We start from the raw sequence: 60,948 nt of genomic DNA, 5'->3' as shown, positions 1-60,948 counted from the left end.
TATAGCAAATGTTAATTATTTCCGGATATGAATATTTTTAAGACTATTGGTTATAAAAAAAATTATTTGCATAAATAGCATAAATTCAAGAGAGTGACATAAAAGGCACTGTTTGTAGCAATAGTTTTAATGTATGTTTACTTCAATAACGAGCTGCGACAGTATTTGACTAACAAATTTTAATTTAAAAGCAAAAAGTTTAAAATATTGGCCAAAATATGCATATACTAAAATGCAAGTTATTTTTTCAAGGTCTCAAGTTATACAAAAACATGTTTTTAATTTCTATATCATTTTAATCCTAAGGTATTTCTTTGAAAGTTACGTGATACCAACATGTTTAAAAACATTCAAACAAGCAATATATTTTTGAGTAATAGAAAGTTCCTCTGACTGCACTGCTTGAAAGTGAAGACATGAAATACAATCATTTAATAGGCAGACAGGTTCAGATAAAGTAACTTTCGCCAACATAAAACAAGAGGTGAACTATCCCTTTGCTAATGTTGTTATAGTAACTTAGTTGTTCAACGCTTTGTTTAGAACAACTCCTAAACACTTTGTATGAAAAATATCCTGCTTGGCTTGTTGTAATAAGAATGTTGTTCAATCTTCATAAATAGCAAAGTTGGTCAATCGCAAGCATAACTTCAAGTTTGGTTTTTATGAACATTTCATAAATACACCTGCCTATAAATAGTATGTTAAAACTACAAAATATACCTCAAAATTTTAAAAAAGCATAAAGATTATACAAAGCAGTTTATTTTACAATGAATAACAAGGCAGTTCATGTTACGACACCGGTAACTGTCATCACACGCTTTTTGTATGACTTTTCAGCTATTTCTGCCATTTAAATATGAAGATGGATCACTTTTTGATAGATGAAAAAATCTGACATTTCCTTTTTCAAAGTTCACTAGCAGTTTTGTGGCCAATAAAAATGGAATACCGATATTTAATAACAGGATGTTTTATAATGTGTGTGCAAGTGCCAGTTGGACGATAAAGGATGTAGTGATTTTAGAAAAGCGAAAAACACCAATTGTCTAACAACATTTTAGTTGCCTTAGTCACCATGCTTTTGCTCTAGTTTAGCTTTAGTTTAATTAATTTAATCTCTTGGTTTAACATTGGTAAGAGGTGCATGCTTAGTAAAATTGTTTGTCATCAAATTTGTACTTAAGTTTAAAACTTTCTAAATGTTTTGTCAATATGTTCTCAGAAAACTCTTAAAGAGACTCAAACAATAAAGAAAATATTTGCTTATGACGGTTACTCACAAAGTATGTCTAGTAAAAAACTTAAACTTAAGGTAAAATATATGCTATCAGTTTTTTGCTTTTACTTATTTAATTTGGCGGCTTTGAGTATCACAACTCGCTAGCTTAATTACCAAATTATGACTGAACTAGCACAATCACAAACAACACTTTTAATTTGATAAGATTAACATGTAAGAAATGTTAACCAACCGACAAATAGGACCACTATAACCCCTGTGAATTTCTGACCGATAGGAGTAGACCACTCAGTGTAAGATACTAAGCTCTTTCTGCACTTGTCATTTTAATAGTAGGAGATTTGTGACATTTTGCTTTTTGCAAAGAAAGTTTTACTCTGACTTCAAAGAGTTTCTTTAAAGTCTGGGATGAACATAATAAAGAATTGCAGCACTTTTGCAAAGAATAGGCTTTTAAGAGACAGTAATGAATAATGAAGCCGTACCTTCACTTCACATTATGCCTGTCAGTTAAGCAGATGGTACTAATACTAAAAACCTACTTGCATAAAAATTCACATTACAGTTATTTGGTGTCAAAAGATTCACCATGTTTTACTTTGCTGGGTTGTAGGTGCAAAATATATGGAAATGGAATTACAATCTCCTAAAGGCTAAAAAACGAACAGTTAATCGCCTCCATCACGAAAACATTGTAGGTTGGAATCAATTTATTTCTCTGACGTACTCAAGCAATTTGGTTCTTGTTTTGACACATGATGTTATTATGTAAATTGAAAGGTTAATTAAAAACTCATTAAAAAACATCTCGTAGCACTGGTTTATGACAAACACTTCAGGTTTTACTGACAAGCCCGTATCAAATATAGAGGCTCCTCTACTTTACTGTTTGGTTTCGGCTTGGTCTCATCGTCTAGCTGTAATCTGATCATGTGACCCATACTTTCACCCAAACAGCGTGAATAATTTTTGCAGCATTTTTCAACTCTCCCAGGTGACCAACAGGTTTTTCATGTTTATCAAAGGATGATAGGCACTTCTTAGAGCTAAGATTAAAAAACTAAATAAAATTTGATGGTGGTTTTGAGATACCAGTGCTCAAAATGACAGCAATTCAAGGATGATGAAGCAGACGCGTAAAAACAATAGACATGATTTTATTGAATGTGAGAAGTATATTTGTGAAAATATTTTGACGAATGAGATTGCATGAAAGTTTAAACGGAAGCAATTTTGTTCAACTACGTCTAACTTGAGACGTTTTGAAAAGGGATTCTACTCTACGGCGTTTTCGTGATGGCTGCGATTAACTGCTCATTTTTGAGCTTTTAAGAGCTTGTAATCACAGTTCTACAGATTTTGCACCTACAACCCAACGGAATAAAACATGGTGAATCTTTTTATACTAAATAACTGTAATGTGAATTTTGTTGCGAGTAAACCCTTAAATTCTTTTACAGGTTTTTTATTCTCTTCTGTAAAATCTCTATAAAATCGATTGTATGGTATAAAGTGATCTAGTTTATCTGCCAGTATTGTCAAATGATAGGCAGAAGTAGTTGTTACTAACAACATTAGGATGAGTTGAATCCTTATTTCAGGTAGTGCAAGAACTTTGTAAGATGATTATTATATGTTATATTGCAACAGGCCATCTATACAGTCATATGTATGTATATTTAACTGGTAATTAAATTTTCAGTTTCAGATGAGATTTCAGGTTGGTTTTGGAAACTGTGTAGGATTCCATAAATATCCTTTGAACTATGTCGTCTTTCATTACAGACAAAGCCACAAAAAACTTGTGCAATTCTATGATGCATATCATGTGATAAAGATGCAGTAAAATACTATTGCTCTTTGAACCTAAAATATTACAAAACTGAGTAAATAGCGTGATCATAGCTGAAGCTACTGAGAGGTATACAGCCAGTAAAAAAAATGATCTCTACATTTCTCCTCAGATACCAGAACATCTTTTTTACCCTTAATAAACGATGTCCGTTTTCTACACAAGGTGCTACGTGATAAATCTAGTTACACATAAAGCTGATGGTCTTTAAACAGGTTCAATAGAAAAGGTACAATCATTCAATCAACAATAATCACTGCATTTCAATTTAAATCAAATTAAATATGAGTTTCGTTTAAATATTCAAATGAGCTTTTTCCTGTTATATGGCTTGACTAGCTAGAAATAAAACTTTTACAAAATAATCAATTATTTGACAACCGGCATGTGTGGCCTAAAATAGTAAATTTATTACGGCTTTTTTCTCAGTTATGAATGAGTCACTTTTCTTGGAAAACTCAAGCAGTTAGCATTACTTAGACATCATGCTCTTTAGCTCTGTTTTCTTTGTTTTTTTCATAAGATTCATTAGCTGTCTTCCAGATCATGCTGAAGGTAATTATTTATATTGTAACATATCAAACATGTTTTTTGCCGGCTTTATTCTTTGCTTGTCTGATTACCTCGTACTAATTTGACTCAACAATGAATCTTTAGTCAAATAAGATCTATTAGACATCAATAATGTTGTTACTATTCAGTGTTTCATAGCAAAAACCAATGTCTCATGTTTTACTTAGGCGGAGTAATCAAATGAAGAATTGTTAAATTGTTTGCCTAAAGGTTTTTTAAACTAATTTTTAATCTTTTACCAAAAACCTTTCTTTGAGAAACATTTTTGCTCAAGCATGACCTCTATTTTTGCCTTGTCTATCTCTTATAGCCTACCTACTTAAAGTTATAATTAAGTTTGAAAATCAACAACTGTGCTGACAGTATATATGAATAGTTGTTGATTTAACTAAAAAGCTAAAAGTATAACTGTGATAGTTTACACTAACTTAATTTGCTTGCTATGTTTATAAACACATAATAGTAGCTAGTTATGTATTTATTAACTGTCAGCAAAAACAAAATAATTTTTACCTTTTTACAGTGAACATTATATTTTCCGGGTTGTTTGCTGAATCATTACTATTACATTCATTTTGGATTTGTTCATTGTCCCATTAATTTGAGTATACTTCAGTATACTGCATGATGGTAAAAGTTACCTCTATAAATTATATTTCTACACCAGCAATGTTGTTGGGCTGACAAAATTTTGCCTATATCAGTTGAGTTGGTCTTCTTTGTTTTTCTTTCAACAAAATATCTGTTTTTGCTTTAGGAAACTCAACCCAATTTAAGATTTTACTCCCATCTCCCGATGATCGGTTTGTTACTATATTTTATCGCTATGGGAAGGTTCCAGAAGTTTCCTACTCAGTACTGCTTTATACAGACAAACCACTGAACAATTTATCTGTATCAGCAGAGAGCAGGCAGCCTAGTATTGTTACTGTTTCAGTGAGTACAGTAGACACTTCTATTACAAAAACAATGTTTTGAGAATGTGTACGTTTTAGAGATTTTATGATACCCAATATATTTTAAGACTTTTCCAACCTTATGCCATAAACCTTTTAAAAATAAACAAAACTTTTTAATTTAATGATTGTCCAGCAAATGGGGTATTAATGGTTTCTATTGAGGGCTCTTCCCTTGTTGATTATTTAAATCGGATTTAGGGCCCGAGGTTATGCTACTTTTACGTTGTGTTAAGAGATTCACACACATTCAATCTCGATTTACATTGATTTTGTTTTTCCTTTTGTGGCAAGGTCTAGGCTGCAAAAGGAAAAGTTGTAAACGACAAAAATAAAGTAAGTAGGAAATATACTAGACATTTCATTATGTCGTTTTCTCTTCCTAGTATGAAAAGAGAAAAATTATCCTTTCAAGTCTTACTTTAGAACTCTTTTCTATAAATCGAATTTGAAATTTTGCACTGACTTGGCATTTTGCATTAATTCAAATGTTTTATGTAACAGAAAGCAAAAACTTAACGTAAATTGTTTATGTACTGTAGAATTTACACAAAGGAGGTTTATGTTATGAGGGCATCTTATATTAGCAAAAACTGCAAAAGTTTATATCGCAAATAGGTAAAGAAAATGTGTGGTATAATCAATTCTTTTTAGTAATACCAGTTAGCTGATGTTGTACAAAAAGATTTGCATTTGGGACCATGTTAAGTTTACAGTATTGAATTTGTTATCAATCAATTTGTTTTAGGATTTTGCAAATGACCACTTAATCAAATCACATCAATAGCTGACATGTTTCAGTTGCATCATTTTAACACTGCACAGTTGACCGTACTTTTACTACTGCATTTAGCTCTTATACGCTTGTCGTGAGTGTTTGGTTCCGAACCTTGGTGATTTGTGTATTTTCAGCTGCGATAAGTTTAAATTGAAGACAGGCATTTGTTGACATATGTTTAATAAACAGTCAGAACGCCCTGAACTGGTAAAATCTTACATGTATATGTTTTCTGCAAAGTTGTTGTGCCTAGCAAAGTAATCTAAGAATTTCAGCTCATAAAGTGCTTACTACAAGCTGTGCCATGCAAGTAAGCATATATATTCAAACAATCTGAAAATAAGTGTTTTTTTCTGCTATTATTCTGTCTGAAACAAACTAAAAGAGAATATTGGCACATAAGACGAGTTTAGTACAGTTTCTGTCTATGTTATAATCTGGTGCACTCTACCACGATAGTTGTATTCATAACATCTCAGTAGCGCCATATTAGACTATATAAAACCAGGTTACTGCTAGTTTGCATACGGTGTTAGAGATACTTTAATGTATTGCTATTTGGGTGTGTCTACTAGTCAGCAGATATGCAGGATTAGAGCGAAAGCTTAGATAAGTACATTGACATTGCTTATGAGCAAACAAAAAAGCCAGTAGATTAGTGTGACAAAAGTTGAACAAGAAGTACATGTACATGTACAAAAAGTACATGTAAGTACAAGAAGGCAGTGATGCCTTCTCATTTGTTACACACCCAACTCATGGCTTGCACAAACGGAAGGTTTTTTTTTTCAAATGGTCAGCTACATGGATGTATGCAAATAGCAAAATGGAATACTAAGCCAAACTTAAAAATAAACTAACACCAATTGGATAGAACTCAGATTTTTGTTTTCTTGAAAAATGATAGTTATCACAGCTATTCAGAGGTTTTCATGCTTATATTTTTATCATTCGGTAGGGTTTATTAGCATAGTTCAAAGCTACTGCCCCGTAATGTTTTACACTAAAAGCATTTTAATATAGATTTAAAACCATGTCAAGGCTTCTATAGCAACTTGTAAGCCAACCGTGTAACCTCATAACTGTGTATGTTAAACATTAATCAAATTGTAGGAACAAGTTACCATTTCTTCGTGTCAAGAAAATACAACCTGGAATGTAACAATGAATAATAGAGCTACACTTCCTGCTAGCTACAATGCTGACAATTTATTATCAGCGGAAATCTGCCAAAACTTGTCATTCTATAGTAAGTTATCATCTTAACAAAGGATTTTACCATCACGAGCTGCCTAAAACCAGTTTTTTCAGAGAGTTTATATATAAGTATAGCATTTATTAAACAGTGAACCATTGATCTGTTACAACACTCAAGGTTCTTTCATCTATGACTAGCTTTCTAACTTAGTACTATTTTATATTCATCTACTCAATAGTGATTATTTTGTAGCAGTAGCCAAGATTGCTTGGTCAAGATTGGAATAAAAGCTGAAAGAGTATTTTCACCAGCGATAACATTCAGGCACTTCTAAAACACCCTGAAACGCCAACTCGCCACTTATTTAGTTATTCTGTTGAAACTGATTTGCACAAAGATAATAAACAATTGTTTTTAACTTTGACAATTGGCTCACTGTTTATTTTTACAGGTACTTCTGTCTACCTGGGCTACTCTGTTATCAGGTTCTATGCTTCATTTGATGAGAGTGATGGGCTACAATATATTGGTAACATCACTATGAGGTCAATGAGAGAGCATCGATTGATTGACAAAGTGTTCAACGCTGTTGTCATGGCTGCGGTCAGTATCTCTATGGCTAGTACTTCTGTGGCTTCTAGTAAACATTGTAATATTTCTAGTAGCATGTAAAAAATATTTAAATGGGTGCTTAATAAAAAACTAAATTTTATGTTTAATGCTAGTTGTTAACTAAGCATAAATATTTCCTACATTGTTTAGTGGATTGAAATAATAGGTTCAAGTTACAAAGCTTAAGTCGGGTTTAGAGAGCAAACTAAATATTTGGGAGAAACTATACTGAGATCATCAAATTATTGTCAGCCACAGCATCAATATCTGAAAACTTGTTTCTGTGAGTTCCCTCGACATTGTTCGTTTGGTTTGTAGCATTTGGCTTTACAGCAATTACAAACAACGTTATATAGAGCACATGCAATTGTGTGGCCTATAGAATAATTAACGTAGTTATGCTGGTATCTCCATGATAAAACACATTATAAATAGATGCGACACCCTGAAAGCATACACAGGCTTTAAAGTTCAATACTGATCATTTTATTTTTCTCACAACCTTTTTTTCATTGTTTAGCATGCTTGTGTATAAGCAGATGGTCAAAATTATAGCAAACAGAGACTACTGAACAGTGTTATGAACTACCGATTGATACCAAACCATTACCTATTATCTGATACTGAAAAAGATTACATAAGCTAGACAAATATACGTCGTAATCTATATATTCATATATATATATATATAAATATATATATATATATATCTATATATATATATATATATATATACATATACATATATATATATACATATATATATGTATACAATAACATATACTATATACAATAAAATAACATATATACATGTACATACAATAAAATAATATATACACATATATATATATACAATAATATATATACAATACAATAGTATATACACAATACAATAATATATACAATACAATAATATATACAATAATATACATATGTGTATATATGTATATATACACAGACACCCTGTAAATAGATGCGACACCCTGAAAGCATACACAGGCTTTAAAGTTCAATACTGATCATTTTATTTTTCTCACAACCTTTTTTTCATTGTTTAGCATGCTTGTGTATAAGCAGATGGTCAAAATTATAGCAAACAGAGACTACTGAACAGTGTTATGAACTACCGATTGATACCAAACCATTACCTATTATCTGATACTGAAAAAGATTACATAAGCTAGACAAATATACGTCGTAATCTATATATTCATATATATATATATATAAATATATATATATATATATATCTATATATATATATATATATATATATATATATATATATATATATATATATATATATATATATATATATATATATATATATATATATATATATATATATACATATACATATATATATATATATATGTATACAATAACATATACTATATACAATAAAATAACATATATACATGTACATACAATAAAATAATATATACACATATATATACAATAATATATATACAATACAATAGTATATACACAATACAATAATATATACAATACAATAATATATACAATAATATACATATGTGTATATATGTATATATATATGTATATATATACATGTATATATATATATATATCTACAGGATATATATCTACGGGACAGATAGCGCAGTTGGTAAGGTATTGGGACAGTGATCATTAGGTGCTAGGTTCAAACCCCAACAACTGCTCCTTTCTGGCAGGTCCTTAAACAAGACCCTTGCTTGTATATTGTCTACAACCTCTATGATGAGTGCAATAACCAAAGTCATGCTGGCTCGAACCTTGCCCGGTCAAACAAGGTCTGCGCTGCCTGTAGCTGAACCAGGACAAGGCAGTGAAAAGTAGGCTACTGGTTCAAAAATGGTTGAGTGCTCAAACTCTAACTCAGGCCTTTTACCAGAGACCTGGTAAGAGACCCGAGTTAGAGCAGATTACCACCCATATGGGTTAACCGGGGTAAGGAAACAACTTATATCTATATATAAATTGCTTCCTCACCCCGGTTATACAATGTATATATGTTTATATAATAGAGGCTATATTTGCAATATATATACAAATATATTAAAATAATGTTTAAGAAAAAAAATGTTTTGAAATTTTTGTCTATTAATGGCCTCTACCTATTAATACAACCAGTATTACATTGGGATGACATTATTTTCAAGCTTTGTAAACTTTATTATAGCTTAAATATTTTTTGTCAAAGGTAGTAAAACATTACAAAAACAGCAGATGTGGAATTCCATAGTTACAATAAGATCTCATAAAGTCTCACAAATATAAAAGCTCCCAAATTTTTTACTTTTCTTTGTTATGTTCTTTTTCCAATGAAGTAACATGTAATATTTGTTGTATGTAAAATATTGCATAAGAACCAGCTAAATCTGTAATTGACAGCTGCTAAAAACACTATAACATAAAAAACCCCGAACCAGAAAATTGAACCTAAAACTGATTTTAACTCAAATTGAAATATAGAAAACTATTACTGTAAAGTTTTTACAGTTCTTATATTATGATTACTTCATAATCAAAGACTGATTTTCTACACATGTACTGATGTTTCCCGTACTTTTTAAACTTATGTGTTTGTCGTAAGTTACACGTTTTTCACGTCCATTACCATTGGTAACTTTATGAGACACTCAATTTAGTGCTGCATTTTGCCAACATAGGAAAAAACATTGTTCAGCTTTACATGATGAATGAATACGTTGCATTTCTGCTAGTTTTTTTTAAAAGCCTAAAGCCTATCTAATAAACTTTACTAGCTGACACTCATTGCAGATAACCTTACAAAATATCTATAGTAAACTGGGCCTTAAAAGCTCTCCCATGATGCATCAGTATTATCCCACGACTAGTGTGTTTGGGACACGAGTGTTTGGGAGCTTTATGATAAATGCATATGCGCACACAACTTCTGAAAATTATTCATCGACACGATACCTAAACCCTTGTACCGAAATCTCATCAACAAATTTAACCATTTTTGCATGGAGTCGTTTAAGTATAATAACGATACAAGACACATATAAACCTATTTAAATATTAAACCAAGTCTTTGAAAGTTCTCGACAATATCCTAAAACTTACCCATCTGATTGGATGTTACATAACTAGCAACATTCATTTGGCCTAAAATCGCCATTAAAACCTGAAAAGCCTTTTTTAATCAAAATTAAGACCCGCCAACAAAACGCCCATAAAGCTGTGCCACAGATAGTAGAACCATGAAGCCATGCGATTTTCACGACGAAAATGCGTACATTTCACCAGCCTATGGCATTGTCCAATTGCCCAAGATTTCTCTAATAGAAGTACTGAAAGAAGTACTAAAAGAAGTACTGAAAAATGGCGTACGATAAAAGATTTAAGATAAAAGATTTTTTGCTGATTTTAAAGTTAACTCTGACATTTTAAACACTTATGATGAATACTTTGGTATTCCAATGAATGTCAAAAGCAGTGAAAGTAAAGGGAATGGCGATGATATTTTTCTAACGATTCTTCTAAGATTATCACAATATTTAATTATAAGAATAGTTATTCGATTTTATAAGATTGTTATAAGATTAATTTATAAGAACAATCATTCGAAATTACAAGATCAAAGTATATAATGACTGATGATGTGCAATATGTTACTGTTATTATTTTTCTAAAGATTTTGCTGATGATACTATGGCTGTGCCCAATATCGCGGTACTGCCAAGTTGTTTTTAATATCTGCAAAATTAAGTAATACATTTTCTTATAGATATACAGCTATTTTTATGACAACCAACTACAATCTGTTTAAATTTTTAAATTCAGTTTGTGGATATAAATACAGAAATCTAGATAAACACCACAACTTCTTGATTTTGGTTGCTATGACGTTTTGAATTGTAAACAAAATTATGCATTAGTTTTCGTTTTTCAAACTGTAACACCAGTTTTCTCAGAACTATTTTTTCGCACTAATGGTAAACATGCATTCAGTTTATTGACCATAATATCTGCTGTAATTAAGCTAGAATCAAAATCTTTTTGCAAAATAACTGAGAATTTTCTCCGTTTGCTAGTGTAAATAACTCTAAATTTCACACACTTGACTTAACCATGGTTTCTGTGATCATGACTCATTTCTTCACTTTGGTTACAGATCGCTGTCAAAACCATTCTACATTCAACACATCCAACTTCCAAACTGTGTATATTACTCAGCAGCTTGCCATTTTACTTCTAATATTGCATTTCCCCTATTTCAGGGGAGAGATATAAACATATCATCTTTTCCTTTCATTATTGCTGTTTGTTGTACATAATAACACCCAGTACATTACAGCTATCATTGCAGCTACCATTGCAGTTCTCCTATTGCACTGCAGTGCCATTTGACTGCTAATATTGCATTTCTTAACCAGCAGTACCCTTTCTTTTTTCCAATATCACTTTGGTCGTGGGCTTTATGACAGGGGAATTTCTAGTTTTATCATAACCATCGCCATGACCCTTTAAAACTAGGAATAACAATTTCAAAAGATTTGCAAATGTGCAACTTATAAACATGGAGTACAAATTAAATCCCACAAACTAAAGGTACATGCATATACATGGAAATGCAGCAGGAGGCACTGCAAGACATTGAAAGATATTACCACTATGGAAAGCAAGAGGATAGAAAAGAATAAAATGAAGCATACATATTGGTTTCCTCAAACCAGTTCACTAGTCAAAGTAACAACATGTGACCTATCTCTGCCGAGACTAGCCGCTAACTGAGTAGCCTTCCAGCAATGCTTACAAAGGACGGTGTCTTACGCAATGAAGAGTAGCAGTGTCTGTGGCTACAGCTGTACTTTAGCAAGCAGGTCAAGTTTACTATAAACAAAAGTTCTGTTTGTTATTTCACTAGATTACCTCGTTAGTCAAATTGTGTTTAAAATGTATACTAATAGTGCTACACACAATTAGTGAACGATTCTCTTTAAATGTTTGCCCTTTAGTTTTTGCCAGCTAGTAACATAATAACATAATTATTATTTCGAACCCAGTTTCTGGTTTACGCGCAATCAGTATTGTTGTTTGATGTTATGATTATAACATTTGAGTTCAATTTAGACTGCATGAAAAGTTTTTAACAGCTGCACACAAGTAAAGTAAGATTTGAATTTTAAAAAATGCAGTTGAAAGTTATTGTTGTAGCTAATTAACAATTGACATTTTTAGTGGTTGATCACAGCAGAACCGGATGAAGCAAATACTTCTGTAATTTGTCTACTTTGATGACGAGAAAAAGGCATCAGTCGTTAGAATGTTTTTCTCATGTTAATGGTTTTATCTTTAAATTATTTTGCTACACAAATTTCTATTTGGTAATTGACCGGCTAACAAACAGTTGGTCTGAATTATCAAGGCACAGATTTTTCTGACATAATAAGAAAAAATAAAATAAGACAAATTTTTAAAATTAATCACAATTTTTAAAAGCATTCAAATTTTAGTATATATGTGTAGGTTGTTGTGGCTACCCTGGGAATGGGAAATGACTTGGACTTCCAAACAATCAAAGAACATTTAAAAACGCCAAAAGCTCCAGTAATAGCAATGATATCACAGTTCACTGTAATGCCTCTGGTATGTATGATCATCCCTTATTTATGAAAAAGTGTGTAATAAAAAATGTCTTCAGAATATGATTACTATTTAAACAGCAGCAATTATAGTATTTCATATAGACAAATAGTACTGTTGCTGTCATAAGCTGTAATAAAAGGTCTTATGTAATGACTCCAAGAAAATTATAGACAGAAATCCTCATTTCTTTGTATGTCAAATAACACAATCAAAGATTTTGAAGGTAAGCTCAAGAATTAATTAGTCTGCTTTGCAAAAGTTCTAACATTCCGTTGAGAATGCAGTCAGCTGACATCACCAAAACAGCCTCAAACCATGATGCTTTTTTTATTAAGTGTCGACTAGATAATTGCTGAAATAGTTCTGAATTTGTCATTTAATCTAAACAGTCACAGTTGTTATTTTAAACAAATTAATTACATAAACAGGCAGTCTAACTTAGCAAGTTAGTTCCATTTAGTGCAGGATGTTAGCTATGTTAGTTTATGATTAGTAATAAACAAAGCGAATTGCTAAACTCACCCTGAAAGTGAATAATTTTTTTTAATCTATCGTAAGGTTGCCTTTTCGTTACAACAGTTTTCAAACTATGACAGCAACCGTAGGTAACATGTAGTTCATGCGGAGCTGTATTCTTAATTTGTGCCAATTATTTTCTTGAAGACTTCTTACGCTATAATTAGAATAATGGGGCACACCGGAGCCAGGGCACTCGGGTTCTTTGTCCTAGGGTGCTCTCCTGCAGGTATTAACAGCAATATGTTTTCAAAGTTACTCAATGGAGATCTGTCACTGAGCGTAACCATGACTACACTAAGCACAGCTATCAGTCTTGGTAAGTAAATGAAATAGTAAAAAAATGCTTTTCTTATACATAAATCTCAGGTGCCTGTAAAATTTGTTGATTTGTTTTTAGGAATGCTGCCGCTGTGGGTCTATACACTTGGCTCAACCATTCCAGCTGATGAGGGTCTAGAAAAAGTCAAGATTCCATTTATTGGAAATGTTAAAAGTTTCAGTTTAATAATTGGTACACTCGCTGTAGGTGTTTTCATAAAATACAAGCTTCCTAAAGTTTCCAAAATACTAAGGAGAATACTGAAGGCAAGTATGCATGAATAAACAGTTTATGTCAAATTACAAGTTTATTGAAGTTTTGCAAACAGCTAATAAAACAATTTAGGAAAATTGTCAGAGCATTTGAAAGTTTTCATAAAGATTACAACTTCAGCTCTAACCCCTTGTTGTGAGATTATCCACATCCACTGCAGTTGGGAGCCATCCAAAGAGAAGGGTTTTCTCATGACTGCCACAAGTGTAGACAACTCTGCTACTCTAAAGCCTTTTTCCAATACCTACAACTAAACAATCTGCATATATACCTTTTAGGTTTTAACTTTAGAGAATGTTTTCATGGTCTCTTTTTGAACTTTGCTAGCTGAATAGTTGACAAACTGAATTAATCAAGCTAGCTTGCACACTAAAAATACGGCAAGAAAAGAATCACATAAATTAATTATTGAGAAGAAGGCGGTCATAGTTATCAACTTAGTGTATATGTAATTTACCCTTTTTTACAGATCGGGGTGCTTATTGACAGCTTAGTTACTGATATTTAAAAAGCTAAAGCTACACAAACACATTCTATCTTATCTAATGAGTTCCTTATTCATTCTGCTAACTCACTATAATACATGCACTTTTGATGAGCAAATCATAGAAGCCTTTCTGTAAAAATATCCATTATTTTATTTAAAATATTTTGCAGGTAGTCTTTCTGGCCATCTTGCTGTTTTTTCTTGTGGTGGCTGGATTCTTAACACCCTTCATCTTCATGGGATGGACTACCAAGTTTGTGCTTTCATCAATTTTACTGCCAGTTGGAGGATTAAGCTTTGGAGGTTTACTGGCCTGGATCTGCCGCTTTAAATGGAAATTAATCAAGGTAACAAACTTCTAAATAAATTGAATAAGAGTGAAAAATTTTTATGCTCATGCAGCACAAAAATATAAAACAAGGCAATAGTAAGTGATTCCAAAAACTGGTCAAAATCAATTTTTAATTTTTAGCTTGGAGACAATTTTTATAACTATTAATAAATTTATATTCAAGTAGTTAGCATTGTAGAACAACACTAAGGAAGCAAATATAAAGGTGAGCAATTTACCAATTTTTGCAGTCAGTACTAGGAGTCATAAAACATTTGCATTTAGTAATCACTTAGTAAATGCACGGCGTTGCACAGGTTATAAGAGAAGTTTTTGCACAGAAAATTTGTTCTTAATGAACAAATATAACATTTACCATTCTAAGTTTTAAATGAAAATACGGTTTTATTTCTGTGTGTGTTTAGCCAATGCATAACTTAGATATTTGAAAGCTCGAGGCATAGCTAAATCGTATTGTTAAAAACAATTCTCACTTTTTTTGCCACAGATTTGCTCAAGATTTAAATTAGCTTTCAAACAGTGGCGGGTAATTTACATGTAGTTGTCATTGGCTAAGTTTACCCAATAAAATTAAGTAACTTAAGCTATTAACTTAAGATTATTTTTGAATTTTTACTAATACAAGAGCCGTGTCTGGCTAAAGCCACCTAAAAGTGTAAAAAAATTACGCTTCATAGGAATAAAACCCATGCATTTGAATGAACATATGCGAAGCCAAGAGCACTACTACTAAACTATGCAGCCACCTTGCCATACTTCAAAATAATTGTGCTTATACTTATTACACATATTGATCGTTCCCAGCCCACATGACTGCAAATGTGCAATCATGTGTATTTTAACCAATCATTACTAACAAGACTCTGAACGACAGCAGACAGACAAAAATAGGTAAACAAATAGATAATTAAATATAACAATATATATGTACATATATACAGGCATATACAAAAAATATATATGTACATGTACATATGTTTATATAATATTATATTTAGGTTCAAGCCCAATTTGAATATCCATACCAATTGTTTTATTTTTTCAGCTGACACACTGAGACTCACTGAACGTTTTAATATTTATATTTGTAAATGTCTCTCAACAGTCTAGAATAAAGTTTGTTTCTGTTTCAGACAATTGCTCTGGAAACAGCAATGCAGAATGTGACAGTTTGTGTACTGGTGGTACAGTCAGTAGCAACACAACCAGACTACGACCTTGCCATTGTGTTACCACTTATTACTAACCATATGACCTGCTGGCCAATGTTGGTCATTGCCTTTGCATACTTGGTAAGAGAAAGGATTTTACTAAAGGTAAGTTTTTGGCAACTAGCTAGGTTATTGGATTCCTAAAGGGTCATACTAATTGCAAAAGGTTACTTTCTTTGAATCTAATCATTTAAATTATTTCACTGACTTTACATTATTTGAGTTTGTGACCCATTTGTTGTTGTGAAAGAATCTTAACTTGCAAAACCATCAGTTCCTGTTTTACAGGTGAATTTAAGTTTAAATAAATTTTATGGGAAACATAAAAATTTGATGTACTGATATCACACATTTTTTATTTTTTGTAAAACACAGAAACCAAACTAATGCATAGAAGAGAATGCCTTATTTTACACAGAGTACTTGCTTGGATTATTCGCATAAACATACTCTCTAAAACTAGATGATTACCTAATCTAAAAGCTAATTTTCTGTATAGCAAAAATCACAACTGAAGAAACAGCAGACAAGTTGTGAGAACCAGGAAAGTCAAAAGAGCCAGATGTTAGAAGAGTTGAACAGAGATCCTGGAGAAAAAATAAGCAAAGATGAAGAAGAAGAGCAAGATGAGCAAAGAGAAGGACTCGTTATAGACGATAAACTCTGATGGCAACAGACTGATTTCGTGTAGTTTCGAGTTCTCATAATGACTTCTCAACATAAATAACTGTTTAGCTGGTGCGGCTAGGCAGCTTTTGACTACAAATCTAATTGCTTGTCACAAGTAGTTTTGTACCCCGTACCACCTATAACATTACGAAAGCTTTTTACATAAATTGTTTTGTTCATCTTATTATAGCACACATGCTATAAGTATTCTCACCAAAATATAACTATAATATTCCAACTACAATAAAACCTTCAGACACCATTCATACAAACTAAATGTATAAACAACTGTGCAGACATAAATCTTTAAACCCTTACAGTTACCGGCATTTAATAGAGTTAAGAAATTCCTATAAACTGCTGAGATGGAAAGTCTTTCATCAGCCAGTTTTACTTTCACTGAATAATCTAATATTACACCGAGAGCTAATTATTTGTTATTGATTTATTCTGACTAAAACCTAAGCAGATTTTAGAATAAATTACATGCTGCCAACAGCTGACATGAAAGCTTACAAATAAATGCCTTGTTAGCAAATATAATAATAACAAGTTTTAACTATACTTAAATTCAACTGTATAAAACGATTGACATTTTCTATTCACAGATTGGTTCTTTAGTAAAATATTTCTTTCTGTAAATGCAATTGATTAACATCTTCTGTTTACTGATGCAGTCAACATAGGTGCATATGATTGTATACAATTAACCGTTACCCACTTTATTAAACTGTTAACTTTTTCAAATTTGGAGCCTTTGCAATATTTGAAAAATTGCTTACTACTGGATTCTGTAATGGTTTTTGAAAACTTATCATTTTAAATATACATGTATGTTTAGGCTTACTAAAACTAAATGAACTTGTTGAGACTTTTTATCAATACAAAATAGGAAGTGCACATCCAACTTATGATTATCATTGATGTAACTATCTAAAAAACTATTGACAGTAAAGACTGGTTTGTATTACGAGAGATTGTTTCGTATTGCATTCAAGCAATAAAAGCATATACAAAGTTGTTCAGGATACATAGTATGCTAAATTTGTACACCTATAAAAGGGAGTCTAAGGTGAGAAGCTAGAGCTGAGTAGTTTAAATAGATCCTCATCTAGTTTTTTCTTTGCGATTTTACACATAATGAATAATCATAATAAGCTGGGAAAAGTTTAGCTTTTGCTTTCAGTGTTTTAAATAATTTTTATAAAACTTGGATTGGGTCTTGTGTTTCTTTCACTGAAATTTTGAAAATTGTGAATTGGTATAAGGTAGCTGACGCTACTTTTAATAAATATTTTGTTTTTATCTTTGCTGAATTGTTGTTTCCTATTTTGAATGGTTTTAACATAAGTTTTAGTTAGAATAATAATTAAATTGAATTTCAGCTATATTAAATTCTTTATTTTCAGGTTGAGAAGGTTGAGATTAAACTTGAGCTGTAATATGTGTATTTTCTTATTGAGTTTAAAACTTGCACTGTTAACAACTGCTACTAATATGTAAAAACTGGCAGATCTTAGAGAAGTTGATCTTAGGTTTGTTTAAATACTAGCTGTGCCTTTCGGCATTGTCCGGGTATTAAAAATTAGCTTATAAACAATGAGAATTGAGTAGAGTTGCCTACCACTTGTTTTAGCCTGGCACATTGCCAATATAAAATGGTATTAAAAATCAGCGTATAAACACTGAAAAGTAGTGAGAGTTGCCTACCACTTGCTATTAGCCTGGCACGTTGTCATTGGATAATTCCAGTAAGCTAGTTAATAAGCGCTAGGCTTCTAATGGTGGTATGCCATGAAATTGCGTCAGCGTTGTCGAGCTACAGCTATCCTCATAATAGCTATAGCTGGAGGAACACACATACACATACTCACACACATGATTTGAGAAATGTATATGGAATATCGGTTCAATACTTAATTAGAATATCTGTACATCGAGATCAAATAATAGTGACAATAGAAGGCCTACAGTGACTTAAAATCAAGATCATATTTTCATAATCATCATTGCCAGGAAATGATAGGAGTAATACAATTGGTGTTAGATATCAGTAAGTTATTGTTAATATATTGCTAGCTTTTTGCAAAAACAATGATGCAGAGTGTTAACCAGATTATCACGTCAACTTTGGAGCTAAAATGAGCATTGAATGATAGGATATGAAGAAATTAATCAACTAAGTTTTTTGGAAAATGATCAAATATAAAAAAATATTGTACAAGAAATTTAGGGCAAATATTATGACTAGTTTGTGTTTTAGATAAGAGACCAATAGTCAAAAATTTCAGACGATATCAGTCAAAGAACAAAAGTAAGGTGATTAAATTTGTAAAATTCAGTGTAATACATCTCATCGCTTTTTGTTAAGCTTTAGTTCACCTCTTGTTCATTTTTTTCTGCACTACACGCTCTTTTCTTGATCATGGAATGACTCAGAAAATGAAGGAATGATTCCTGATGAGATTCAATGAGTAACAATGAGATGATCTCAATGTTGACTCAGGAATGATCATAGATTTGAAAAAAATGAAGGCAGTGAGTGACCAAGCCTAAAATTCCTAAGTGGTGTTATTTTGATAAGCTGTGTTCATGTCAGTTGATACAACTTTGACAACAATACATTTACTTCACCGGCTAATAGTACATACCGCCATATGCATACTGCAGGACATGGTGTAAAACTTGGATAGCTGTCAGAAGCTGTTACTTTTTAAATAATCAAATGATGAAGCTTAAATGATGACCAACACAAATTCAAGTTTAATAAAAAAAATCAACAGTTGCTACATGTTTCATATCATAGCGCTACATCTACCAACTAAATCACCAGATAGCCATTTTCTTTCCTGGATTCAAAAAGAAGTTTTGATTTTAACGAGCTAAAATGTGTTCAATGCATTTCAGTAGCAAGTCTCCTTTTTCATTTTATTTAAATCATCTTAAAGTGCTGAAGTTGTAAGATGATGCTAGTGTCTTGAAGGTTTATAATAATAAGTTGCCTTTTAATCTTGGTTTATTATAATTCACATTTTTGAAGTTGTCTACTCCTTGTAATTAAGTAATTTCACTGCGTAATCACTCACCATGCGTAAGAATATGTGAGTTTGTCTTTTTGATCTCAGAAAAATGTTTGTGCTTTGCTTTAGATTTTATATCAATGTATTTCTTTGAACGCATAATTCCTTGCAGTGAGTGCAAATAGGCAACTTTTTAAAGAGTTTGTTTGTTTATAGTTTCACTAGTTGGTTAAAATTCACCATACATAACTATGTGAACAGCATGCCATTGATTAAGCCGCAGTCAAATAATATATGATTTTAATTTGGTCAAAGTAAGTTTGTAATCATCCAATTATTATGCTTGCCGTGGAATGAGTTTATAGTAAAATTAAATGAGTCTTGAATCAAATAGACTAAAAAGTGTAAGCTTATGATGTAGACATGTCTTTATTATCATAAAAACGATTTAATACAGCAAGCGTGATTAGTTATCATTGTCTGTATACTGATGAATTCAACCTAAAGTATAACCTACTGCAACTTTCGACAAATATTCAACTGTTGGATTATGTCACCATTTTTGAAAACTTACCACTCCAAATTTCTATGCCTATTAAAACTAATCGAATACGCTGAAACTCCTTAGCAATACCAATAGGAAGTCCAAATCCAACTTGTTACTATAGATGGTATGACATTCTAACACATTATTAGCAGTAGAAGGCTAGTTTATATTGCGCGAGATTGTTTCATATTGCATTCAAACAATGAAAGCATGTACAAAAGTGTTCAGGCTACAATGTGTGCTGAAATAGATAGATCTATTAAAGGGAGTCTAAACTAAGCTGCAAAGTGTGAATGCATTCCCATCTATTTTTTGTAATCTTGCCAATCATAAATAAACAAAGCTTGGGAATATGTAAAATTTTGATTTTATCAGTTCAAAGAGTTTTCATAAAACTCAGCTCGCTCCGAGTATTTCTTTTGCTGAAATTGTGCAAATTGGTGATTGAGCATAGGCCCAATTATTTTTAATAAAAATTTTGTTTTAACTAAACTAAATTATTCAATTGTATTTTGAATGGCTTTAACATTAGCTTTGGTTAAAATAGTAGTTAAATCTAGTTATAGCTATATTAAATTCTTCAATATCACATTGAGATGTTTGAGCTTAAAATTTAGCCATAATATGTGTATTCTTCCATCTAATTAAAACGGGGTCTGTCAACAACTACTAAATAATATGAAAAAATTGGTAGAAAGAATTTGGTCTTAAATTTATTTATATAATCTCAGCTTGATACTCGGAATAGCTGTACATTGAGCTCATTTAATATTGACAATAGTAGCCTACAGCAACTTAAAATCATTATCATAATATGTACGTAATCATCATTGCTAGGATATGACAGGAGGAATATAAATTGCGTTAGATATCAGTAAATTATTGTTAATATAATGCTAGCTTTTTACAAAAAAATAATGATGTAGCATGTTAACCAGATTTTCGTGTTAACTTTAGAGCAAAAGTATACAATGAATGATAGCGTAAGAGCAAATAAATCCTAAGTTTAAAAATAAAAAAGTAGAACATAGTACTGTACAAGAAGCGTATGGCAGCCATTATGACTAGTGTAAGTTCCAGATAAGAGACTAGTAGTCAAAAAAGTCAAATGATATCAGTGAGAGATTGAAAATGATGTCAATAAATTCAGGGAAATATTTATCTTTTTGTTAAGCTCGACTTCGCGCCTTGTTTTTTTTCTGCATGACACTTTGTTTTCTTACGAGGAATGTCACTGATCTGAAACAAGGAAGGCAGTAAGTAATTAAGTCTAAGACTTAAAGTGTTATTTAGATACAATTTGTCCACATCAGATGATACAACTTCAGACAATAGTAGATTTGGTTCTCCTGCTAGTAATATATGGTACCATATGCATGCATTGTTATATGGTGCAGAAATGAGATAAGTGTCAGAACATGTTACTTTCTAAATCACCAAAGATGACAATCATGCATGCTAGCCAACCTTAATTACCAACACAGATGCTAGTTTATAGAAGATAATCAGCACAGTTTCTACATGTTTCATATCATAGCGCTACATCTACAAACAAAAGGTTCTATAGTATGAAGTTTGCGTAATTTCAGACTATAAAATTACATTGAGCTTTAAATGTTAAAATGAACTAACTGTCAAAGTAATGTACAATAAGATATATAAAATTTACGATGTTCTAATGGTATAAGATTGCCACAAGTAAACACTTTAGCTGAATTAATTCTGCAAAAAATTGGCAAACCCGAAGATTTGTTTTTACTTGTGTTAAGCTTTGCCATTGTTTTATTAGTTAATTCATCTAGAGTTATACTAGCAGATCCAACACCTAACATAGTTAGTAAACCAATTGTGTATACAGGTACCTTTAAAAAAATGATTGTATCCAATGCCATATCTGCCTAGAGTATCAATCAGACCAGCTGTAAACGAAGCTTTGCCATTCCAAGGAAACAGCACACTGTACAGTGCCCTGAATGCATCATCCTTCCTTTGTCGTTGTGTTTATAGTAGGAGGCAAGCTTTTTGTTTAGCTGTGGGTACATAATCCGTTGATAAGCTAGAAAGCCATAACTTTAGAGCTGTGGGTAAACATAAGAACGACAAAAAGCTTCAGTTTTGAGATTTAAAGTGTGTTTATAGCTAAAATAGCTAACTTCATTTAGTTTTATTTTAAAACAATTTTAAATCAACAGCTATATGCTAGCAAATGTATAAAGAAGCAAAGATGAAACAGATTTAATTGCCTAGCTATTCAAGTTTGTAATGTAAATCGGTATCACCCACTATTACCTATTAACATGTAAAATGGCCTTATCAGGCGATGGTAAATGTGGCTAAACATACAGTTCAGAGTTGGTATTTGTTTATGTACAAGAATTTCAGCTGTTTCATATACACTCCCTAATTTTTGTAATCTATTCGCGCTTCTTGTTTTCTTACATGACCATAAGAATGTTTGTCTCTGTCTTTTTAGCTAGTTAATCATGAAACTTTGCCGATAGAGCTTAATCCCAATGAAAACTTTCAGAATTTTACTATTCAGAGCTACTTCATACAGACCAACCACCAAGTAACTTATCTGTAACTTTCAGTAGCTTATTGTAGCACAAGCTTCTACCAGTAGAACCTGGAGCTATAAAATAGTAGCTAGCCATCATTACAATAACTTGGTATAGTATACTTAGAAAATATTTAAGAATCTTGTGAGGTTTAACATTTTTGTCTCAGTAACACCAAAATCTGCAGACAGAGGTTTAAGAAATATATTTATTTGAACAAGACCTTCTCAACTTAACTGTACTGTAACAGTTGTTTATTAATTTTGCTGACCAGTTTTGAAATGACTGTTTAATTAAACCACATTAGAAACTGATATTTTAGTTCAGGTGGGATTTTAGTTCATTGATTTAATAATTGCATACTTATACAATATCTTATACTTTATAGCCCTGAATAGTAAAGCTAAAACTTTTATTATTTGTGCTTCTTTGGCTGAGTTAAATTTGTATTGGTAAAATGTGATAGTATGACAATAGAAAAGGATAACATTAAGGTAGAATGACAATGAAATACTTTTGAGCCTGATAAATGGCTAGAAGGCTCGAATTTTTTCAACCTTGTGTTTTACGCACAGTAATTATGCATAGCTAAGCAATATGCAGATCTAATCACGCGGTGTTTATTATGAGCTCTACAAAACAAGTAATAATGTTTATTGAAACATTAACTTTTTTTCCAGACATTATGTTTTTGACACAGCAAGTCAAAAGAGGATGGCAACTTTAAATTCTAGATTAATTTTTTAGTATGCATTTCAGTTGACTACTAAAGTTATTAGTAAAACTCACTTGTGGAAAAAAAGCTTTTTGACTGTTCGTTTACGCACGGTGTTAGCTGTAGTTTAGTGGACAGTTGGTTGAGAGTATCTGTTGGATCATCAATTTGATCGGAACCTTGGAAAAAGTCAAACTTTAGTTATAAGTGATCATTTGTGTTATAAGCTAAATGCTACTTTATAAGCTAAGTTATTTAGACTTGTCTCATGTGTGTCTGCGGGCATGTGTGCATGCATGATGACATGCTTGTTTGCAAGTTTTTCCTTAACATTTCTCTTAATTTTCCATTATAGATTTATTCAAACAGTTAGCATTTAATGCTGGATCAGCAAAAATGTGATGAAAGTTTGAATATGTCGATAATAGTATACATTTTACATGTACATACAATATTAAAATAAAAAAACATCTTTAATGTGAAGTGCTCACCAGAAGTGAAGGGCTTGCAAGTACAAATAAGGCATTATCAGTAAGTTTTATTAGGTGGAACTAGCTATGTAACATATGTTTATTTGAAAACAACCATCTTCAGAGAAGTTAAGCACAATCAGATAATCGTCACATCCACAATCAGCTAATATGAATGGCTTTTGAAGGTTGCTATGGAAAGCAAGTAGCTTCATGATAAAAACTTGAAAGACAAATAATGAGGCGAAGAAGTATTGCTCAAGAAAGTGCAGTGGCTCTCATGTTCTCTGCAAGAAGTACATGCATTTGTGCCAAACATATCTAATAAAACACAATCAAACTTCACGTTGTGGCTATACAAGGTATACCATTTTAAAAATAGCAAATGTCAGAAATGAGTCTGTACCATTGTAGATATGGTAATCCAATTAACTGAAGACATCAGCGTAATGCAGTATTGTGGCTATCGCTTTTGGTTGAACTTCACTTGATTCCTGTTTTTGGCTTTTTAAAGACTTGTTATATGGAATGGTCACAGGATCTGAAACAATGCAAAGCAGTCTTAAGAAATTTTCAGATTACCCAGCTCATTAAAGTAGATTGGCCGTGCTTATGTCATATGATACAATTCAATACAATGCTAGATGTAGTTCTTCTGTTAGTAAGAGATGCTAAGTGTGCATACACAAATATGCATACAACGCCGGATAATGTGTAGAAATAAGGTCGGTGTCAAAAGACGCTAATTTTATCAATAAGCAAATTAAATATGATAATCCTGCACAATAAAATATTGAATTAAAACATTTTGGTGGCTTACTACGGCTGCACGTAACCAAAATTTTAGAAAAAGAAGCGTAATTACATATAAAACTGAACAAAACCAAATTGTCGCTTTGTTTATATCCAACTTGGCATTTGTTGCAATGTGTAATTTATCTACAAATTAAACAAATAAAAACAGCACTAAGACTAGCTCAATAACAAACTCTACATACCCTTCTGAACATAAAAGTGATCGTTTCAGACTCCCAACTCTGTCAAGAATCTCACTTGCCCTGCCCTGTCATTTTAAAAAAGACAGCACACTGTATAGTGACTTCATATTTTTTGCCAACATATTTATAGTAGACCAGTTTTGCCAGATGTCACTCAAATTGTGATTATCTGTGTTACATCTGGCAAGCAGTGCTTTTAATACTTACCTAAAAACATTGATTTATATCCGCCAAAAGATGCAGTATTTAGCAATGATGTCATAGTAATGTGTCATAACCTGTGACAAGCTAACATTTCTACCAGTTGTTCGCAAAAAATAATACCCTTAGCTTGAATAAAATTACATCCCAGCATAATTAGGAATTCATTAGCTGTGTCTTGCTTTGGCATAACTTGACAACTATCCAGTACCTGCAATTAAACTCAACATAATCTTTAATCTAATCATTAGGTAGAAATTTTGTACAAAAGTATTTTAGTCAAATTTTAATGGCAGAAATAACCGCTGTTAACAGATCTACCTTATAGTTTGGTTTTGCGGAATGTTTTAGCAAAAGTGCAAGGCTACCCAGCAAGTTGTTTCTCTTTTCAGTGTAAAATTGACCTTGAGCCTTTGTGCTTATTTGAGTGACATTTGCAAGCAACGGTTATAATACTTACTTACACTTACAAGATAGAATTATTTATCTCCGCCAAAAGATTTAACATTTAAATGAACATGTTTATTACATTTTTGGTTAAAAACCTGTTAAAACAATGCTCATGTGAAAACAACTGCATTTGAATTAAATTTATTTAGTCTTGTACTTTTAATAAGCTGATCAACCTTTAGGTAAAAAATGACAGGACTGCGGAGAAAGAAATGTTAACTTCTTGATACAATTTGTAAAAAACTGCTGCCAAATTTTGAAGTTCTCATAAAGTTCCTTCGATCATCAGTGTCTGGTAAGTTAGTATTTTAAAATGAATTAAAGTTATATAGAGTTGTAAATGAACAATCTAATTATTTATTTATTAAAATGAAATGCAAATTAAATTGCTGATTCTATAAATAATAATGAGATTTTTATTTATAGAAGTGAAATTCAGAATTGTTGAAGATAAGCCAAAATGCAGGTTTAGCATTATTATAAAATTTGCTAAACTTGATATCATAGAAGCACGTTTGGAAACCCACTAGAAAAAAAAGTAGTAGAGAGTCAGTTGCATTCGGAAATGGGGTACCCTTGCACAAGCACATTATAACTAAATTCAATAAGTTGTTTGCTTTTAAAATAATAGCCATGACAAAAAATTACATGATTAGATAGTCATTTTTTTTCCTGGCGTCAAAAAAAGTTTTTATTTTGGTGATTTCAAAAAATGTGAATAATGCATTTTAGTAGTGAGTCTTCTTTTTCATTGTATCATAATCCTCTTATATTGCTAAAGTTGTAACATGATTATAATGCTTTGAAAACTTATAATTATAAGTTGATTTTTTTACTCTTTTTGTATTAAAGTTTACATTTTTGAAGTTGTCTACTCTTTATAACTGTGTAATTTTACTGCGGAATCCCTCACAATGCATAAGCATTTGTGAGTGTGTCTTTGTGACTGAAAAATTGTGTCTTGTGCTTTGCTTTTGCTTTGGACCTTGAAAAATCTTTTCTTGTGGTTTGCTTTTGTTTCTATATCAATTTATTTTTTGAACACATAACTCACCACATTGAGTGCAAATAAACAACTTTAAGAGTTTTTTCTTTTTTTGGAGTTTTACTAGCTTGTTAAAATACACTAGATATAACTATGTAAACAGCAAGCGTTTTGAATTAAATACACTACAAAGTGTAAGCTTATGGTGTGGACATGTCTTTATTATCACAAGCACGATTTAATACAGCAAGCGTGATTAGTTATCATCATCTGTTTACTGATGTATTCAACTTATGTACACATGGTTGTATACAGCTCACCGGGTTCTTTTCAGTTACATTGTCAGCTTTTTCAATTTAGAACCTACTGCAACCTTTGAAAAATTCAACATTTTGGTTAGATTTTGATTTTTAAAAATTTACCACTCCAAATACTTTTTTGCTTGTTAAAACTCAACGAATATGTTGAAACTTTTTATCAATATCAATGGAAAATCCAAGTCCAACTTATGACTATCGATGATGTAACATTCTAAAACACTATTAACATAGAAAACTGGTTTATATTAGGCGAAACTGTTTCGGACTGCATTCAAGCATTGAAATCATACACAGAGTTATTATGGCTACAAGGTATGCTAAAATGTGTACATCTATTAAAGGGAGTCTAAGCTGAGCAGCAAGAAGTGAATGCATACCCATTTGGTTTTTTGTAATCTCACTGATCATGAATAAACAGAGCTTAAGAAGATTTCAGCTTTTGCTTCCAGTGTTTCAAATAAATTTTATAAAACTGTTGGGTCATGTGTTTCTTCAATTTTTCAAAATGTGCCTGAGCATAAGCTGACATTATTTTGAATGAAAATTCAGTTTTTAACTAAACTAAATTATTCAATCAGATTGTGAATGGCTTTAACATGAGCTTTGGTTACAATTGTAGCTATATATAGTTTCAGCTATATTAATTTCCTCAATTTCAGATTGGGATGTTTGAGCTTAGATTTGAGCCATAACATGTGTATTTTTCCATCCAATTAAAACAGAAACTGTCAACAACTGTTACTACTATGTAAAAACTGGTAGAAAGAAGTTGATTTTAGGTTTATTTATATAATATCAGCTTGATACATGAATATCTGTACATCGAGCTCAAATAATAGTGACAATAGTAGGCCTACAGTAAATTAAAATCAATATCTTATGTACACAATCAATTTTGCTAGGAAATGACATGAGTAATACAATTGGTGTTAGATATCAGTAAGTTATTGTTAATATATTGCTGGCTTTTTGCCAAAATATTGATGAAGCCCGTTAACCAGATTTTTGCGTTAACTTTGGAGCAGAAACATACGGTGAATGATAACGTAAGAGTGAACTAATCAACCGAGTTTTTAAGAATAATAATCAAATGGAAAATAGTAATGTACAAGAAACATATGGCAGCCCTTATGGCTAGTATAAGTTCTAGATAAGAGACTACTAGTCAAAGAAGTCAAATGATATCAGTGGAAGATTAAAAATTATGTCAATAAATTCAGGGAAATATTTATAATCTTTTTAGTTCTTTCATCTTTCATCTTTTTGTTTCGTGTTTGTTCTTTCTTTCTGCATGACACGTTGATTTCTTACAAGGAATGTCACTGACCTGAAACAATGAAGACAGTAAGTGACCAAATCTAAGACTTTAAAAGTGTTATTTAGATATACAATTTTTCACATCAGTTGATTCAACTTAAAAAAATAGTAGATTTAGTTTGCCTGCTAGTAATATATGCTATTATATGCATACAGTGTTACGTGGTACACAAATGAGATAAGTGTCAGAACCTGTTACTTTCTGATTCACTGAAAATGAAAATAACACATGCCAGCCAATCTTAAATAATTACCAACACAGATGCTAGTTCATAGGAGATAATCAGCACAGTTCTTACATGTTTCATATCATAGTGTTACATCTACAAACAAAATGTTCTATAGTATGTAGTTAGTGTAATTGCAGACTTTAAAATTGCATCGAGCTTCTAATGTTAAAATGAACTAATTGTTAAAATATATGTGCAATAAGATATGTAAAAAGTATAAATATTATATATATTATAGATATATAAAAATATATCTATAATTAATTTAACTAAAATTATACTAGCAGATCAAACACCAAACATAGCTAGCAAATCAATTGTGCATACAGGTACCTTTAGAAAGGTGATTGTATCCAATGCCATATCTGCCTAGAATATTAATCAGACCAGCTGTAAATGAAGCTTTGCCATTCCAAGGAAACAGCACACTGTTCAGTGCACTGAATGCTTCATCCTTCCTTTGTCGTTGTGTTTATACACGTAGTAGGAGGCACGCTTGTTGTTTAGCTGTTAGTACATAATTGGTTGATAACTGGAAAGCCATAATTTTAGGGCTTTGGGTGAACATGGGAAAAACAAAAAGCTTAAACTTTGAGAATTAAAGCGTGCTTATGGTTAAAATAGTTAGCTGCATTCAGTTTTATTTTAAAACGATTTTAAATCAACAGTTATATGCTAGCAAACGCGTAGAGAAGCAAAGATGAAATAAATTAAACCACTTACCCATTCAAATTTGTAATGTAAATCGGTGAAACTCACTATTATCCAGTAATATGTAAAATAGCCTTATCATATGATGGTCAATTTTGCTAAACATACTTCAGTATCGGTATTTGCTTATGTACAATAATTTTAGCTGTTTTATATATATATACTCCCTAATTTTTGTTATCTATTCGTATTTCTTATTTTCCTACATGACTATAAGAATGTCTGTTCCTGTCTGTCTAACTAGCTAATTGTGATACTCTCCAGAAAAAGCTTTCAATAACGAAACTTTTTCAAAGACCCATCAAAATTATATAAAATTGAATCAGCAGCTACATGTATATGCTAGTAGAAGTATAAAACAGCAAAGATGAAACAAATTCAACCGCCTAGCCATTCAAATTTGCAATGTAAATCGGTGTAACCCACTATTACCTAGTAATATGTAGAATAGCCTTCTTACGTGATGGTAAGTTTTGCTAAACATACTTCAGTGTCGGTATTTGCTTATGTACAATAATTTTAGCTGTTTTATATACACTCCCAATTTTTGTAATCTGTACGTGTTTGTTTTTTTCTCACATGAATATAAGAATGTCTGTCTCTGTATGTTTAATTAGTTCATTGTGATACTCTGCAGATGGAGCTTTCGTTAACAAAACTAATACGTTGATCATTTACAAAGACTCCTCCATCTTTTATAGTGTAAAATAATGTCGCAGTAGTGTCTCATAATTCGCAACAAGTCAATATTCTTACAGATATTTTAAAGATAAAGTTAAACAACATTTTAATAGATTATATTGAAAAGCGTTGGTGTTTTTTTATTATTTGTGATTAAGTTGGATACTTTAAGTAATCTGACTGCCGAAGTGTTTCATGATAAAAATCGAAAAAAACTAGATCACGGTTAAAACGCTCAAAAACAAAAAAAGTTACTCACTGAAATGCTGTCAATAGATGGCTGTTTGTATCTTTTTTAATTGATATCAGCTATTGTGTTCAAGTTGCAGTGTTACTCATCTATGATCGATCGACGTCCTAACTAAATGGCCCCTTAAGATATCATATTTGTATTTGTCTTCGTATTTGTATTTTTATTTGTATTGTATTTGTAGACTGGGTAACATTAAAAAGCCAAAAATCACATCAAATTTCAAACAAGCTTTAATTGATATCATAATCATAGTCTTAGCTTGATATTGATACCATGTTCATTTGAACTGCTTTAGTAAAGTTTTTTTGAGCCAAAATGAAATTGTAACCATCAGGAGCTAGTTTACTGTATTATAGCCTTGGTTAGAAAATGAGTCTGTGAGGTTTTGGCGGAAACAACTAAGTTTTCATTTTAATAAGTAAATCATGTCTTTACAACCTTACACTGTCCCAACTAAAGTGCAACTGTAGACATCCTCTTTGTTTTTTCACTCAAATCTGAGCTTTCCAAACAAGGATGCCATTCAAACTATCATAGTTTTAGACTGGGTAACACTAAAAAAACAAAAATCACATCAAATTAAAGCTAGTTTTTACTGATAACATAATCATAGTCTTAGCTTGACATTGTTATCATAATCATTTTAAACATTTCAGTAAAATTATCTTTAGCCAAATTGCTATCAAAACGCAATCAGCAGTTCATTCATTGTATTATTGCTTCAGTTAGAAACTGATTCTGTGAGGTTGTGGCTGAAACAATTGATTTTTTTTCAATAGGTGAATAATATCCTTACTAAAATTATTAATAATTTTGTTACAAATTTAAATCAAGTACCACAAAAAGTGAATTCCTAATTCTTTATGAATCACGCACTTTAAGATTGTGTTACAAATTTGATTTTTCAAACAAAAATTAACAAAACTAAAATTATTATCAATTGAATGTTACTTGTAAAAAAATTTGTATAAACTGTTGAAATAATTTATTTCAGAGATTTTTAAGAGATAATTATTTTTGAAAAAGTATAAGCTAAACAAATGTATAGTTTAGCTACAATTTCCCTAGCTGAAAAATAAGCTTTTGTTCATGGGACAAGTTAAATGACCTTCTTTGAACTTTATCTTCTTGATTACAGTAAGTTTCACTGTATAAAGTAGATAAAAATGAAGCGGACATCAGATATGCATGTATTCAACTTCAAATAATGTGTTTTAGGATTTTAAGAGCTTTTTCACGCTGCACTTCCCATCTCCTTAGCAATTACCTGTGTATATCTAAAACTTAAATATATATTTTGAATTACATTAGAGGTATATAATAAAATTTTAAAATTTATTTTAAAATTTCATATAGCAGGTCTTACTCTATAAAGTTAACAAGTTGACGAAACTAATGTAGAATGCAATCAACTTTAAAACGCTGCTTTAAATATTTCAAGGTTAGCTTCTCACTGCCCTCATAAACTCCCTTCGTTATTATCTCTTTCTTTCCTCTGCAATACATTTCACTTCCAGAAAAACAGATAAAGTGCATTGATTTACATTAGATGGGTGTAAAATAATTTAACTCAATTTCAATTTTAAATTTTTTGTTTGTGTACTTTTCCTGAAGAATTGTCAGAAGTCATCATAAAAATAACTTGTTTTGCTTAAAAAATCTCTGTCTATGTTTATTTTAATCAATCCATATGATGTTAAAGTTCATCTAGCATTACCACATTTTAAAGCAGTGCATTGGCACTAACTTTTTAAATAATGAGTTCTAAGTCATAATAATGAGTTTTTTCAGTCATGACTATCACCGCAACTTTTATTTGTTCATTGCCTAACTTTCTTCAAGACACCATTCAATGCATGTCTCCTCCATAAAATTTGATTTCTAAGTTAGCAAATTATTGGACAGATCATATCGTAACTAGATCTCTTCCATCAATCATTTTAACTTTTCCAATGTAAAACTCCATTTCAATCAATTTAAATCTAATATTTATTCAAAAGGAAGCTTTCAGATTTTTACTATTGAGTGCTAATTTATATAGTCAAACAACCGAGTAGTATTTCTGTATTGTTAATGTTTGAGTAGTGTATAAAAGCTCAGGTTTATTTGGAGAGTAGAAGCTGAAGCTATAAAATAGTAACCAGCCAACAATACAATAGCTTGGTATATTAACTACAGAAAGTATTCAATGAACTTTTGAGATTTAACAGTGTTGTCGCAAAAATACCAACAAACTGCAGACAGCTGGTTAAAAATCATTTTCTTTGAACAAGCCATTCTCAACTTAACAGTGCTGTATTAGTTGTCTATCATTTTGGCTATGCAGTTTAAAATGATTGTTTAAATAAACTACATTAAAAACCGGTATCTCTCAGTTATACTGATTAAAAGCCAGCATACTCATAAAGTATTTTAAACTTTACCGCCCAGAGTGGTGAAGTTTAAGCTCTTGTGATTTATCCATTTCTTGCTGGGTTAAGTTCGGTAAAATGTATTTGGTCAGTGGTGGATAATAAAATATTGAGCCTATAAAACTGCCCGAAAACTTGAATCGCATAGAACCTTGTGTTTCACGCACATAGTTACATATTTGAGCAAATGGTACTTATTATGGGCTCTGCCAAACAAGTTAAAATATTTATTTGAGCAATTCAACAACAACAACAGTATTATGCTTGGTCATTATTTCGTTTGCCCCAGTAAAAAAAGAATGACAACTCAGAATGCAAAATTATTTTTGTTAGTATTTGTTTACTCTACTACTAAAGTTGTTAGTAAAACCAAACTATGTTAAATCAGATTGTTTGACTGCTGGTTTACAGATGAACAAAAGTTTAGTTGACCACCGGTTGAGAGTATCTGTTAGGTCTGGAGATTTGAGCAGAAGCTTGAGAGAAGTCATTGATTTTGTTTATGAAAACATTTAAGTCAACATTTAAGTCAACATTTAAGTCAACATTTAAGTCAACATTTAAGTCAACATTTAAGTCAAGCTAAATGCTATTCTTTTAGTAAAAGCTACTCAGATGTTTTTCCTGTGTTGGGGCATGTACATACGTATGCACCTTTAGGAAAATTCCTTTGCTAATTGAGTGAGATATTTGCATTATAGCTTTATTCAAAGGATAGCAGTTCAATTCTTGATAAAAAAATATGTGATGAAAGGTCAAATATGTGAGCCTTCATAATTTACGCAATCTGTGCTGAGTTGATTTTGCATTGGTAAACTGGATTTAGTAGGTGATAGACAATGACACTCTTGTGATTCTATGAAACAGCTAGAAAGCTCGAGAGGTTTGGTATCTTATGTTTTATGCACTGCAAAGCAATATGTGGCTTAAGTCACTTGACGATTATTATTACTTCAGGAAAACAAATAAATATATTTATTACAATATGAAATAATTTTTTCTAGTAACTATGTTTTGTGACACAGCCAGCCAAAAGAAGTTGACAACTCTAAAAACAAAACTGAACTATACTAAATCGAGCTTTCCGACTGCTTGCTTACGAATGGTGTTGAGTATAGTCTAGTGGACAGTTGGTTGAGAGTATCCATTGGATCAGAGACTTCAGCAGAAGCTTGGAAAAAGTCATATTTGTTTTATTGAAATAAAAAAACATCTTTAGGTAAACATACTGACCAGAAGTGAAATACAAGTAAGTAAATATGTGACATTTGATAGGTTTTAATAGGTGCAGCTAGCTATGTAAGATATGTTTATATAAAAATCAGGATATTCGGAGCAGTTAGCGTAAACAAATAGTTTTTGTTTCCACTATCAGCTAACAGGAAGGGCTCGCAAAATATGCCATAGGAAGCAAATATCTTCTTGATAAATACTTTAAAATAAATAATGAAGCAAAGAACAACTGCTCAAGAAACCACAATGGCTATCATACTTGGTGCAAGATGTACACACATATGTGCCAAAAATATATAATAAAACACAATTGAACTTTATGTTGTGTCTATACAAGGTAATCATAATAAAAATAGCAAATATCAAAAATGAGCATAACATTGAGAGGATGGTATTCTTATTATATGAAGGCAACAACTTAATACTCTTTCTCGATCTTTTCTTTTGGTTGAACTCAACTTGGCTCCTGTGTGCTTTTCAGACATTTGTTACGATGAATGGTCACATGATCTGAAACAAGTCAAAGTAGTCATCAAAAAGTCTTAAAGATTTCCAAGTTTGCGTAAGTAGACAAGTTGTTTCTATATAAACTGATACAATATAATGCAATGGTAATTGTAGCTCATCTGCTAGTAAGAGGTGCCAAGTTTGCATACACAAGTATTTCAACACGATGTCAGATAGTTTGTAGAAATGAGGTCTGTGTCAAAAGCCATTACATGTTTCAATAAAAACAAATACGAAATACTGTACAATAAAATAGGAAATTGAGATATTCTGGTGGGTGACTATAACTGCAAATAACAAAAAAGTTTGAAAAACAAACATAGCAAAGTTGATGCTGCAAGCACTTAAATACACTAATAAAATAGAAATAATTTAAATTATGATATATCATACAAACCCTTAATTGTATTGTATTGTGTCATTCATATATAAATGAAACTAGTAAAAACAGAACTGATTCTAGCTCATAAGCAAACTCTATACATACCTTTTTCCTAACATGCAAATGATTTATTCAGGTTCCTAGTTCTTTTAGGAATATTACTGGCACTGCCGTAAGCGGTGCTTTGCCAATTCCCAGGGGACAGCACACTGCATAGTGTACTGAATGCTTCATCATGTTTTTTCAACCAATTTGTAGCAGACCAACTACCTTTTGGCTCAGCCACTGATTAATAATTTATTATTGGTTGTAAGGCCATAGTTTTAAAAGTTGAAATATTTGAAAGACAAAAAGCTCTAATTTAGAGCTCTATGAGGTGTTTACTGGTAAAATAGCTAAATAAAATTATCTTAGCTTGAAGAGGAGTTAAGTGAGCATTTGCAAGTTAAATGAATATGTAAAAGTGAAAAGTTGAAAAAAATTAATTGCGCAGCCATTGAAACTTCTGAACTGCATTCACATAACTCAGAAACATGTTAATAGCAATCTGATAACATGTTTTTTATGCAAAACGGCGCTGTCAGGTTTTCATACCTAAACACACCATTCCTACCCGTTGGTATTTATTCATGTACAACCATTCTGCCTAACTTATATATCCACAATAATTGAATTGTTTCTATAATCAGAACTCAATCGTTTCTGATCCTTCTATAGAACTACGAAGAGTTGTTAATGTTGAACAAATATGTTTCAGACAAATAAGCATTATTAAAGCAAAGAGTTGGTAAACAAGTGTCTTTAAGTTTACTAAAAAAACTTCATGGCTGCCATTAGCTCAGGTGAAATAATTTCAGCTGTCTTATATACACTGCACTTGTATTTCAGTTTTCTTATAAAACTCTTAAAAGTCTGTCTCAGTCTGTTTGACTAGTTCATAATGATACCCTGTAGTAGGAGCTTTTATTAACTAAAAATAGCCTAATAATTATCAAAAAGTCTTCCATTTTCTAGCAATGATGCCATGCTAATGTGTCATAAGCTCTGACATGCTCACATTTCTACTGATTGTTTGAATACAATAATATCAGAAAACAATCAGGAGTTCATTCACTACATCATTACTTTGGTTTAGATTGAAAGCTGCATATTAGTTGTAGCTTATTCAACGGAAATTTTTTTACAGTAAATACAGTATGTACCAACTTTGATAGAATTTGTTTCCTAAATTTATAAAAAGATAATTCAATTATCAGAGCAGGCCAAAAGTTATTAAGTCGGTGCTACTACTATTACCTGGTTAAATAATTTAGTTACATATGTGATTTTCAGAGCCAAAATTTACATCCTAACTTATATTTATTTTGAAAAACTTGTATAAACTACAAAAATTGTGGATTTCAGAAACATTCCCTACTAAAAGTAACTTCACAGGTGTAAATAGATACCTAAAATTAATCCATGTCAACTAATTATATCTCTACTTTCCTCACCTAATGATTTTTATCACAAATTTATTTTGAGTTCTGTTAGAAAAATTATAATTTGAATTTTTTTTCTTCTTACCTGATCTTCCTGCTGTCCATATTTTAAAGTTTTTATTGCACAGATCATATTTATGTTAATTTTCAGTAAAAAGTCACAATATGTAACTAATTGACATTTTTTGAATCTTTGAATCAGAGCTTGAATCGTAGCTTGAATCAAATTATATCACAGCAAAGTTAAAAATTCATTAACTGTGTCATAGCTTTGGATTAAATTAAAAACTGTGCAGTAGCTGTAACCGAACTCAATAGAATCTTTATTCTAATCCCGAGGTAGAAATTTTGTACCAAAGTTGGTGTGCCAAATACTACTTGCAATAAGAACAGCTGTCAACAGATGTAATTTATAGTTTCATTTTGTTTTTTCACTTATTAAGTAATAATTGTGTAGCAAAATTAATTATCAGAGCCAATGTTTTAGCAAAAGCGCAAGGCTACCCAACTAAACTTTTAGTGTGCAAATGAGTTTGAACTCTTGTGATTATTTCAGTGACATCTGGTAAGAAATGCTTATACTAGTTACATAAATTGATTTATATTTGCCAAAAGATTTAGTATTTAAATGAGCATGTTTATATAATTATGGTTGAAACCCTGCTAAAACAATGCTTATGTGAAAACAACTGCTTTTAAACTAAATTTGTTTAGAGTTGTATGTATCTTCAATGAGCTGACCAGAATCTTTGCAGGAAAAAAAAGTACTGCTGCAAAAAAGTTATTTTTTTGGTACAATTTTGTAAACAACCGTTGGCAAATTTTTCACGTTCTTATAAAATTCCTTCTGTGAAGTGTCTTTTAAGTTAGTATATTAAAATGAATCAAAAATATATAAAGTCTCAGATGAACAAACTATTTATTTATTGAAATAAAATACAGAGTTGTTGAAGATAAACCTAAATTCAGGTCTAACATTATTATAAAATTTGCTAAACTTGATATCATAGCAGCGCGTTTGGAAACCAACTAGAAAAAATAGTTGTTGAGAGTCAGTTGCATTCGGAAAGGGGGTACATTTGCCTAAGTAGCAAACAACTCAATGAATTTATAACTAAATTCGTTGAGTTGCTCGCTCTTGAATTAATCGCCATGACAAGAAAATACATCACTAGGTGGCCATTTTCTTTCTTGGCTTCAAAAAGAAGTTTTCAACCTGGTGAGGTAAAATTTGATTAATGCACTTCAGTATTGAATCTTTGTTTTTCATTTTATTATCATCATCTTGCATTACTAAAGTTGTAAGATGATTAAATTGTCTCAAAAAATTTATAATTACAAGTTGCCTTTTCTTACTGTTTCATCATAATTTGCCCTTTTGAAGTTGTCCACTCCTTATAATAATGTAATTCTACTGCGTAATCACTCACAATGTGTAAGCATCTGTTAGTGTGTCTTTTTGACTTCAGAAAATTGTTTCTTGTTGTTTGATTTTGATTTTATATATATTTATTTCTTCGAGTGCATAATTCGCCGAAGTGAGTACAAATAAAAACTTTTTTAAGAGTTTTTTTTCTTTGTGGTTTCATTAGTTGGTTAAAATACACCGTAAATAACTATGTAAACAGCAAGCTAGTGATTAAGCCACTTTCAAAAAAAGTATGTTTAATAGTCAAAGTGAATTTAATTCACACAATTTGAATTAAATGTGAATTTAATTCACATTTAATTTATTTTATCATAATTGTATCACAAATTCACTTTGACTTTACAGTCAAAATGAATTTGTAATCATCCAATTATCATGCTTGTCTTGGAATGAGTTTTTAGTAAAATTATGTAAGTGTTGAATCAAAATACTACAAAGCGTAATCTCATGATGTAGACATGTCTTCATTATCACAAACAAGATTTAATACAGCAGGTGTAATTATTTATCATTGTCTGTTTACTGATGTATTCAACTTATGTACACATGGTTTTATACGGCTAACCGGTCTCATTTTGTTACATTGTTAGCTTTTTCAAATTAGAATCTACCGCAACCTTTTACAAAATTTCAACTGTTGGATTAGGTTTTAATATTTGAAAAGTTAAAAATCCGAATCTGTTCGTGATTGTTAAAATTAAACGAATATGTTGAAGCATTCTATCAATACCAATAGGAAGTCCAAAGCCAACTTATGACAATCGATGATGTAAAATTCTAAACCACTATTAACAGTAGATGGCTGCTTTATACTATGCGAGATTGTTTGGGTTGCATTCAAACAATGAAACCATATACGAAGTTGTTCAGGCTACATGGGGTGCTAAAGTGTATAAATTTGTTATAGGGAGTCTAAGCTGAGCAGGGAGGTGTGAATGCATCCCCATCTAAGATTTTGTAATCTCATCCGACATGACTAAACAAAGCTTGGAAAGATTTGAGCTTTTGCTTTCATTGTTTCAAATAAGATTTATAAAAGTGTTGGGTCGTGTGTTTCTTCTGCTAAAATTCAGTCATGAATTTTAGCAGAAGAAAAAACTAAGTCATGACTGAGCATAAGCTACCTTTATTTTAATTGACAAGTATTTTTTTGATTAAAGTAAGTTATTTATTCATATTTTGATTGGCTTTAACATATGGTAGAAAGAAGTTTATCTTAGGTTTCTCTATATAGTATCAGCTTGATACTTGAAAATCTGTACACGGAGTTCAATTAACAGTTACAATAGTAGACCTACAGTAAATTAAAATCAATATCTTATGTACATAATCATTATTTCTAGGAAATGACATGAGTAATACAATTGGTGTTAGATATCAGTTATTGTTAATATATTGCTGGCTTTTTGCCAAAATATTGATGAAGCCCGTTAACCAGATTTTTGCATTAACTTTGGAGCAGAAACATACGGTGAATGATAACGTAAGAGTGAACTAATCAACCGAGTTTTTAAGAATAATAATCAAATGGAAAATAGTAATGTACAAGAAACATATGGCAGCCCTTATGACTAGTATAAGTTCTAGATAAGAGACTACTAGTCAAAGAAGTCAAATGATATCAGTGTGAGATTAAAAACTATGTCAATAAATTCAGGGAAATATTTATCATCTTTTTAGTTCTTTCATCTTTCATCTTTTTGTTTCGCGTTTGCCCTTTTTTTCTGCATGACACGCTGATTTCTTACGAGGAATGTCACTGAACTGAAACAATAAACAAAGTGAGTGACAAAATGTGAGCCTTTAAAAGTATTATTTAGATATACAATTTTTCACATCAGTTGATTCAACTCAAGAAAATAGTAGATATAGTTTGCCTGCTAGTAATATATGCTATCATATGCATACAGTGTTACATGGTACACAAATGAAATAAGTGTCAGAAGCTGTTACTTTCTAAATCACCAAATGTGAAAATCACACATGCTAGCCAATCTTAAATAATAACCAACACAGATGCTAGTTTATAGGAGGTAATCAGTACAGTTCTTACATGTGTCATATCATAGTGTTACATCTACAAACAAAATGTTCTATAGTATGTAGTTAGTGTAATTGCAGACTTTAAAATTACATCGAGCTTCTAATGTTAAAATGAACTAATCCCATGACCAAACACGAGCGGAGCGATTGGTTGAGAGTTTTATGATAAATGCATGTGCACACAACTCACAAAAAATTATTCATCAATACCGTCGCAAACCCGCGTACTGAAATCTTATCAACAAATTTAACCATTATTCAATGGAGTCGTTAAAGTATAATAACGATACAAAAAACACATGAAAACCTATTTAAATATGTTAACAAGTCTTTGTAAATTGTCGACAATATCTTAAAACTTACCCATCTGATCGGATTATACAGACGGATTATTGCAGACTTTAAAATTACACTATAATTAATATAAACTCACGTTTATATTAATTATAGAGATACAAAAATATATCTATAATTAATTCAACTAGAATTATACTAGCAGATCCAACACAGAACATAGCTAGCAAACCAATTGTGTATACATGTACCTTTAGAAAAGTGATTCTATCCAATGCCATATCTGCCTAGAATATCAATCAGACCAGCTGTAAATAAAGCTTTGTCATTCCAAGAAAACAGCACACTGTACAGTGCACTGAATGCATCATCCTTCCTGTGTCGTCGTGTTTATAGTAGTAGGCAGGCTTTTTGTTTAGCTGTTAGTACATCATTTGTTGATAGCTGGAAAGCCATAATTTTAGGGCTGTAGGTAAACATAGAAAAAAAAAGCTTCAGCTTTGAGAATTAAAGCGTGCTTATGGCTAAAATAGCTAACTCCATTTAGTTTTATTTTAAAACGATTTTAAATCAACAACTATATGCTAGCAAAGGTATAAAGAAGCAAACATGAAACAAATTAAACCACCTACCCATTCAAATTTGTAATGTAAATCGGTGTAACCCACTATTACCTAGTAATATGTAAAATAGCCTTATCAGGTGATGGTAAGTGTTGCTAAACATACTTCTGTGTTGGTATTTATTTATGTACAATAATTTAAGCTGTTATATATATACTCCCTAAATTTTGTAATCTATTCGTGTTCCTCATTTTCTTACAAGACTACAAGAATGTCTGTTCCTGTCTGTTTAACTAGTTCATCGTGGTACTCTGCAGATGGAGCTTTCGTTAACAAAACTTTTGTAAATACCCATCAAAATTATACAAAATTAAATCAACAGCTACATTTATATGCTAGTAAAAGTATAAAAGAGCAATGATAAAACAAATTTAACCACCTAGCCATTCAAATTTGTAATGTAAATCGGTGTAACCCACTATTACCTAGTAATATGCAGAATAGCCTTATCAGGTGATGGTAAGTTTTGCTAAACATACTTCTGTGTCGGTATTTGTTTATGTACAATAATTTCAGCTGTTCTATATGTACTCCTTAATTTTGTAATCTACTGTATACATGTTTATTGTTTTTTCAGACGAATATAAGAATGTCTGTTTCTGTATGTTTAACTAGTTCACCATGATATTCTGCAGATAGAGCTTTCATTAATGAAACTAATACATTGATCACTTACAAAGACTCCTCCATCTTTTATTGTGCAAAATAATGTCATGATAGTGTGTCATAATCTGTAACAAGTCAATATTCTTACATTTATTTTAAAGATAAAGTTAAACAACATTTTAATAGATTATATTGAAAAGTATTGGTGTTTTTTATTACATGTGATCAATTTGGATGCTTAAGATGATCTGACTGCCAAAGTGTTTCATGATTTCATGATGTTAAAACGCTTATTAAAAGTTACTCACTGGAATGCTGTCAATAGATGGCTGTTTGTATCTTTTGTAAAAAACATTAGCTATTGTGTTCAAGCTGCAGTGTTACTCTTCTATGATCGGTCGACGTCCTAACCAACGGGCCCCTGAAGATAGCATATTTGTATTTGTCTTTGCATTTTTATTGGTGTTTGTATTTTTATTTGTATTGTATTTGTAGACTGGGTAACATTAAAAAGCCAAAAATCACATCAAATTTAAGCAAGCTTTAATTGGTATCATTATCACAGTCTTAGCTTGATATTGATATCACAATCATTTGAACTGCTTTAGTAAAGTTTTTTGAGCCAAAGTGAAATTGTAACCATCAGGAATTGACTTACTGTATTATAGCCTTGGTTAGAAACTGATTCTGTGAGGTTGTGGCTGAAACAATTGAGTTTTTATTTTAATAGGTGAATAATATCCTTACTAAAATAATTAATAATATCTGTAGAAATTTAAGTCAAGTACAACACAAAGTCAGTAAAGTCCTAATTCTTTGTGAATCACATGCTTTAATATTGTGTTAAAAATGTGACTTTTCAAACCAAACTTACCAAAATTAAAATTATTATCATGTGGATGTTAATTGTAAAAATAAAAAAAGTTTCTATAAACTGTTAAAATAATTTATTTCAGAAATTTTCAAAAAATAATTTTTTTTGAAAAAGTATAAGCTAAACAAATGTATAGGTTAGCTACAATTTCCCTAGCTGAAAAATAAGCTTTTGTTCATGTGACAAGTTAAATGGCCTTCTTTGAACTTTATTTTCTTGATTAAAGTTATTTTTACTGTATAAAGTAGATAAAAATGAAGCAGTCATCAGATATGCATGTATTCAACTTCAGATCATGTGTTTTTAGGATTTTAAGAGTTTCTTCACGCTGCACTTCCCATCTCCTTTGCCATTATATGTGTATACCTAAAACTTAAATATATTTTTTGAATTACATCAGAGATATATAACAAAATTTTAAAGTTTATTTTAAAATTTCATCTAGCAGGTCATACTGTATGAAGTTGACAAATGCGAAATCAATGTAGAATTTAATCAACTTTAAAATTCTGCTTTAAAAACTTCAGGGTTAGCTTTTAGCTGCCCTCATAGACTCCCTTCATTATTATCTCTTTCTTTTCTCTGTAATAAATTTCACTTTCAAAAAAACCGAAAGCGTGCATTAATTTACATTTGATGGGTGTAAAATAACTTAACTCAGTTTCAATTTTAAATTTTTGGTTTGTATACTTTTCCTGAAGAATTGTCAGAAGTCATTATATAAATAACTTGTTTTGCTTCAAAACTATTTATATGTATGTTTAACTTTTCCAATGCAAAGTTCCATTTCGATCAATTTAAATTTAATATTTACTTACAAGGAAGCTTTCAGAATTTTACTATTCAGTGCTAATTTATATAGTCAAACAACCGAGTAGTATTTCTGTATGGTTACTGTTTGAGTAGCGAATAAAAGCTATGTAATTTTTGCTGGGTTAAGTTCGCATTGGTAACATGTATTTGGTCAGGATGGACAATAAAAGACTGAGCCTAAAAAACTGGCAGAAGACCCGAATTGTATAGAACCTTATGTTTCATGAACATAGTTACATATTTGAGCAGATTGTGCTTATTATGGGCTCTGCCAAACAAGTTAAAATATTTATTCAAACAAGTCAACAACAGTATTATTATTGGTCATTATTCCATTTGCCCCAGTAAAAAAATGACAACTCAGAATGCAAGATTACTTTTGTTAGTATCTGTTTACTCAACTACCAAAGTTGTTAGTAAAACCAAACTAAGCTAAATCAGATTGTTTGACTTGTGGTTTACAGATGAACTAAAGTTTAGTTGACCACTGGTTGAGAGTATCTGTTGGGTCTAGAAAGTTGGTTGAAAGGATTTGATGGAACAGAAATCTTATCAGAAGCTCTGAAAAAGTCATATACTCTGTTTTAAGGAGTCATTCAAAACATAAGCTAAATGCTAGTTTATGAACATGAGTTACACAGACTTGTCTCATGTGTGTCTGAGGGCATGTTTGCATGAGTGGTGGCATGCTAGTTTGTTTGTGAGAAACTCCTCAACATTTGTGTAAATTTGCATTATAGCTTCAATCAATCAATGCAGTTCAATCCAAGACCAGGAAAGTCCTGATGAAAGATCAAATATGTAGATGATAGTATAGGTAGGATATTACAATAAAAAACATATTTAGGTAAACATACTGGGCAGAAGTGAAATACAAGTAAACAAAAATATGACATGATCAGGAAGTTTTATTAGGTGCAGCTAGCTATGTAAGATATATTAATATGACAACAAACATCTTCAGAGCAGTTAAGCGCAACCATATTATTTTTGCTTCTACTATCAGCTAACAGGAATGGCTCTCTAAAGGTTGCCATGGGAAGCAAGTAGCTTCATGATGGACACTTTAAGATAAATAATGAGGCAAAGAAGTAATGCTCAAAACAGCACAATGGCTCTCGGATTCTATGCAAGAAATATGCACATGTGTGTCAAGAATGTTTAATAAAACATAACTGAACTGCAGTTTGCGGCTATACAAGGTAATAATAATAAAAGTAATAAACATCAGATATGTGCGTAACATCGTAATGATGGCATTCTAATTAACTGAAAATAACAACGTAATGCCTTCTGGTGGGTGTGGGTTTTTGTTGAACTTCACTTGATTCTTGCTTTTTTTTTGCTATTTAGACTTTCATTACAAGGAATAGTCACAGGATCTGAAACAAGTCAAAGCAGTCATAAACAATTGCAATTTTCAAATTGATGGAAGTAGATGAGCCATGTTAATGTCATATGATATATTTTAATATTATGGTAGATGTAGTTCCTCTGCTAGCAAAAAGTGCCCAGTCTGTGTACACAAGCATGCATATGCCAGAGAGCGTGTAGAAATGAGGTCAGTGTTAGAAACAGTTACTTGCTTTAATAAAACTAAATATAAAAACCATGTTCATCAACAAAATATGGAATTAATACATTTTAAAATGTTACTATTGGTGCAAAGAACCGATATTGTGGACAAGTAAACTTAACAAGTTGATGCTGCTAGCAATTGCATACATCATTGAAATAAAACTAAATTTTTGGTTTAATTATATCAGACTTTTGTACTTGATGCAATGTGTTATTCATCTACAAATGAAAGCAACAAAAGCAGCACTAAGACTAGCCCATACACATACTCTATATACCTTTCTAAACACGCAAGTGATCGATTCGATCTCCTCCCACCTTCAAGAAAGTCACTCGCCCTTCTGTAAGGAATGCCTAGCCTATTTCAAAGAGACACCTCACTGTTTGGTGCACTGAATGCTTCATTTTTTAACACCAATATATAGTAGAACCGCTATTTTCTGCTCATCTGTGAATGGATAATCCATTAATAGCTGTGAAGCCATAATTTTAGGAGTTTAAATTTTTAATAGACAAAAATGCTCTCATTTAGAGCTTTAAGGCGTGTCTTTTGGGAGAATAGCTGAATAAATTCCCCTTAGCTTAAAAATGAGTTAAGTTAACAGTTGCAGATTAAAACGAGTGTGTAGAAGTGAAAAGTTGAAAGAATTGAACTATGCAGTCATTAAAATTTTGGAAGCGCATTTGTATAACTCAGACACATGTTGATAACAACCTAGTAACAAGTTTATATGCAAAATAGCATTGTCAGGTTTTTATATTCAAGCATACTGTTCGTACAGTTGGTACCTGTTCATGTACAACAATTTCACCTAACCTACATATATATCTTCACAATAATTGAATTTTCAATATTCAGCACGCAATCATTTCTGATTCTTCCACAGAACTATGAATGCGTCTGTCCCCATCTGTTTAATTAATTTATTGTGATGCTTTGTAGATGCAGTTTTCAATAAAAAAATATGTAATTATTATAAAAGCAAGTAGTTAGTAAGTAGGGGTAGACAAGTTTGCTAACTAAAATGCACCGTTTGGTATTTGTTCATGTACAAAATTTTCACCTGTGCTATATACACCCTATTTGTATTACCATCTACTTTAAAAACTATAAAAATTCAGCTCTTGTCTGTTTGACTGGTTTATCATGATACCCTGTAGTTGGGGCTTTTATGAACAAAACAAATAACCTTATCATTTTCAAAGAGTCATCCATTTTGAGTAAAGATGTCATAGTATTGTGTCATAATCTTTGACAAACTAACATTCCTACCAATTCTTTGAATAAAGTACTATCAATCTCCTACACATATATGAAGCTTGAATAAATTTACAGCATAGTTAGGACTTCATTAGCAGCGTCTTGCTTTGGCATAAATTGACAACCGTGCAATACTTGCAACTAAACTCAACATAATCTTTATTCTAATCATTAGGTAGCAATTTTGTACTAATTTGTTTTAGTCAAATTTTAATGGCAGAATTAATCGCTTTCAAAAAATCTAACTTACAGTTTTGTTTCGCTTCTTTATTTATTATTTAGTAATTATGTAGTAAAATTAATTACTGGAAGGAATGTTTTAGCAACAAGACATGGCTACTCAGATGATTGTTTTTTTTCTTTTCAGTGTGTATATGACCTTAAACTCTTGTGCTTATCTGAGTGACATCTGGCAAACATTGGTTTCAATACTAGTTTTCGTAGATTGATTTTTATCTGCCAGAAAATCAATTATTTCAATTAACATGTGTATAAATTTATGGTTGAAAGTCTGTTCAAGCACTGTGCAGGTAAAACAACTGCAATTGAATTAAATTAGTTTATTGTAGTGCCTGTATTGAGCTGACCACAAATTATACAGCAAACGATAGTACCGTTGGGGTTAAAATGTAGTCTTTTTGATAAAATTTTGCAAAAAGCTGCTTGCAAATTTTCAAGTTCTTATAAAAATCTTTACACAAAAAGCCTTTGCTAAGTCAGTGAATCAAAATGAATCAAAAGTGTGTAGAGCTGATGATAAACCAAAAATTTTATTTATTGCATTGAAATGCAGAGTTGTTGAAGATGAAACAAAAATCATATTTGATTTTATTGTGAAATTTGCTAAACTAGATATCATGGAAGCTCGTTATGAGCCAAACTAAAAAAAAGTAATGGAAAGTCGAGTGTATTTGAACGTAGGGTACATTGAGACAAAAACGTTATAATGGAATCGAATGAGTTGTTTGCTTTCATAATGATAGCCAAGACAAGAAATTACATCACTGAGTAGCCATTTTCTTTCTTAGCTTTAAAAAGAAGTCTTCAAATCTGGCTAGTTAGAAGTTTAATTTCAGTAGTGAGTCTTTTTTTATTTTAATATAATCATCTTGCATTGATAAAGTTGTAAGATGATTATCATGTCTTGACAACTCATTATTATACATGTAAATTGCCTTTTTCTCTCTTTTATTACACCAATTCACATTTTATATTAAATTCCTCAATATCAAGTTGAGTTGAATGAGATTATATTTGAGCCATAATAATATTATGGCTCAAATATAATCTCATAATAGAAAAACACACATATTATGTGTGTTTTTCTATCTAGTTAAAACAGAAACTGTCAATAGCTGCTACTAATATGTAAATACTAGTATAAAGATGTTGATCTTAGGTTTATTTATATAATATCAGCTTAATACTCGAACAGTTGAACATCGAGTTCAATTAATAGTTACAATAGTGGGCCTACATCAAATTAAAATCAATATCGTATGTACATAATCATGCTTGCTAGGAAATGACATGAGTAATACAGTTGGTGTTAGATATCAGTAAGTTATTGTTAAGTTTAACAAAAGTTTGATTTGTTTGACCAATTTTGTTTGTATTAATTTAGCTGCCAAAGTTATTTTGTTATGCCATCATCTAAAATAGGCGCATCTTTAATCAAGTTCAATTGAATATTTTACTTGTATTATTTAATTATGCAAGAAAAAAACTTAAAGTTTAAACTATACCTTTCATGGTTTCAAACATTTTATGGTAACATCCAGTTTTTCATTTGCTCTTGTAATCAAAATGTGTCAGTATTGACGTTAAATGATAGGGTTCAACATAAATTTTAATTGTCTTTTAAACGATAACTAAAACTAGCGAGTAGTTTTGTATGGCAGCATTTTGATGAATAAAATATAAATAAGAACTCATATTTTCAGCTTATCATTTGTTTACTGTATTAGCCAATGAGGTTCTCTTAGAATCAGCTACTCATGCATGTCTAATATGAAGAGCAATATACATGCACAGAACAATAATCTCAACCAAGAAAAAACAAAATGAACTTAACAGAAAATGGATATGCAGACAAAGACAAATATCCGCTAAACAACAAGTACATCACCAATAACAGAACACTAAATAAAATCAGACAGAACACTAAATAAAATCAGACAGAACTTGGTAAACACATGAAATGTAAAAGCCAACAGCAAAAACTGGGATAACTTAGAAAATAAAAGTACACACGCGACCCTACAACAACAGAACAAAACACTGTAACTTATGCCTATAAGAAAAGTATTACGTAATATTCAAACCAGAACTTGTTACACTAAACAAATGGAGTCAATAGACATGAAATGTAGGCATGCATGGAGTTATCTTCTATATGTATATTACGCATGATAAATTTTAAATGTCTGCTTACCTTCGATTCCAGCTACAGACAGTTTAATGCATTTGCATTTTTCAAGCTGTACTAATATAATAACTTTCTACAATTTGGTGTCCTTTCCATCAAAAATCGATTCATCTGATTAATTGATTTTGTTTTTTCTTGCCTTTCTAGAATGAAAGAGAAGATAATTCTTAGAACAAAGATAGGTTGATATTAATTTGATTATTTTGTTGAAAGAAGATAACTCTGGTTAAGTAATTAAGAATAGTTTTTTTCAGTTAGACATTAGTTGTATTTTAGTCAAGTTGGTGTATGGTTTGCATTGTTTCAAGGTACACAAGTTTAGTGTGTAATTGATATTATTGTCTTTTAGTTGCCGTATGTACTTGCTTAATTCAGTTGTGTTTTTTTGTTTCATTTTATCCCACAGATATTGTGGGTAACAGGTAATAGTTATGGTTGTGAGAAAATTATTTTCTAGGTTTGAAATGTCTGAAATGGTCAGGCAGGTCATATAATGGGAATCCTATGATCGCAAATATTTTAGGTCATTTATCAATGAACCAGGGTTCACTTTGGCCACAAGTAGCTAGGCACATCCTTTCTCCAATGATATGGCTGAGAGTGCAGTGAATATTGTTAAGTCGCTGTGGAAGAAATCTGTCAGTAAAGGTGCCGTGTTATAGTCAGTTTGAAGGGATTGATTATTGTCATATGGATAATTTGATAAGTACTGTATGTGACTGGTGCTTTGGTCAAATCAATAGCATTTCCTTTAATTGATAATTACAAAATTAGAGGCAAATGGTCAAAAACTGCTATGTAGCTAAAGTTGTTCGCACTCGACTCAATGAGTAAACAACTCTTAATGAAGCTAGCACATGAAATGATTAACTGCTTGGTAAGGTTGTAAAAGATGCACACAAAACTATTTCATAATTTACTGGTGACTCCATTCATCCGAAGTGAGCGCAAGACTTTAGAGTATGCAACAAACTCATACATTTTCATTCTTAAGCAAAGCCTACTTGTATAGGAGTTTGACCGAGATGAGGCTGTTATATCACATCAATAGATCTATGTTCTATGTTTAGTGCATGAATAATGTACCACTAGTTTTAATGAGATATGATACCTGCAGCTAAAATATTTACATTTTTAAAAACAGCTAGGTTTAGCTCATTATTTCGAATCTGCATCACTAAAATGCTTATATTTTGTTCCTAAAAATCCTACTACTCATAAAGCATCATAGCTACACCAGCTCAAAAACTTGTTGTTACTATCAGATATCTAAAGTTAATGGTGGTTCTAAATATATTTTCATTTATTTAATTATTTGATTACCTCAAATTTTAGTTGATTCTAACAAAAGTACTGATTTTTTTTCTATTAGTTGATATATTGTTTGTTGTTTTAGGGGATCCCACTGTAAAGATACTTGAATATTAAAATCGACAAAACTTGATTGCGGTAAAAACTCTCAGACAAAAAAGATTTGCCCAGACTTGCCCACAATGATGTATATAGTGAAACAACATGTCTCTATCTCTTGTATTCACATCGGCTATTGCAATGAAGGTCTAGCCCTATGCAGCTTTCTTGGCATATATTTTATTATGTATTTGCTTATGTTTACTAGGATAGAACTTTTAATTCAGCTACAGATACATTATTATACATATCTCAAATGCCTCAAATAAAAAAAATTAACAGTTGGTCATATTAGATTCTTCTAAATGCTGTGGAAACGTTTGAATACTGACTACGATTCTGCCAGTCTACAGTAATTAGGTCGTCGAGTAACTTATTTTATCGCAGTCTTTGTTTCAGCAAAACTATCAGTTGCTACCCACACTGCAAACTAGTTACTAGAAAAAATAATCAAGCCGCATCTTGAAAATAACATGCTTGAATATATGGTGAAACCAACTGCACCCCAAAATGTCATGTGTAGTCAACGTTATCTAGTCATTTTTAGTATCAATTTGCAGAAACAAATCTACAGGTCACATTTGATTAATGGATTCAAGTACTAAACAGATTGTTTAATGAGTTGACCAAAACAGTGAACGCAAAATGTCGATTTCTTTGAAATCAGTCAAGCTCACCAATTCTGACAAAAGGTTAATAAAGCCATTATTGCATCTGGTTGATTTTTGAGCTTTTATTATTTGATCCGCTAGAATTGAGTCAAGCTATACAAAAGAACATATCAATACAGCTCTGCTTACACTTCAAAAAGTTATCTATCAGACAAGATTTCAACACAGGTGGCAAGGGGCTATGATGTATAAAATATGTCCTGCAAATCATGTTTTGCATTATTTTCAATTATTTTATTTTCAATTAAATTATTTATTTTCTTGATTTCAGTCCTTTTTAGTAGCTTTATTTTTAAACAAAAATATTGTATCTCCGGAGATTCCTCTTACAGAAACTTGATGCACTAGTCTGTATGAAATCTTTTCAAAGTGATATACAAGAGATAAAGACCATGCAGACAAACAACCTATACACAACAACATATAGTTGATGAAGGACTACATCTCATCACTAATGACTGTGAAAGTTTTACTGCAAATGATCAGCTATGCTAGAAATTGAAGTGCAAGCCATTCCACACAAAAAAACATTATGGTTAACTTCATTTGTTTATTTTTGAAATCTATCAATTTAAAGACAATAGCATCCAATAAAGTTTGTACTGAAAACTAATGTACGGAAACAAACAGAAAACTAACAAAACAATTGTTGGTATTTTTTTGTTTTGTTGACAAAGAAAGATTTAGTTGTAATAAACTAGAAATTCACACATACATACCCAGTCATACAGTCCACGACCAAAGTTATAATAGAAAAAAGAAAGGTTACCGCTGGTTGTTGAAAAAGGAGTTGTCAGCAGGAATTGACAGAGTATAGTGTAAATGAGAGTTGTTCGAGGTGATATAAAATAAATTTGAGAGAGCACGACTCCAAAAAGGTGCAACGAACAATTTATTTTGGAGGTAAAGTTGGGTTAAAACCAGGTATATGAGTAATTGGTTAATTGTTGATATTACAGTTGCATTTGGTAGTGTAATATAAATAGATATATAAAGGTGAAAAAGTTCTATTTTAGAAGTGTAAGTATAGAAAATGTTAGGAATGTTGTGAATGGAAGGTATATAGGGAATGTAAAGTTGTATATAAAGTAATAGTAATGGAATAATGGTATATGATATAGAATAATGTTGTAAATAGATTTATATGTCGGCCATATATAAGTATATGTAAAGTATTTTGTATATGAACTAATAACAAAGGAAATATATAATAAGAAAAATATAGAAAATGAGACATATAAAGTGTTTCGAAAAGTTCATATAGAAAATAATAAAAATAGTTTTGTCAGATAAGTGCAGTGTTCTGTTAAAGGTCGCGCAGTCTAGTCTCCTCTCTTTTACGTTGTAGGATTTGGTCATTAATAGATAATCGAGTCATGCCCTCCCTAGCGAAGTTGTTAACAAGTAAGTCATTAATGTTTCGAACTCGAGAGAGGGAAGAGTATAGTTCATATTGAAAAAAGTTTGTTTCCTGGTAAAACGATAACATATTGAGAGTTGGTTTGTGTGAGCCGATGAATAGTAACTTTAAAATCTTGAAATTTGATTTTACTGAAGGTACGCAAATTTTTCGGTTTCCCCAATAATTAGGATAAGTTTAGTTCAGTAAAATCTAATCTCAAGATCTTAAAGTTACTATTCTCAATATTTTACCGCTGTAACAGGAAACAAACTTTTTCAATATGAACCATTATACACTCTTCTGAGAGAGATCAACAAACGATATTTCAGCAGTAATTTTGGCCATAGACTGGTGAAGTGTGCACTTTTTTTCGCGAAATGTGCACGGCTTTTTTGTTCTACTATCTGTCGCACGGCTTTATGGGCGTTTTGTTGGCCGGTCTTAATTTTAATTAAAATAGTTGTCAGGTTTTAATGGCAAGTTTAGGCCAAATTAATCTGTTTAGCTATGTATTATCTGATTGGATAGGTAAGTTTTAGGATATTGTCTACACTTTTCAAAGACTTCGTAACATATTTAAATAGGTTTATATGTGTCTTGTATAATAATTATACTTAAACGACTCCAAACAAAAATGGTTAAATTCTTTGATGGGATTTCGGTACAAGGGTTTGGGTACGGCCATTAACGAATAATTTTCGGGAGTTGTGTGCACATATGAATTTATTATAAAGCTCATTATACCACGACCAAACACTTGCTCAAACACAAGCTCATTACCATTATCCTACAACCAAACATGAGCGAAGGGGGTGTTTGGTTGTGGGATTATGCAGGCGTGCCAGTCTTTAATGAGTACAGCGCTTAGCTTTTAGTACAACAGCAATACTTTAAAAACTACAAAGTTAATGTTTTGAGGTCATTGTTAGCATTATTTTCATTTGCTCCAACAATATAGTTAATTTGATGTAGAAATTTTCTAGTTTATAATAAATAATTACAGTATACTTCACAAATAAGTTGATCAGCTGATCAGGTTGATCAAGAACTTTCTATGATAAGTAAACAGTTTGTAACAAGGTATTTCACTAAAGGTGGAAATTAAAAATTCAAAGCACTAAAATGAATAACTTTGCTGCAAGGCAATACTTTAATGGTCAGAGCTTACATGTTTATCTGTAAATGTATTTGTAAATGTGTCTGTTAATGTATTTAAAGGGTTAAAAGGTCAATTTGACTTGTATGGTAGGTCATTCACAATGAGTCCTTCCTATTATCAGTTCATCTCAAATAATCTATAGAATTGATGGGCGGAAAGAACTGTCAATCAGAATATCCTTTAATGTGGCACCAACAAGGAACATGTCAGCCAGAAAAAAAATTTAAATTAAAAAACATAATACCGAGCTAGAAAGCGGTATTCCGAATAGTTGGGAATTAAGTACTCATTATGTAAAATCACGTATGTTTTCGGACAACATATTTTACCAAAGGACTGGGTTGGTTTTAGGATAGTTTAGTCTTTGTCATAGTTTACCACACAAATCACTTGTCTCAGCAGGTTTACTTGGTATTATTAAGCCTTTAAATTTAGAATGATATCATATTGGCAGTTTAAAAACTTGGATGATGGCCTCTCTTAGGAGAACATTGATATACTATTAGTCAATATTAGTACTTATAGTACCCACCATCACAATACCTTACAATCGAATATTGACAGTTTTTACCTTTCACACATAACTAAGATTTTAGGAACATTGCGCTCACACCTTCAAAGCTAAAATGTACCTTCAAAAACCTTTTGACAGCTTTTGAGAATTTTGAAATACTATTTTAAGACCTGTGCACCTACCACATCTTCTCACACATGTTCTTATATGAAATTTTACAGCTTGCAAAAAACTTTTTAACAAATACTAAATATTATTTTTAACACATGTACACCTAAAACATCTTTTTACCCATGTCCTGTCATGCACCTCTACACCTTGCAGAAAACCTTTTTAACTGAAATTTAACAAATTGGTGCACATTGGTATTTAACAATTATTATTATTTAACAATATTTAATAATACAGCTCAGAGTAAGCTTGGCTGCTAAATAGGTATGGCTGCTATTTATGGATACAAACAGAACAAGAGGCATGAACATCAGTATCACCTTGTAAGAGGTTAATAGGAAATTAATCAGTGTCACTGATAATGATTTTCTGTAATAAGCAGGCTTTTCATTTCCTTTTGGTGGCTCTTGAAGGTTGCTAACTTATTGAGCTGTTAGGGCATAAGCAGAATCATTGATTGACAAAGATGGCTCTGCTCAACATGCAACTAAATTATTTGTAAATGAGATAAACAGTCAGAGAAGTGAGTGCTGAGGATGTAGCCTGACAGAAGAGATAAATTATTTTATGTAATAATCATCTGAAATAACGGAGGGGAAATAAACTTTTTTTGTTTCATAATATGTGTCACGACAATGTACGCATTAAAAGAGGACTGGCTTTAGGTCTGTGAAATTTTTTGGGTTTTACCGGGTGTGATCTTAATTGAAGTGAAAGTACTGTTTTTATAGCAACAGATCTCAACCTCTGCCTTCATTACCATTTGGAGTTTTCCGAAAATCTAAAAAAGTTATTTCAGATTATAAAAAAAGCCAGCTGACGTCAACTAGAAGAAAAAGTGAGAGGAGTAGGAAAATTTTGCCAACTAGACATATAAATCTCAAAGTGTGTCATCCATCACCTGTTCTCTTTTGTAACCTGTCTCTCCAACTATAGCTGTTAAAATCATCTTGGAATGAGAAGCCCACTTTTGTGCTGGATTTGAACTCACGGAGATAGCAGCCCAAGCTTCTAAACATGCATCTACCCACAACAGCCATGTAATTCTTACAAACTTATCGATCTTATTTATATGCCTTATATCTTTTTTTGTTGCACCTGCTAAATGAAGTACTAATAGATACGGGTTACGATGCCCACGGGTGACGATGCCCCTATTGCAAAATATCTTTTGCCCAACTCTATGACACACGTTGCTTTTTCGTCCTGGCTATACTAAGGCAAATTTGTTTTCCAACATACAATATCAACAACAAATTTTCTCGAAAATCAAAATTTGGTGATTGGCATACTGATTAAGACAAATTAACAAAAATTTATATATGTTATTAGCCAAAATACCTCCGACAATGCCGGAAAAAAATATAGCTCAGCATTATTTATTATGGTAAAACAGATTCACAAACAAATATATAATAAAATTTTAGTTAAAAGTTTGAAGTTTTGTGAAATATGTACTGAAACTTCCTTTAAGTATGTTTTAGCAAACTAAATTCATTTAGGTTAGATTCAGCGTTTCTGTTATACATCTGTCTCAAAGATAAGAACTTCCCACAGTACATACTGAACGTAGTACACTGTAATGTTACATTTTATTGCAGATCATAACCACTAAATACACTAACGTTATTGTACATGTAGGTAACTGCAGTTATACTAAAGCTAACATATTACTAACTGTAAATGAGGATGATTTTGATAATTTTTACTAGGTGTTTGCATTACATAATTACTGTTTTTACACCACTCTATAAAATATTTTTGCCTTCCTATGCCAATACTGAAATGAATTCAAATCATATAACTGTATACCAAACAGTTTTTCAATGTAATCATAGTAAAACAAACTATATTTAGCCATTAGTTGCTAATGATTTCACATTTACACTAAATGCCTTTACAGTTTTTTTCTTCTTGTTGTATTTCAACAAAACACATATTTTTTGATATTAAATTTAAAAGTTACAGTTGCTTGAAAAAGTTTCAAAACCTTTACAGTTGTTTCAATTTTTCTTTTAATTCATTTGAGCTGCACAATAACTTTTTTCTCATGATATGAAATTGTAAAAAATTGATATGTAAATGTTGTATATGTTAAATAAGAACGAATTTTCTATTCAAAGGCTTTTTATAACGCTGCAAATGCCGGGCATTCACTAGTTATATGATAAAAAAGCCTCTGAGGCAATTACAATAGTAAGTAAAGACAACCTCAGTAAACATTAAATAGTAAATATAATGCTTTAGTACATTCTTTTCATTGTCAGCTATTTAATTCTGCTTTGTATTGTCTTTGTATCTCACAAGACTTGAACAGTTTAACATTCTAATTTGTGATTACTACATGCATTTACTTGAAAGTTTGTTATTCCTTATTTTTACATCAACAGCCTCAGGAGATGCCAACAAACAGACCTAATCATGGTGTTGATATCATTACACAAGTTGGTTTCCTGTTTACAGCATTACCCCATTTTAAGCTTATGAATATAATTCTGCATTATTAAGATTGTTCTGATTTTGATAACCTATTGATTTTGTGAGATGAAGATCATTGAATGCATATATAAGGAGTGAGAATCTAAAGACTTCACAGTATATCTGCGGAGTTCGAAGAGAAAAGTTGGTTTACGCAGAAAATTTATACCGTGATAAAATGAATAGATCTTTGGATAATACGGACTATAGTGATAGCGCAGATAAAAGTTGGGAGCAGAGTCTAACATTTGGAATCTGTTTGATATTTATCAACGTATTTTCAGTTATCATAAACCTTCTACACATAAGAGTTTTATATGAAGTGCCTGCGATCAGAAAGCTGAACTACTTCTGGATCCTAGCATATTTGGCAATGGCTGATATTCTATATGGCTTCTCAGATATTGCCGACACTGTTTGTTCATTAGCGACGAGTGGCACATCAGCTTTACAGCCAAATATGAAGATTTGTGTAGCTATCGAAAGCCTTAAGGCAGGCGCGGTTCAGTTCCGATACTGGCAAATTCTGCTAGCTTGCATTGACAGATTCTATGCCGTCTGCAAGCCATTTGATTATCAGACGTCCAAGGTTTTGACGAACATTGGTAAATTAACAATAGTTAATCTGCTTATCAGCATGCCTGTTGGAACGGCCTTCGTATTGTGGACATCATGCGTATTCCTGGGTAGAAACATACTGAATTCTTGTTTTTTACAAACACCATTGAAGATATTCACGGTACTTAATGTAATACTTACAGTAAGTTGCGCAACAGTTTTCCTCGTCAGACTCACAAGAGAACTAAGAAGAATGAAAGCGAGAAGTAATTTAAAGGAAGAAGACCACCTGTTGATCAATGAATCTCGATATATAAGAGGAACAACCATCTTGTTTTATTCCACATTTTCAACCGCACTCGCAGCAATACCCGTGGTTACCTTGATTGAAAATGAACATGCTCTTGGTAGATTCTTTTATGTACAAAATTGCGTCAAGGACACTCTTCAATCATTTTATGGCATTGGAAATATTATCCTGTATGCATATGTAAACCGAGGATACACGCAGAAAGTGAAAAGTAGGTTACAGGCTCTTTGTGCTAACCAAGTTCAGCCCAGCGGATAAGAATCTATCAAAATGGGGCTGCTGTCAGAATGTTTCAAGACTTCTATTTGTTTTTGTCATTGTTATGGCTGTTGTATTTGATCGTCTGATTATATTAACTCAGTAACTTTTTGTCTCACCTGTTAAAATCTAGAACATCTAGTTTTGTGCCTCTCATGGCCGAATTTCATAGAGATTTGCGTTCAGTCACATTATTAAATGATTAAACGTTGGTAAAGTTGAATATATTTATTTATCTACTTTCAACTCCTAATAATTGATAGCTACACCCATTCTTCTTCTAATTGACAATAAAGAAACTCCTGCTAGTCATTTTTGTGTACAGAGCTACATGTATGTCAGGGACATTTTTCAATCATTTTATAGCATCGGAAATATTGCTTTGTACGCCTATGTACATTGGGAATACACACAGAAGACAAAGATTAGGCTACAGGGTCTTTGTGCTATCCAAGTTCAGCTCAGCAAATGAAAACTCACAAAAATTCACTCATACAGTTGGACATTTGCAGACTAATTAGTGACTTATGCTTGTCTGAAGTGTGAAAATGGCATTAAGACCACCGAAGCGTTTGTGCAAAAATGCTATAACAGCACCCAAAGGGTTAAGCACCAGACTAATTGTATGGCCTGTATAACTTAGTATTTACCGTGGCATTTTCACTCAACCAGAATTTAAATTGACTTTACAAAACCTCAAGCCCTAAATCAACATCTGAGAGATGGTTTTTAAAAGAATGAGTCTAATTCTTCCAATTTACTGAAGATAGGGCATCGATATGAGTGGATTTTGATGATTTGTTAAAGAATATTTCACGCTTTACCAATTTACCGATACCTGTTATAAAAAATAAAACATAACGGAAAATAATACCATTGAAAAGGGGAATCTAACTTTCATGCATTGTTTAGTGCATAATTAATACCATAATAGAAACAATTACATGTAAATGATGAAAACTTTCAATGGAGGAGATAATGCCTTACGTTGGAAAGGCGAGAGGCCATATATGTAGCTTATGTAGTAGATTTTATTGATAATAAATTTTATCAACAACCGCATTACTGCAGCACAGTTTGTATATACCATGTCAAAACACAGGCTATAGACGAAGAACTGGTGAGTCATGATTAGTGTTTCAAGGATGCAAAAGTTTCAATTCAATAAATGCTGGCAATGGCTAAGCAGTGCAATAGCAAAACATTTTCTAGAATTTCTTCAAATATGTAAAACTTTTCAATACTGCCAGTTTGAAGAACGTCAGTTTGCCTAGCAATGTCAATTTCATTGTCAGTTCTGTGTACAAAATTAGGACCAATTCCGAATTGAGTGGTTCGAGACTGATGCATTGTAGACTAGCTGTAAAACACATTGCATATTTCCATTGGTCTCTCCAACATTATTGACATGTACAACTGCATATGTGTATGCAGTCAGATCAGCACAAAAATTTCAGTAGATTGCATATTTGGAGTTTTTTTACAGTATGAAAGACAACTCTCAATAAAACTATTGCTTTACGTAAACCTGTCCCCGAACACGGGTAATGCAGCTAGTGTACATATAAAATAAAGTTGTTAGGTTTGGTGTATAGGCCTTATGAGCCTTTGGCTAAGTCAAGAGTCACGTCTAAAAAGTTGACAATTTTCATGTTAGCTTCGATTGTTATTTTCAAATTGTTTGCTTTAAATATATTGCAAATCGTCTTTTTCATGTTTTTGACGTATTCAGGTGTGTCGTTGCATATTGCCAGTCCGTCATCACGGTAGAGTCTAGTATTACTTTTTAGTTTATCTGGTAGTAGAGATAAGATGCAAGTTCCCACGAGTTCACAAGTCTCGGCCCAGTCAAAAATACCCATCGTTACGTCGAACATGTTGGCAGAGTCCTTTTTAATACAGGTGGCATTGTTATGGCTGAAATAAGAATTGTTTGTGTGCATTCTTATATGCCATTCATCATTGCTGATTTTGGCGCATTTTGAGGCAAAAGTTAGTGCTTTTTGTAGTAGTTCTGGTGTTATAGATTTCTGGTGTTACAAGTCATGATGTTAGAGTTCTGGTGTTACAAGACTAGACAGCAACACTGCTGAAACCTACGTCAGACTTTGTGAAACCGACTTTGAAACTAGATACCGTAACCATAAATGCAGTATAAATAATAGCTCAAAAAGAAATGCTACAGAACTGAGCAAACACATATGGGCACTAAAAAATCGAGGCATTAACTTCAAACTTGACTGGAATATACTAAAACACGCTAAATCCTACAGTGACTTAATCAAATGGTGCAATTTATGTATTTCTGAAGAATATTACATTATTGAAAAACCTGACATATCAACACTTAATAAAAGAACAGAAATTGCCTCATCCTGTCCACATTTTAAGAGTTATCTTCCCTGCAATTTTAGTAACAAGTTAATCAAAGTGCGACAAAATCCACCAATCACGTGAACGAGTAGGATGTTTGAAAAGTCACTATCTTGTTCCAGTTGAAGTTTACAGCCTGAGGAATGCACTAGCAAGAAACTGTCAGTAGCTGAAAAAAGATAAGTGAACTATTTAATTTTCTAATATATACTGCTCCATTCTGTTGTCCAATCCATGTTGAGAACTCCGGTTTGAGTTCTAAGTACGATACATTTGAATTATATATATGTATATATATATATATATATATATATATATATATATATATATATATATATTATTATTATACATCACCATTACGGTTGTTACCAAATGGTAACAACAGTTAACATTTTAACTTTCAAACTTCATATCTTGAGAAAACAGACAAACACTGACATTTATACATCTAAATATACATATACATACTGTACTAATATTGGACTATGTGAGTTCCATAGGAGTTTACTCCCACCAACTTAATGTTTAGCAGGCTACTTGCTATATATATATCTTAATATTTAGATCCAACTTCAGTGCACCATGTGAGAACGATATAAATCAATCAGTTTGAAAAAAAATTAAAAATTGCTATCTGGGTAAATTAAGATGTTTGACCAACCAGCCGCATTTCATTTCATTAGTAACTAACTGCATGATTTGGTGAAAGATTGCAAGAACTGTTACATAGTTAAAGCTATCTGCACTTGTATCAATGAGTAAAAAAACTCTCAACTGCAATAATGCAAACGCATGGCATGGTTTACTGATTGGGGAGGATGTAAAATTTGAGCAAAAACTCCTCTCATAATACGCTAGTAACTAAAATCATGTAAAAAGAACACAAGACTTTATAGTCTGTGATGAACCCATACGCTTTGTTTCTTTATTCTATGTTTATTGCATGATTCATGCTCTACGAATACAGATCAGCCATAACCCATGCAGCTTCAAAGTTGTTCTCTTCAACAACTCTGATAGGCCTAGCTTATTATTTCTTATCTGCATCACTAAAATACTTATATTTTTTCTATAAATTCCCATTACTCACAAAGCCTCATAGCTGCACTAGCACAAAAACTTGTATTTACAGCAAAATATCAAAATTTACGAGTTAATCTACATAAATAGATTTAGATGTCGATACAACGTAGATAGATTTAGAGTTTTTTTGAATATCCTGTTGAAAAAAACTTTTTAAATTCCTTTGATTTGAAATATTTTTAATGAGCAATACTAAATTGTCACTGTTTCAATAATTTGTTTTAAATTATGCCATTTACTAGCTGTTTTATTCAGCATTGCCGAGGTATTGAAAATAAGCTTAAAAACACTGAGAGGTAAAGAGTGTTGCCTGCAACTTGCTATTAGCCTAGCACATTGCCAATTGATAATTTTCAGCAAACTTACTAATAAGAGCTACCTCTTCTCATGACGCTACGCCATAACTTGTGCCCTTCTAGCGGCATTTATCACCGAATGAGTTCGTCAAGCTTGTGTGGCTGAACTGGTAAAGCAA

The 60,948-nt window shown here is 31.5% G+C and overlaps 2 protein-coding genes across 2 annotated transcripts; both read left to right on the top strand.

The window, feature by feature from the left end:
- The first annotated feature begins 3,559 nt into the window (after positions 1 to 3,559).
- On the top strand, positions 3,560 to 13,959 carry LOC137402798 (hepatic sodium/bile acid cotransporter-like). Its single transcript, XM_068089304.1, has 7 exons — positions 3,560 to 3,653; positions 4,429 to 4,607; positions 6,519 to 6,654; positions 7,055 to 7,206; positions 12,718 to 12,837; positions 13,501 to 13,672; positions 13,754 to 13,959. The coding sequence occupies exons 1-7, from the start codon at positions 3,584 to 3,586 to the stop codon at positions 13,957 to 13,959; spliced, it is 1,035 nt and encodes a 344-aa protein (XP_067945405.1). The 5' UTR covers positions 3,560 to 3,583.
- Positions 13,960 to 14,632: 673 nt separating this feature from the next.
- LOC137402114 (ileal sodium/bile acid cotransporter-like) lies at positions 14,633 to 17,081 on the top strand. Its single transcript, XM_068088580.1, has 3 exons — positions 14,633 to 14,782; positions 15,921 to 16,103; positions 16,498 to 17,081. Exons 1-3 carry the CDS (start codon positions 14,672 to 14,674, stop codon positions 16,663 to 16,665), a joined length of 462 nt encoding a protein of 153 aa, XP_067944681.1. The 5' UTR covers positions 14,633 to 14,671; the 3' UTR covers positions 16,666 to 17,081.
- Positions 17,082 to 60,948: the final 43,867 nt, after the last annotated feature.

Source organism: Watersipora subatra, chromosome 8, assembly GCF_963576615.1.
Source record: "Watersipora subatra chromosome 8, tzWatSuba1.1, whole genome shotgun sequence".
NCBI lineage: Eukaryota > Metazoa > Bryozoa > Gymnolaemata > Cheilostomatida > Watersiporidae > Watersipora > Watersipora subatra.
Note: the sequence above shows the minus strand (reverse complement) of the source record. Positions and strands in the feature narration are given on the sequence as shown.

What these genes read in the sequence shown, in the direction of transcription:
- LOC137402798 (XM_068089304.1), top strand. Translation starts at nt 3,584, where the DNA reads ATGCTCTTTAGCTCTGTTTTCTTTGTTTTTTTCATAAGATTCATTAGC. An exon ending in TCTTCCAGATCATGCTGAAG is followed by an intron (nt 3,654 to 4,428) that starts GTAATTATTTAT and finishes TTTTTGCTTTAG; the next exon opens with GAAACTCAACCCAATTTAAG. An exon ending in AAGCACAGCTATCAGTCTTG is followed by an intron (nt 13,673 to 13,753) that starts GTAAGTAAATGA and finishes ATTTGTTTTTAG; the next exon opens with GAATGCTGCCGCTGTGGGTC.
- LOC137402114 (XM_068088580.1), top strand. Translation starts at nt 14,672, where the DNA reads ATGGGATGGACTACCAAGTTTGTGCTTTCATCAATTTTACTGCCAGTT. An exon ending in TTAAATGGAAATTAATCAAG is followed by an intron (nt 14,783 to 15,920) that starts GTAACAAACTTC and finishes TTTCTGTTTCAG; the next exon opens with ACAATTGCTCTGGAAACAGC. An exon ending in GAGAAAGGATTTTACTAAAG is followed by an intron (nt 16,104 to 16,497) that starts GTAAGTTTTTGG and finishes TTTTCTGTATAG; the next exon opens with CAAAAATCACAACTGAAGAA.